The sequence below is a fragment of the Cornus florida genome, unplaced genomic scaffold (genome assembly GCF_030987335.1).
Source record: "Cornus florida cultivar Cherokee Brave unplaced genomic scaffold, ASM3098733v1 CherokeeBrave_3.0.0_Hap2_Chr11, whole genome shotgun sequence".
Taxonomy (NCBI): domain Eukaryota; kingdom Viridiplantae; phylum Streptophyta; class Magnoliopsida; order Cornales; family Cornaceae; genus Cornus; species Cornus florida.
The window spans coordinates 29,672,371-29,744,459 of NW_026775581.1; the positions used below are offsets into that span (position 1 = coordinate 29,672,371).

The 72,089-nt window shown below is 38.2% G+C and overlaps 1 protein-coding gene across 1 annotated transcript; it reads right to left on the reverse strand.

The window, feature by feature from the left end:
• Positions 1-1,796: 1,796 nt before the first annotated feature.
• On the reverse strand, positions 1,797-48,557 carry LOC132285642 (probable alpha-mannosidase At5g13980). Its single transcript, XM_059787838.1, has 30 exons — positions 48,063-48,557; positions 47,850-47,933; positions 47,580-47,668; positions 47,144-47,318; positions 46,820-46,939; positions 46,575-46,658; positions 46,417-46,488; positions 46,091-46,204; positions 44,282-44,382; positions 44,091-44,184; positions 43,835-44,002; positions 43,648-43,737; positions 42,898-42,963; positions 42,727-42,783; positions 23,803-24,022; positions 23,556-23,695; positions 22,082-22,156; positions 21,867-21,926; positions 21,704-21,775; positions 7,979-8,026; positions 7,728-7,847; positions 7,481-7,546; positions 5,410-5,522; positions 5,180-5,264; positions 4,560-4,670; positions 4,377-4,472; positions 3,976-4,023; positions 2,349-2,417; positions 2,039-2,254; positions 1,797-1,965 (listed from the first exon to the last, which is right to left on the reverse strand). Exons 1-30 carry the CDS (start codon positions 48,255-48,257, stop codon positions 1,957-1,959), a joined length of 3,057 nt encoding a protein of 1,018 aa, XP_059643821.1. The 5' UTR covers positions 48,258-48,557; the 3' UTR covers positions 1,797-1,956.
• Positions 48,558-72,089: the final 23,532 nt, after the last annotated feature.

The window sequence follows — 72,089 nt, forward strand, 5'->3', positions numbered from 1 at the left end:
ACTTGATATCCAATAGAACCAAGCAGATTGTTGTTCCAACCTTTGATTACTAAATTCACATTTCTCAACTTTTTTCTAAAATTTACTAATACAGCTTTCCAAACTTGACTCACTATCATGGTTCACCATATCGGTCGGTTCGTAACCTTTTTTCAAGGGTCCGATACCATTACACATCTTCATGAACCGGTCAGTTTAGCTGATTTACATCGATATTCACCTGAATCCATTAAACCGCGACTGATACCGCCACTGTGAACCATGCTCACAATAGGCTCTTAACAATCTCCTGATCACACCAAACATTCAACATTTACCAAGGCTGAGTTACTGTCAGTAGCTACACTAAGGGGGGAGTAGATGCAACTATTCCATAATGATAAGTTAACATGACTTTCCAAATAAATACTTTACAACTCGGAAATTTCACGAGCCACTAAAAATTTACCATAGTCCTATTCAACTTTAAAGTTCTTCTAGATTTGCACTTCAGTATGTGAAAGATAACTAGAAGTTTTAGGGTGTGGAAACTGTTAGGCTTGTAAATAATAATAATATAATTCATAAGTGGATTGTTTTGACTCGATTAAGTCTTGTGATGTTTTCTTATTGAGGTTTACCATGTAAAAAATAATTCTCTGCTCAATTTTATTTTCGATAAGGACAAAATAATCCCACATTGATTGGCTGGTTGAGTAACTAGGATAAATGTTGCAAGGGCAGTCGTGTCCTCACGTTGAATCCAAATGGGAAGTGAAATGGGTATATATGAATTGAGTGCTAACCCCAGCTAATAGATTAAGCTTTTGGATCAAATTGCGAAGCACCTGGCCCGTTACAGTTGGTATCAAAGTTTGACTCAGTCTTTGATCTGGTGTCACACCAAGCGTCCAGCCCGGAGTAGACCGGGTGTACCACCCGGGTAGGCAGGGTGGCCCGACCGCAACGAGGGCGTTGCGAGTTCCGATTCAGACCACGAGACTACAATAAATACGAGGTAGGCTAGTAACAGAGGTAAGCAATAAACACTACTGAGATCACTGTGTTGATAAATCAGAGGCTAGAGTTATAGCCCTACACTTAACATCCACCATTTCCAAATGTTTTCTTCTTTTGGGGAAGATTTGGTAATTTGGTCTGCATCTTCTATTGCCATGTCTGCCTGGAAAGAAGGCTAAAGTATCTTGGTATATGTTAATTTGGTCAACTAATCCTATTCCTCATCATAATTTTATCTTATGGCTTTCTGAAGAGCAGAAATTAAGACTTAGGGTATGGTTATTTGATTTAATTCTCAGGTTGAGCAACAACGCCTCTAATGCAAATCTGCAGAAAAATCCCACAATCGTTTATCGTCCTCGTGTGCTTTTTCCAACTCTGTCTAGATTATTTTGGCAAAATGTGGTTGTAATGTTCAGCCTACCTTGCACTCTGAACTGATTTCAGAGGAGAGCTACAGATTGATGCTTTGCTGTCTCCGTTTACGATACATGTAGAGGAATGCTAGAGTATTCTGCACAAGTGCAGATCAATTCAACAAGATATTGTGCTTGGTGTTTGGGGAGCAAGAGGAAACTCAAGTAATCATTCACTCACTTATCCTTCCCTCCAAATCTTCTTTATTTATGGAAAGATTGTAAAAGCCACTTTATTTTCCTTGTTTTTCTGATCAATGTTTCGCTCCACCACAGAGAGAGAGAGAGAGAGAGAGAGAGAGAGAGAGAGAGATGTCAGTGAAGGGTGTGAAAATGACAAAAGACCTCTAACCAACGGCTCTGCTATAAATCCTGAATTACCTTTGCAGCTTCAGTACAGGGTTATTGGCCATAAAAAGTACAGTAATTTGAGCCGCTGCCGGATGATTCTGTTCGGAGAGAAGCACACAAGCATCCAGTATCAAGAAAATAAGGTCTTGTAATAGCAGCTAACGGGTTAAATTCATTAACCCATCTGCAATCAGCTTACCTGAAAAATAAACCAATACATCAATCAAAACAATGCATTTGAAATTTGTTGAGGAATCATTGAAGTTTCTTACCTTAATTGTAGTGACCATTTTGTTAGTGAATTCAAGAACAAAGGTTCGAATTTCCATCGGGGCAAGTTCCACCACCAACTTTATAGGATCTACAGGGCCTCCTCTCAATATACTGGGCTCATCATGGGAGCTTTCTACTTTCCAAACCAATCTTTTCTTCTCCATCTCTACTCTTTCTTGATTAGCAGATAAGCTCATTTCTGTAATTTTACTTATCTAAAAGCCCGGGGAAAAAAAAGAATGGTTAAACAGTTGAGGTAAAGCAGATGATAATTAAAGAGTGATATATCATGGTGCATATTGCTTCTACCTTCTTATCTGTGAACAATTTTTTCAATTCTATGCTTGCCATGACTGAGAGATCCTTGTCCTCTCCAATCTAGAATCACATTCCAAAAGAGAGGTTCAGAATACACGACTCTGGATTGGAAAAATAAAAATTTTGTCACCAATGAAATTTTATGGTGAAATTAGTCACTATAGTGCATAAGGTTTAAGAACAATTGGTAATAAATAAGAAACACTCCAATGCCAAATGGACAGTTTAAAAATAAAATCAAAGTTCACCTAACGCCCACCAGAATTACATATTCAAATAACAAGAAGCATTATCAAATGATACAATAGCAACAATATAAACGATTAGTTAGTCTTGTTGGTTTTCTAATCAGAAGTTAAGAGCATATGGAGGAAATTCAGCCCATATTGGCCAAAATATTCCTCTCATTGAAGTGAATCTTTGAAAAAATACGTCAAAGAGAACAAATTCACGATATGTGTTGCAATAATACTTTGAAACTTAACCAACCAAGCAAAATCATTTTGATTAAAAATGTGGAACTGCTAGAGAATTGGCTATCCAAAAGGAACATGGATTGAGGCCATGAAGGAGGACAAGATTGCCACCTATTTAACCTAGGATATGGCTTTACAGACATGCCAACTGGAGATGATGATAGATGTGGCTGATCTAACTAGTTAGGACAAAGGCTTGCTGAGTTGAACAAAGTTGAGGATTGAATAAACGGAATTCACAAAAGGATTATGGTAACACAAAAGATAAACAATGAAATTAATTTTTAAAAAAGTATCTAGAAGAAAGCCTCCATGCTGAGCTGTCACAGAAAACAACTAATAGATGATGGTCACTGGCATCGGCATGGAACCTACAGAGAGAGGGATCACAAGAGATCCAAAAACAACCGTAGGTTTAGCCACCCCGAGATAGGAAGTACACTGCTTCAGGTTGCATAGGACAAAGGCTTGCTGAGTTGAACAAACTTGAGAATTGAATAAACGGAATTGACAAAAAGGATTATGGTAACACAAAAGATAAACAATGAAATTAATTTTAAAAAAAGTTCTAGAAGAAAGCCTCCATGCTGAGCTGCCACAGAAAACAACTAACAGATGATGGTCACTGGCATGGAACCGACAGAGAGAGGGATCACAAGAGATCCGAAGACAACCGTAGGTTTAGCCACCCTGAGATAGGAAGTACACTGCTTCAGGTTGCGGAGGTCTTGAGATTTCGTCATATCCCTGTGGCACAATGATTTACCCTAGTACTTGCTCGATTCATATTGGATGAAGAACTGCATGTGTCCAAAAGGATCACTCAGATGCTCAAAGAGGCCAGCATACCTCCTAGTTAGCCCTGAAAATGAAATAGGTCTAACCCAAAGCCATAAGGATATATATGAATTATTCAGATTGTTTGCAAGACTTGTACCAAAAATAATGACGCAAAGACCAAAAGGTTGTGCAAGTGAGGATATTTTCATACAAATGTAAAATATAATTCTGCAGAAAATAGTTCTATTTCCTCCGTGAAATTTACATGGTATTAGGGTTCAACCAAAATCTTTTAGTTGATAAAATTGAGGATACTAGGTTTTCTACGTCATAATGTGGAAGGAAAAAATAGATAGAGAAACCTCATATAAGTGCGCCAACCGAAGAAGAACTTTTCCTTCTTCAAGCTCCTGCAGGAAAGAAACCAAAAAAAAATATTATAGTTCTCTTTTCTTTTCTTCTTCTTCTTCTTTTTTTTTTTTTTTTTGATAACGGAGGGTGCCCAACCCCCCCCCCCCCCCCCCCCCCCCCCCCCGCGGGCCTCCTCCTCCCTCTACGGATGGGACTATCTTCGGATACCCAAAATCACCCTCAAAAACCACAGGTTTCTGATAAGCCCAAAACGGAAGCTTAACATTCCTAGGAATTTATCACAAGACCACTGGGTCATGGCCAAATGCCTTGTGCCAACTCAGCTATCCCGTGGGATTCATTAGTTGCTTAAGCAATTTTACAGTTACTTTACAAGATTACAAATGCATACCTGGAGGGTTAGCATTGCAACATTATCTGGTAAAGTGTAGGAAGGGTCTATCCCTGAAAAGCTTGATACTTGAAAGTTACTCCATTTATCCCCATCCTGCAAAAATAATTTTCAAAAAAATGATGTAAGATCTAACTGATTCACCATTCAAAAAACAAGACAACTTCAAGGTCTTTCAGTCACCTGCTCAGTGAAGGCTAAGAGAAATGGAGAATATATCTCCTGACCGGAAGACCGACGCCATTTAGCTCCCTCTCCTAGGGGATCAATTCTGAGATAATACTTTCCTTGGATCTATAAGTGCCAATCAAGCAAATTAGATATGACTGTTGCAAAAGACTTAAGTTCATATGATTGGTAATGCAAAGTATTTCACATTAATAAACATGCAATAAGAATAGAATGGCTAATATCTTGAGTGTAAATGCTGGCATATGGCCCAGATGTGAAGTGAATGACCATGAAGTATAAGAAATCGCATGCAACAAGAACATACATAGCGAAATGTCCCAGTGGCACCACCAGTCAGTGCAAAACTTATGAAGAGATGAGTGTTTCAGATAGATAAATGTAAAAGTGAGATTTGTGAGTGTTAGTGTAGATTGAACAGCATTATTATTTTTCAAAGAGCACACCCCAACATAGAAATGTAACCTAAATACAAAATGAATGTAAAATTCAGCAAATATAAAAAACGGTAGGCTACAGTAATGCGGACAACTGTTTTAAGATTCAGCAAATATAAGAAAAAGTAGGCTACACAGGAATATGGTACTAAGTGTTGGTGGTTTGATTATGCTTACAGTTAATCCCTTGCATTCATCAAGCACACAAACTGTTTCGTTTAGTGCCTCTGCAACACCTCTAGAATCATCACGAAGCAATCTCCTACGCAACGGAAAAATCCAATATATCTATTTTAAAACTTTGTGAATTGCTGATACCAATTATCATGATCTCTATTATTTGGTAACATAATATTTAACAGAAAAATATTTGGGGCACAAGAAGCAATGTAAAGGGAAGAACAAACCTATGGAGCATCAGCTCCAATTGCCCATCCCTAATGCTGGATCCCCCCACAGATCTATCAACCAAGACAGAGAGCTCTGTGCTAACATCTTTCATATAAATTCCAAGATTAATCTGAAAGTAAAACAAACTAAAGATACTAATTAATTTGCATAGGAAATTCCATGAAGTTCTTCAACAACTGTATGGTGAACAAAGAGACAAGAAGATATAGTTGTAACAACAAAAAATAAAATAAAATAATACTTTAATCAAAAACAGCTATTTTGTCCATGGAATATCATCACATCTTTAAGAAATAGTGAAATATTTAAGAAGCAGTTATTACATTTTCACATAAAATTTGATAAGCTTTTCTTATATAATTTTACACAAAATTCAATCATTAGGGCCATGTACAACAAAAACAACTCAGACATGCACCAGACTTATAATCTAGGAAACATCATCAAGCGCATGGTTTGAAACACTAATGATATTAAAATGTCATTAACTTCTAATGGGCAAAATTGTTGGGATTATTTGCCTTATAAGCGAATAATTGATTTTGTTTGACAGTTTATATTAATGAATTTGTGTTTTATTTAAATAATTTACATACAAATATGGTGAATGCTTGTATTTAGGGCTGCAAATGAACCAAGCTGTTCATGAACAGCTCGGGCTCGGCTTGGGCTCGTTCATTTGGTAAACAAGCCAAGCTCGAGCTCATTTTCCAGGCTTGTTTAGTAAACGAGCCGAGCTTGAATTGTGAGCTCGGCTCTCTAGCTCGTGAACAAGCTCATTTATTAGGCCCAATCTATGTTTGATTTTTCAATTTTAAGTTTAAGCCCATATGCCCAAACACACACACACACATATTTCAAACCCAGCTTTGTTAAGGCCCAGGACAATTACTTATAACATTATCAATTATAAGCCATCAGATTACCATGAATCTAGTGGTTTTAAACAATCCTATCAAAAAGATATTAGGTCTCTTGAAAACCTAAATGGCCATCACACCCCAAGCAAGCAGAAAAGAAATCAGATCTCACCCACAGTCCCACATCCAAGCAATATCCCCGTCATCACACCCCAAGCAAGCATCATCTCCATCGTCACACCCCAAGCAGAATCTTCATCGTTCCCTCAAATCTCTGTATTTCTCCCACTCTCAAATCGATCAGCTTGGGTGATGTGGAACTCTCTTATCTCTTTCTCACTCCCCTTCCATCTTTCTGCAACTATGGTGACACTTGTGGTTGAGATATCAGCGGTAAACCAAGAAATCAGTACGATCAACCATGTGTATACACATATTTGTATATGTATATAAATTTGTATAAAAAAATGTATATATCTGATTTTACATATATATTCTCCCTATTTACACGTGATTGTGCGTATAGATGTGTGATTTTATGAATATACGGGCCGAGCCCGAGCAAGCCTCTGAGTTTGGCGAGCCAAGCCCGAACAACCCAAAGCTCGGCTCATTTGCAGCCCTACGAGATGAATCAAGTTGTCCTTAGATTATTTAATGTGATTTATGTGCATAGGAACCCTTAAAATCACTCCTATTATATTCTCATATCAAGATTACGTCAAGGAGAAATTTAAGGGTTCCTATAATAATATTCTCCAACACTGTCCAAGAAGTACATCAATATGATTAAATAGCTAGTACCATGAGAAAAAAGGTCATCATGCTTCTTCCAATATCATCTAGAATTTGAAGTTACTTCCCGCATTGTGACAATGATAGACTCTGCAAACTACTGCATGACATCAATTCGTTTTCACAAGAAATTACTAGTTTTTACATGTGAAAAGGTCTCATAAATTATTACCATAAAACCAAAATCTGAATCTACTCATTAAAATTTTCACTATAAGCCCAATGGTATAACTTCTCCATCCTCAAAGAGGAGGGGAGGGGTTTGAGCCCAGGTGTGGGCAAAAAGTGTGTGCGTGGGGTGTGAGTGTTTCTTGACAATGTAAAAAAAGAAGATGATTTGACCATTAAAAATAAGAAAAATTATGAATTGAGGAACAAGAACTAAATAGTTCTAACTATAATAAAAACATACGGGGTAATAATTTCCTGCAACAGGTTGGTTCACTTCAAGGTCCCAGTCAGCTCTATAATCTCGAATCTGTCAAATAAAATAATTTCTTTTAGTCACCACAAATTCGTTAATCCCTCCATGTTTATAGTAACATGCATACACTGTAAGAACTATTTAAGAATATGCTGGCAGTGTCAACTAATTAGTGAGGAACATCAAATTAGCAGTAAATGATAAAATAACTTCAAGATGTGGTTCTGCAACATACCCGCTCAATGAAATCACGTCCATTAGAATCCGTGTAAAACGTCTTATTGCTTTTCATGGATGTTGTAATCTGGGTTACAACCTCTTTCCCAATTCCATCATCAATAGGTATGGGACCAACCTACAATTCAGAATATTGTTGCTCAAAAGAGCTCCAAAATGAAACTACAAACTCTTTTCTGTACATTTTTTTTCAGGGCCACTGAGAACTTATGCAAACACATAAATAAAATTAAATGAAGATTAACTTACAATAAATTCAACTTCAGCATGCTCTTTTCCCTTGTACACTCTCGTGATCTGCTCATGCATGTAGAGTTATGTTAGTGAGAATGTCAAGAATGGAATTTCTAGGAGATCACAGTCCCAACATATAATATTCTTCTAGATCTCTATAATTTCCTGAGATTATAAATCTACATATGATCCTGCTCATTTACTCAATGGCATCTATATTGTCCAAGAACCACTGCATCAAGTTTTATCCAAATAAAATTCGCATGGATAAAAAGAGAGGGAAAGAGAGTTATGAAACATATTTCTTGAGCCAGAGCACACAAGTTGTTTATCCACAAGGTTTATATACGTCTAGGATTTCGGGCGATTTAGAGTTTTAGCATTGCCGACTTTGGATCACCTGAACTAGGATTTCGGCGAAGGCTAGGGCTTCAGTTTATGTTCATGGAGGGCCAAACATCCTCCCATCAGCCCATGGGAGAAGGGGGGTCCCATGAAACTTCCCCTCCTCAAACCACTTGGAGTAGCCCCTTAAATGACTCACTGTACTCCGTAGACCTTCGCGAATCTGGTGCACGTGGATGAAGGCAAGTCTGAAGATATTGTCCATATCACTGATGAAGATGCTTTGTAGGAAGTCGAATACTGGCAGTTTTCAATTGTTGGTTACTGGTTAAGGGAAGAGAACACACTTCCCATTCTTTTGAGACTTAACGCACCTGGAAGAGAATGTTGTGGAGTATAAGATCATTACGTTGCAAAAGGGAATCTTCATGGTGCGGTTTGATAATCAATCTGAAGTTGACAAGATTTTGAAATGTGTGCAACCGTATCAAGGTCATCCTATGATTCTCAAGCGGTGGAATAAGAATGTGAATTTGGAAAGGGATGTTCCGGGATCAGTTCCAATATGTTCAACCTTTTGATTTGCCCATTCATTGTCAAAACCCCTCTGTGATATCTAAGGTCTGTTTGAAATTTGCAAAGCCAATATTCTTGGATGATATATCAGTCGCAAGGATAAGGGAACATTCGTCAAAGCCATGGTTGAAGTAGATCCATTCTAATCAGTGTGCATGGTAATGTGTGTGTTGTTTCTATTGAATATGATTGGAAACCCCAATTGTACAAGGCATACCATGGGATCGATCATGCAGCAAAGAACTGCCCTAAAAAGGTTGTTCAAAAGGACAAGACAGTAGGTGAGTGGGTGGTTAAGAGGATAGGAAATTTGTAGTGGAGGAAAGTGTTGAAGAGGGAGAGATTCCTGTCATGAAGGTTGGAAGTGAGGGAAAGGATGTGAAGCAGTCATCAGATAATGTTGCTTCTAGGGAGGGGGAAGTGTTATCCTCAGTGGAACTACACATTGATGACAACATAGAGGGTGAGAATCATGGCCCTAGTGTGTAAGGTGGGGAAGCTGATATGTGGGAGGGAACTTTTTGAACCTACTGATGACCAGAATGGCCAAAGCTAAAGACGTCGGTGTGCAGATTTTTCAGAATGATGAGCTTATCGATTACGAGGTCGAGAGGCTAATGAGCCTGGTAGACAGAATGTTGTTGGGAAGCAAGGGAAGGACTCATTCCGAAAAAGGTGAGAGGGAGGTGCAGAGACTTATCTCATATGTTAATTATGACGGGAAGAATGAGGGGTCGAGGGAGGGGGTTAGAGGGAGGAGGAGTGGGAAGGAAAATTCATTTGTTTTCCTATGTAGCTACGCATTCTATCATGGAACGTCCAGGAACTCAATGATCCGGACAAGAGGAAGGTGGTGAAGTTGGCAGTTTGTAAATGGGGAGCTCATGTGGTGTGTATGCAAGAAACCGAGATTGCTTCGATGTCGAATGAGGTTGTTAGAAGTGTTTAGGGTGGAAGGTTTGTGGAGTGGACAGCCTTGGATGCTATAGGATCTTCGGGAGGTATTCTTGTTATGTGGGACAATAGATGGGCCTCTGATGTGGAGTCTTGGGCAGGAAGGTTCTCAGTGTCGTGCTTGTTCTCTTTAGAGGAGGACAGTTTCCATAGGGTTTTTACGGGTGTTTATGGTCCCACGGAGGATAATGTGCGGCCTTTGTCTTGGAAGGAGCTTGGCTCTATTAGGAGGAGATGGTCCTTGCCATGGTGTGTTGGAGGGGACTTCAGCATCGTGCGTTCTCCAGGGGAGAGGTTGACGGGGGGTAGGTGGACTTTGGATATGCAGCATTTTTCGGGGTTCATTGATGACTTTCGGTTGATTGATTTGCCTTTGGAGGGGCGTCTTTCACTGGGTCTAGCAACAGATTGTCTCCTACTCTCTCCCGTTTGGACAGGTTCCTCTTTCCTGGAGACTGAGAGGAGAAGTTTCCAGATGTGATTCAGGCGGCTTTGACAAGACCTAGCTCTGACCATATTCCTTTGGTTTTGGATTGTGGTGGGATGAGGAGTAGAAGATTCCCTTTCAGATTTAAGAATACATGGCTTCGTGCAGAGGGATTCATTGACAGAGTCCGGTCTTGGTGGGAGGATTATGGGGTGGTTGGCACTCCTAGTCATATGCCCTTGATGGTAAATTGTGGCTTTTGAAGGATGACATCAAAAGATGGAATAAAGAGGTAGTGAAAAAACTGAGAATAGATAATAGAAGAAGATGATAATTTGGGAAATTTTCACCACTGTAATGATGGTGTCCTATAGGTATTTATAGTTACAACAATAAGAGAGAGATGGAGAGATTCACTCAACAAACCTATATGAGATTCTCTCAACAAAACTATCTAGATTTCCCTTTAACCTGATTTTCTGGTTTATCCAATATATCATTAGATAATCTCTTAACACCCCCTTTCAAGATAATGGTGGAGCAAGGACGAACCAGCAACTTGTCTCTTAGTAGTTGAAAACGGGGTGCCGATAGAGCTTTGGTGAAGAAATCTGCTCTTTGGTCAACACGTGGAACAAACACAATTTTTAAAGAGCCACGTAAAACGCATTCCCGTAAGAAGTGATAGTCAATCTCAATATGTTTGGTTCTGGCATAAAGAACTGGGTTGGAGGCTAGGTATGTAGCACTGATATTGTCACAGTGAAGGATTGGAGGATGGTGTAACGGAATTTTCAACTCTAGAAGGAGGTATGTAAGCCACTTGATGGTGTATCAGCTGCAGTGTGTGCTAATGCGCTATATTATGATTCAGCACTTGATCTAGAAATAGTGGTTTGCTTCTTAGTGGCCCAAGTGATGAGGTTAGGTGTGACGTTTTGCAAATTTTGGGCATTTTTTTATTTTTTGGATTATTTTATTTTAGCGCCTCATTTTGCGTGCCACGCACCGGTTAGCGTGCCACAATGGTTTCAAGAGTGATCTAGAGTATTTCTTTGAGTTTAGAACTCTTAGAAATACATTTTGGGTCATTTTAGCATTTTTCAGATTTTTGGTCTGAGAGTTCCCGAGCAGGCCCCACGCCCGGCTTTGCGTGCCGAAAAATATTTTCTGGACTCATTTAAATGTTTTGCATGTTAATTGTCACATATGTGAGGGTACATTTGGAATTTGGTATGGTAATGGCATCTTTGTAGTTTAATGGGCTTGGAGGGGCATTTTGGTCTTTTCCTTGGTCAAAGCTTTTGACCAAGCATGTGAGGGGACAAAATTTCAGATTGTTGCACCTTTGTCTGCAGATTCCTCACCCCCATCTCTCGGCTCTCTAATCTTCTTCATCCTCCTTCCATGACTCCATTAGTGCCTACACAAAAGCTCACATTTGACATGGTTCTGGTCAGATTTTGACCTTGAGCTAAGAGAGAGATTGAACCTACATCACAAAAGCTTTCTTGTGGTACCATTTTCAGCCCCGTTGAGGCTTCAAGAGGGAAGTTTGTACCTCTTATCCTTCTTCTTCCATTGGTGTAGTCAGCTTGCATTTTGGTGGACTTTGGGCATTTCAAAAATTAGGGCTTTTGTTTTCAAAGGGGCAGAGTTGTCTAACTTGCATGGTCCTTTAAATTGGTAGTTGAATCCATGTTTTTCCCTAATTCTTACATGCTAATTTGAGGTAAATCTTATAGTAGCATGCTAGGGTTTGAAGTATGTGATGAACTATGTCAATTTGTTAGTTGTTATGTGCTCAATTGTGATATTGTGAGTTGAATTGCAATTATGGTGTGGACTATGTGGTCAATTTTGGATGAGCATGGCAATTTGAGTTAAATTGACATTCTAAGTGTATGATATGCTATGTGCTCTAAGTGTTGTAATATTACCAATATGATTACTTCATCGTCAATTACGTGCTATTGGTTGAGGTTTTTGTACAATGCATGTGAAGTTAGAATTGTGATTATGAATCAGCAAATGATGGTTATCAAAGCATGTTAAACATCATAAGCATGACATTGCATTGTCATGAGCATTGGGTGTGTTCTGAGGAAAATTTGGAAATGTGAAATGGAAAAGTTTTGAGGAAAGGTTTTTCTTAAACCCAGTAGTTAGAGGGGTACTCCTTTGCCGGCGGTGCTAATATGGAAGGTTTTACTTAAACCCGGTAGTTGGAGGGTTACTCCTTTGCCGGTGGTGCTAACTAGTTAATAGCGACACTGCGCGCGCACCCCGGGGGGGGGGGGGGGGGGGGGGACTCGGGCTCAAAATGGTAGTTGGGAGTCACCCTTTGCCAAGGACGACTAGCAAATTCTCCCTAGGGACGACGGGGGTACCAAAGTCCGGCTTGTTAGTGCATTTTCGATATGTGTTTGTGTATGGTGTGCGTTGCACAAGATATTGCATGCATGGCATCACTTCATATTGTTGATGATTGCTAGTGAGTGACTTCTTTATGATACGTGATCCCAGCCTGATCCCCATAATCCTAACCTATTCATTGATGTGTCTAAGCATGTATTTATCTACTTATTTTTAGGAGATGCCATTTAGGCAATCTCTACTGGCCTTGTGCTCACCCCTCTACATTTTTCAGGAAATGGTAAAGAAGTGGAAGAGGATCCATAACTCCGTCCTTGATTCCTTGAAGGATTTCTTTTGACAAACTTGGCATTTTGACTACATTGTATATATGACTTTTGATGTAATTGTCGACTTGTAATTCGGAGCATGTAAATTTGTCAAGTTCAACTGTATATGGCTTTAATTATGTAAATTAGAATGAATGCATCATTGGGACTCATTTTCATTTTTCTGAATTCTCCACTTATAATTTTGCCCTAAGTTAGCACTTGATGGCCATCCTTATGTATTTTGTGGATGAAGATGGTATTAAGACCAATTTGTACCTTTTGTGGTCTCATTAAGATTTTCCAATCCATTGATGTAATGTCCACAATATTAACAAAGGAAATGTTGTAATCATATTTAGTTTATTACATGGATGTTAAGGTATCGTTATTTTTATTTAGAAGCATGAAGACATGATGTAAAATGAGGCCATGAGGCCATTTCTATTTAAATTCTTTACATGTATCATTGGGATTTATCATATTCAAGCTTTATATCAGGTCCATAGGGTGTTTGGGATGAGTTTTAGACTTAGTTTGTATCCATGGTTAATGCCAAGGAGGTACCCAAGGTCTTAGGCACCCTAAACAGCATTTTTGGACCATTCTGGCACCCACGAGCGCTCCTAGGTCCATTCACGATCGCTCGTACTTCAGGCAATGAGCTGGGAGCTAACCACGATCGCTCGTAGCTCTGGGATGATCGCTCGTACTCCTGTTCATCTGTTGGACAGTTTTGCAACCCGATTTTGTTACAGCCATAACTTCTTCATTTTAAATCCAAATGGGTCCAATTTGAAGGCTTTTGAGTCAGCTTTCCAATGGTACAAATTTTATTTTCATATTCAATTCCTACCAGGAGATATTCACATTTTAATGAGATAGTGTCCGAAAATCACCTAAACCGAGATGGGGTTTTGTGGAAAAACCATGACCAAAGTCCTTGGAACCTCATGGGATGTTATGAAATGATTGTAATGGATTTATTGGACCTCATTTGACCTTGTTTGAGTCAAATTTCTCTCCTTACTTGTGAAATGACCATTTTGCCCTTATTGTCATATTATGTCCGTTTTGACCTTAGCTTCCGCATTTGCTCTTGAATTGAGTCTTATGAGTTCTTAGAAGGTTTCATTGTTGTCCTAGAGGTGTTTTTGACCCCTAAGGACTTCTTCCTTTGCTATCGCTTCCGCAATTCGGATCCAGATTTCGGGTCGGGTTCGGGCTTTCTGGGTTAATGCACTAGGTCATGGGATTCGAGCCGTTACATTAGGACCAAAGTAAACACACAAGCCAGTAGTAGAGCGTCAATCATCTTGAGAACCAGCCCAATTAGCGTAGAAAATCCCCTCATATGTTCATCATGAGATTTAACAAGATGCATGCCAAAATGAGGAGTGTTCGTGATGTACCGAAGAATCCTTTTAACGGCAACTAAGTGAGTCTCACGTGGCTGATGCATGAATTGGCAAACCTGATTCACAGCATATGTAAGATCTAGGCGTGTGATGGTGAAGTATTGCAATGCACCAACGAGACTACGATAAGATGTGGTCTTAACAAGGTCACCAACATCATATAAGGATAATTTAGAACCAGCAACAACGGGGGATAAGCATGGTTTAGCTAGAAGATAATTAACTTTCTTTAGAAGGCTGAGAGCATATTTTGTTTGAATCACTTGCATACAACCAAAATCACGGTAAACTTCAATCCCCAGGAAGTAGTGTAGTGACCCAAGGTCTTTAATCTCAAATTTCTTGTGCAGTTTGGTGAGGATTGTTGAGATGAAAGCATTACTGAACCACTGATGAGGATATCGTCCACATAGACAAGGAGAATAGTGACATCATGGTCAGCATAGCGGAGAAACATAGACGCATCAGTTTTGCTTTGAATCAATTCGAGCTCAAATAATGCAGCACTAAAGCCATCAAACCATGTTCTTAGTGCTTATCGCAACCCATAAATGGATTTGTGAAGGCAACAAACATGATTAGGAAAAACCTTGTCGATAAAACCTGCTGGCTGCTTCATATAAACTGTTTCATGAAAGATGTCATGTAGGAAGACATTTTTAACGTCAAGTTGATGAATAGGCCAGCATCGATTTATGACAAGAGAGAGGACAAGTCAAAATGTAGGGGTTTAACAACCGGGCTAAATGTTTCATCAAAATCCAGCCCATATTGTTGATGGTAACCTTTTGCAACAAGTCTGGCCTTGTGTCGTTCTATAGAGCCATTAGCATGTCGTTTGATCGTATAAACCCATTTGCATCCGACGACATTCTGGGCTTGAGAAGCTGGAACAAGCGACCAAGTTCGTTGACGAAGAATGGCATTAAATTCATCAAGCATTGCAGCTCACCAATGAGGTGATTTGGATGCTTCAGTATAACTTGTAGGCTCGTCAACAAGAGAAGGAACCACACTTTGGAGGCATCTTGGCAGTTGGTGTTTGCTTACATAACCTGTAAAGAGGTTCTTAGGTTGAAGAGTACCATCACGAAGTCAAGTCACCACGGGATGTACTGATCTGGCTGGGTCTAATGGCGGTTGGGTTGAGTTAGGACATGGTAATGAGTCAACATGGTTTGTAGCACTAGGCTGTGAGAAATTATCCAGATGGTACAATTGAAAGGCTAAAGGCTTGCAGCTCACTTGGTAGCGAAAGGATATACTCAAACATTTGGGGTCGATTATTTTGAAACCTTTTCTCCAGTTGCTTGCCTTACTTCTATTAGTGTTCTTTTATCAGTTGCAGCTATTCAAAATTGGCCTCTATATCAGCTAGATATTAAAAATGCATTGAAGTTTACAGGGTTTGTTGCTCAGGGGGAGTCACATCTGGTGTGTCAACTCCAAGGGCATGGTTTGAAAAATTTAGTGTTGTGGTGAGTAAATACGTATTAAGGAGAACTACATCAGATCACTCGATTTTTTGAGACATTGCAAGAATGGTACCATCATCCTAGCAGTTTATGTAGACTATATTGTTGTGACAGGGAATGATAAATGTGGTATTGATGACCTGAAGCAATTTTTGAGTGAGCATTTTCATATGAAAGACTCAGGCCGATTGAGATATTTTTTGGGGATAGAGGTAACAACATCTCAGGAAGGAATCTGCATATCCCAAAGGAAGTATGTATGTGATTTATTAAGTGAGACGGGGACGCTAGGAGCAAAACCGACTGATACTCCCATGGATTCAAGTATAAAGTTTAGTCCAGATGAGGGAAATCTTCTTGATGATCCAAGAAGATATCGAAGACTTTTTGGCAAATTAATATATTTGACTGTGGCGAGACCAGACATAACCTTTGCTGTAGGGGTGGTAAGTCAATTTATGCAGCAACCCAGACAACCTCATTTGGATGCAGTATATTGTATTTTAAGATACTTAAAAGAAGCTCCTGGTAAAGGACTTGTCTTTAAGTCCTCTAAAAGCACGGATATTGTTGGATTCACTGATGCTGATTGGGCAGGAAGTCAAGTGGATATGAGGTCTATATCTGGATATTGCACATTTGTGGGAGATAATTTAGTATCATGGAAAAGTAAGAAGCAAAATGTCGAGGCTAGATCAAGTGCAGAGGCAGAGTATAGAGCAATGGCCCATCTAGCATGTGAAAGGATGTGGGTAAAATCTCTTTTACAAGAGATGGGTTTTTCCATCAACAAGCCTATGAGAATGGTTTGTGATAATCAGGCTGCTATGTACATTGCTAGTAATCCAGTGTTTTATGAGAGAACTAAACATATAGAGGTAGATTGTCACTTTGTGAGAGACTTGGTGATGAGTAAAAGGATAGCTACTACTTATGTGAGATCCAAAGACCAGTTAGGAGAAGTATTTACCAAGGCATTGGGAAAGTCTCAATTTTCGGAATTATGTAAGAAGTTGGGAATGATAGTGTTAGCATTTATGATACCACGATTTATGGAATAACTTACCATAATAGCAGAGATTTGTAGTCAACTTTGGAACATGAAGTGTATTTGACAAAGTTAATGAAGGAGTAACTGATATGTGACCCTTCCTAGCAATGATAGATGGAGAGCCATTCGCAAGGCGGACCTTGCGTTGGCCAGAGCAGATACTATAAGATTGGAAGAGTGAGGACATACCAATCATATTGTCTGAAGCACTAGAATCAACGATCCATGGTGTTGAAGATGTAGATACGCTATGTGCAGACGCAATAGTACCTGAGTGGGCATAAGTGGAGGTTGGCTGAGATGATGCCTCCATTTGGTTGAAGAATTGCTTGAACTTGTCCAAATCAGCTTGAGTTAAGTTAACTGTGGCAGAAGATGTAGAGGCAGGGTTGTCAGGAGTTGACAATGAGACTGGTTGTGTAACAGACTGTGTAGAGGATCGAGGCTGTTGTTTTCGTTGCGGTGGACGTCCATGTAGAGCATAACAACAAGATTTGATGTGACCAATTTTTCCGCAATGGTCACACTGTCCACGTCGTCGTCCCAGAGGAGGACCGGTGGTAGTGCTCTGAACTGACTTGGATGGTGAAGTTCCTGAATGGTTGGGAATCCGAAGTGCCATAGCAGAACGATCAACAAAAGCAACACCTAATGGATGAGTCCGGCGGCTCTCATCTGACAACACATAGGAATATGCATCCTCAAGAGTAGGGAATGAAGATAAGCCCAATAAATGAACACGAGCATACTCAAACTTGTCGTTCAACCCGGCAAGAAACTGCAAAACTCGATTCTTCTCCACAATTCCTGCATATAAAACTGCATCATCTAGATCCTTCCAAGAGTAGAAGGAATCATAATATGACATCTCCTCCCAAATAGCACGAAGCTTGGCGATGTAACCTGAAACTATCAAGTCACTTTGAGAAATCCTGGTGATATCTCGCCCCAGTTGGAAAATTCGTGCATTATTCTGCCTCTGAGAATAAGTGCGTTGAACTGAATCCCAAATCTGCTTAGCAGTCTTCATAAACATATAGCCAACAACTATGTTTGGTTGCATCGAATTGACTAGCCAAGACATAACCAGAGCGTTATCTACAAACCACTGTGGATATGCCTTCTATGACTCAGCTAGCTCTTTCTCAAAACCAGTAATATAGCCAATCTTGCCTTTGCCACCAATGAACATCTTGGCAGACTGTGCCCAAATCAAATAGTTGGAACCATCCAACTTCACTGCGGTGATTTGAAGTTCTGGATTTTCTAATGAGTTGGTGGGAAAAATGGCACCACCACCCACAGAACGTGAGCCAAGAGAATTAACAGTCGAGGACCCTGAATCTACCATAATCTGTCACACGACAATAAAAAGAACTCCAAAAAACACCACAAATTCTGTTAATAAATCAAAGGGTCTCCTCAGACCATTAACAATGTCTCCTCAGACCATTCCCAAAAAATCCAAATACATACCTTTTTTTTAAGGAGCGCTGCCCGCTTACATATAGCCAGACAGCCTCCTCCTTAATATTCGGAACCTCTTTGTAAACTAATTTTTTTTTTTTTTTGGAATTGCGTAAAACTTAAAAATACCTATTTTCGATCACAAAACAGCAACACAGAAAAACATGAGGGGGAGTGTTAGGTAATATTATAATTAGTCATAGAGTTTGGGGTCAACATGTAAATACTTAATACTTGTAAATATATATATATAATTCTGTAGGGTTCTCTGTATTGAGAATACCCCCAAATATTGCGTCTCTCTCTCAACAAGCTTAATTTCTAGTAATTGGCTAAATTATTGTACTGATTGCATGTCTTGGGTTCCTATATAAACCCACATGTCCTCACGTCCAAGAGATATACAAGAATTCTTCTCTTCTATTTTCTTGCTCTTATTTACAACACAGAGAACACTAGGCACCCCACAATTGATTCTGGAATCCACACACTCACTAGCTATACGGACATAATCAAGAATTAGACGACATCCTACAAAAGCATTATGAGAATCCGAAATGATATAGTCCAACACTTCCTTCAATCTCAATGCCAAAACCTTAGCAATCAGTTTATAAATGCTCCCCACCAAGCTGATAGGTCTAAAGTCCTTGACGTTCGACGCACTCCCCTTCTTTGGAATGAGAGCAATAAATGTCGCATTCAGACTCTTCTCAAAGTGCCCCTGAGAGTGAACAGAAGTGAAAGTGCCCATAACCTCCCCCCTCACCACCTCCTAACTGTCAAGAAGAAATCTCATAAAGAAACCATCCGGACCTAGGGATTTATCCATGTTACAACTCTTCTAGGCCCTCAGAACTTCCTCTTTAGAAAAAGGCCTTTCCAAATTGATACCGTCCAACTCAGAAATGCAATAAAAATGCAACCCCCGGAGCAAAGGTCGCCAACTCTCTGGCTCCGTGAACAAACTCTAATAAAAAGAGGAAACTCCCCTACATATGTCCTCCTCCTTGGAGAGAAGCACCTCGTCCACCGTAATCTCCCGATATGGTTACCCCTTCTTTCTTTTTTTTGATAAATAAAATGTATTAGAAAGCGTTCAAGAGGAGAACTCATCCTAAGATAAATACAAAAAACCAAAAAAAAAAAACATAGAGCCCTATGGACCCAAAGAACCCAAAAAGTTCACTATCTCATCTAGAGATGTACAATTTCTTCCCATTACCCAGCAAAAAAGGGAACTAATAATAGAAAATTTCATCGTCCCAATGGAGGTTTCCTCCCCCTCAAAAGATCTTTTGTTACGCTCTTTCCAAATGCTTCACCAAACACAAAGGGGAATCACCCCCCAACAATCATGAGCATGAGGCCCCACCCTTTGGCCCCTCCAAATATCAATCAACTCCCTTGAAGACCGAGGCATAACCCAATGAATACCAAACAAACCAAAAATAAGGCTCCAGCAATCATAAGCCATAGGACAATGCAAAAAAAGGTGATCCATAGATTCTCTATCCTTCTTACACATACAACACCAGTTGACTATGATCTAAAATTTTACCCAAAGCTGCAGTTCAAACAAAAAATGCCACCCTGAGAGGAGCCTTTGAACGCCAAACCGTCTTCTACGAGAAACTAGTTCCCTGAAAACCAGCGAGGCAAAGAAAAAAAGAGCGAACATCAAACCTACCCTGAGGAGAAGGCTTCCAAACCAAGGAATCAAGCCCTCTACCATCCACATCCTGTCTATACAAAAGATCCAACAGGCCAAGGACATCCTCAAGTTCCCAATCCTGGAAAGATCGCCGAAAACGCACATCCTACGTAAGCCTACCGTTATCAAGCCGATAACAGTCAGCTACTATAGCATTTCTATCCGCAGCAATGCTAAATAGTCTTGGAAACAACTGGGACTGGGGGACATCCCCACACCAATAATCCTCCCAGAACCTAATGTCCTTGCCCTCCCGAACTTTGAATCTAATATGCTTAGACAGCTCATCCCAACCCTTACGAATAGCTTATTACACTCCCACACTGGCAACAGATCTCACCGGCCTAGAAGACCATCCCCCTCTTTCCTCCTCAAAGCGGCACGCTATAACCCTTCTATAATCACTCTCCAACCGATGAAAGAATTTCGTAATTCTGTCCCCTTCCTTAAGCCACAATGCCTTGGATTTCTGCCTGCACGAAATTTCCTCCAATATAGCAAGCTCAGCAATTTCTACCTGACATTCAAACCCTTCTCTGAATCAAAGCCTCATCATTGGCACCCTCCCCTTCCTTTCGGTCAATATCAGCAATTTCAGCAAAAGCACGATTCTTTCTCCATTCCAGATTCCCAAAATCCTCCTTGTTCCATTTTTTAAGGTCCTCTTTCAGAATGGGGGTAGACCTAGATGGTATGTGCCTGCTTCTTCGATTCTGCAGAACAAAATTTCAGTTCAAGTACAGTTGCAGAAGAGGGGTATTTAGCTTCTTGCTGTCCTTTTGTATGAAGCATGATGATGAGGTTACCCATCTGTTTCATACATAGATGAGATGCACAAGAGGTTAGGAGCTGGTTAGGTGGTGCTCTTAATTGGTGTTTACCAGTTGCTAAATTCTCTATTGGAGTTTGCTGGTTGGTTTACACAAAGTTTTATATGTAGAGCACTAAATGCAAAGCTCAAGGGTCAGTTTCACAGCAACTTTATCTCATATTTGGACTGAAAGGAATAACAAAGTTCATGGAATTTTTTGTAGAACTGTGCTCAGCTACCTATGGGTATCTTTTGGGCAGTGTCAGATGTACTGAGCTTGTAATTATCTGATTTGAATGTGTGATCATTTTGTTTTGATGTTTGGAGGCTGTTAGCTTGTCTACACCTTCTTTCTTTTCATTTTGTTAGATTTGTACACCGAGGGTATGCCTTCACTTATTCTCTTGTACATTATTGTTTTTTTCCCCTCTATTAATACAATATCAACTAGGAAAAAGAAAACATATTTCTTGCGCCATAAACTACTGAATTGCATAAACATGTTACTTTCTACGGTAATCTTTCAATGGTCAGTTTCACCACATAAACATCATGAAGAAGATAGTATCTCTATCATTAAATATTTTATCATCTCAATTGCTTTCTACAAGGTATGGACACATCACAATCAAAATGCAAGTTACTTATCAGAAGAAAAAAAAAACAAATAGATGTTGCTTTGATTTGATTAAAGAAGTATCTTTCATTAATATATGTAGTATTCATTTTTTTAAATACAATGTCATGATTCTACTAAGAGAAGGTTTCAGAAGAAAAATACATGACGGATTTCAATTCTAATCCAACAATGTAATGACCTGATATATCCATGAATTAATCCTCTGATGAACTTCATCTAGTAGCGGTCCTCGCAAAACTGTAAATGGCATCTGTAATTTCAAGAAACGGCTCCTTAGTTAATTATTGCCAATGTTTTTCTAACTCACGCATGCAGTAAATGCTTTGAAATACATCACATACCTGTCCTTCGGATGGAATGGAGAAAGAACCATTTGGACGAAAAACATATGCTCCAGAGGCCTTTAACAAGTACAAGTCACTTGTTACTTTAACCGTTAATGTTCTCATATATTAACTCAAACTGAAAATACAATAGTCAAAAGAACAGGAATATCCATCGGTGAACCAACAATGATGCAAAATAAACTTTAGACAAAAACAAAAAAATTAAGTACCTGAAAATACTGGGGATCTTGACTTCCGTCATAGGCAGCATAGTAGCCGTATGATTCCTCTAAAGTTGCTTCGACCTTCAATTTTAAACTAATACTAATTTAGATGCAAACAAACTATTCTTTTAAATGAAAAAGAAAAATATTCTACATATGTTTAGACATTTGAAAAAATAATAATTATAATCATTCGTGTTATGATGGGTAAAAAAGAAAAGGTAGGACATAATAGAGAACCTACCAGAAGAAATACAAGAGAAATATGCAAAGGCTTGAGTGAGAATAAACACTCGTTCACAGCTTTGGTATTTATATACTAAAAAGAGCACATGTTAATATTACAAGAAAGGAAACTGAATAAAATCATTGCATATTCTATGCCTAGACATATGTGTAAATAAAGTTAAATCCCATGATTTTAGCCTATCATATCTTGGCTAATATGATAAGTTACATCCATAATTCTAGCCTATCATATCTAAGCTAAAACTCCCCCTCAAGTTGGTGCGTGGATAGTTGAGACGCCCAACTTGGACAATGCATCCTCAAACATGGACTTCATACACAAATAGGCAACGACCATGTTTGGCTGCATTTAATTGGCCAGCCAAGACAAAACCATGGCGTTATCTCCAAACCACTGTGGATATATCTTATCCGACTTAGCTAATGTCTCCTCAGACAATAAACAATCAACAATGTCTCCTTAGACCATAAACAATCAACAATATCTCCTTAAACCATTTTCGAAAAGTCTAAAATATGATCTCTTTTTTAGGGTGCTTGCCTTCTAACCCCAAAACTCAAACTGTTAGGTAGTGTTACATACCCACCCATATAAGCCCATGACTGTCCCCATCCAAATCCGATGTGGGACAAGAACCTCTAACATTCTCCCCCCTCCTGAACTTACAATACCCTCGTTGCGGTCGGAACACATTGCTTTAAGGATTGGGTCTGGCTCTGATACCAAGAAGAAATACGTAAATGCTTGAATAAGAATAAACACTCATACACATCTTTGGTATTTATGTACTAAAAAGAGCACCGGTTAATATTACAAGAAAGGAAACTAAATAAAATCACCGCATATTCTATGCAAAGGCATATGTGTAAATAAAGTAAAATCCCATGATTCTAGCTTATCATATCTCGGCTAACACAACCAAAAGAGAGAGAGAGAGAGAAATAAAAGAAAAGGAGAGACAGAGGCTGAAATAAAGGAACTAATCATAACAAGATCAAAGAGGAATCACAACTTGCAAGGGTTTCTGAGGTGGGGATATTAAAGAAAACTACCATTTTTTAGCCACGTTATAATTTTCAAGGAATGAAAGTTTAAGCAACAATATAAGGAGCTTTTGGATCTTTGGGAGGCCCAAGGCCCACCTTGGCTTCTGTGTAGCTCCACCATTGATACAAGGATGTAAGATCTCATGAATTGAAAATAAAGTAAGTTGCCAACCCAATGACATACCGAGCTTCTGCTATTAACGTAACGAATGAGTTTCCCTTCATTTCCAGAATAGATAAGCTTCAAATTTCCCGGCCCCACTTCTATAGTGTCATTCTGACTCCCAGTGGACGTGTATACTGTTTCTCTCACTAAAGTAGCAGCTGCGTCATAAAGCAGGACAGGTTTAAAAAAACTACAATTTTTGGAGTCAATAACTACAAAAATAAAAGCAAGAGTAATTCCAAAATATGGCAATTAAATAGCTAACCTGCCTGCTTGGCACTTGAGATGATGTAAGTGCTGAAACCAAGAGGTGGAACAGATGCTGTAAATGCAAGCCAATACTTGGGGGTCACACTAGGGGATTCACCCACATAGGCAGTAGTATATTGGTTCCTTAGGCTTAAAGAGGCATTAACTAGAAGTAGAAGCTGCGATTCAATTTCTTTTCCATTTGAATCATGAACAGTAATATTCTCATTGATAACCTGCAGGAAGTACACTATGTAAGATGATGTACGAAAAGTTCAAAACAAATTGTTTAAAATTATTGTCTTCCAGCAGGGAAACAAATGATGAGTATGGCTAATATATTTTTTGTATTTATTAAATGAATTTCTTTTCTTTAAAGGTATATGCAGTTGATAAATTCATCATGACATATCCACCCGCATACATACAAGCATATATGCATGCACATATGAAGGATTGGATGGCACGTAAATTACTCGTAAGGTGGAGAACAAGAATGCAGGTCATTGGTGGATAACAATTCTGTGCTTCTTTGAAATGATGGGAAGTAGCTTTTTTTTTTTTTTTTTTTTTTTTTTTTCAGAGGAAAGAAAAATAGGACTCCATTTTCTTGAAACCAAACTGGATATAATAATCTTATATATTTGATTTCATGTAATGCTAATTCTTGAATAAAAGCTTTCTTATGATAAACAAAATGACATGCAGCCATATCCAACAGAATTAGACTATTATTTTCTACTTTTTCTTTTCATGGAGACAGAGCCTTAGAATTTCCTCATCTGATGTCCTAATTGAATTTCTCTACTTTCCATCACGGACACAATGCTTTATCTTTTTGAACAACACAAACACAATTCAAACACAAACAACTTTGCACGTCTTTCACATCTGCCAAAATTTACTGACTAATTATAAAGGGATACAATTTTCTGTTCCAAACAGTAAATCAAAGCCGCACAATTGCAGGTGGCAGCAGTGAATTCAGATATCAAGAAAAGAATCAGCATTAGCAGGAAGGCGAGGACAGCTGAGGCATCAAACAACAGATACTAGTAAAATTTCTATAAAACTTGTTCTGAGATAATACATTCTGGCTGAATCGCTATAGCTCATGTTGGAAGATGTTAGTGGTGACAACTAATATAATCCTATAGTTGTTGCCACATTTAGCTCCTTGATTTTAGGGATTTGATTATTATGATTGTTGTAAGTTAGGAGCAGATTGTAGGGTTGTGTTTAGACTTTTGTTTTCCGTGTATAGTTTTCCTTCTTTCCCATTATTCTTGTACAAGATGTAAACATATTGGAGAAATACAGAGAAATTTTCTCTCTAAACTTACAACATGGTATCAGAGCAATAGCGTGAGAAAGAGAGAGAAGTTTCACTGGTGTGAGCGATTACCGCTGACCTGTTCTCGTTGCCTTCCTATTCTTGGTGTCCTGGTATGCAATTGCCATGGAGAACATCCTAAGGCCTCGATTCTTCACACCATATAGACACAGAAACATTGTGTGTGGTTACCGCTAAATCTTCTGGTTCTGGTACAAAACCACCCATTCCTTCGACTGTGACAATTCAGCATGATAAAATGAGTGCGCAGATGACTTCCAACAAACTTGATGGGACGAATTATTCCGCCTGGTCCCAGTTTGTGAAGCTGTACATCACAGCAAAGGGAAAGTTGGGGTACTTAAATGGAGAGAAGAAACATCCGGCCAGGTAGATCAAATGATGAAAGAGTATGCTCAGAAGCTATCCTCAAAAGATGCTTCCTTTAACTTAGTCAATGAAGGTAACTTTGGATTAGCATTGAGCACTTCTAGTCATGCTGAGTCATCTTGGATAATAGGTTCAGGTAGTACTTATCATATAACGCATGCATCTAGTTTTTTCCCCTTTCTATAGCACTCATCCTGGTACAAAAAGTGTTAAGACAGCAAATGAGTCTACTTCTATTCTGTCTGGGCTAGGTTCCATTCCTTTAACTTCTTCTATGTCTTTCTCTATCTAACATGTTCCATGTTTATATGGTAACCTATTGTCCATTAGTCAGGTTACTAAGGCTCTTAAATGATGTTCCGTAACATTCTTTGATACTCATTGTGTCTTTCAAGATCTCATGGGAGCGAAGATTGGTCTTGGTAGAGAAAGAGGTTGTCTGTACTACATGGATATGAATTGGGCTTCGAATGGAAAAGCAAATCAAGTAGGTCAACATAAGAAGAGCATATTTGGTTATGGCATCAAAGATTGGGACACCTCCTCATTTAGCTATTTTCATAAGTTGTTCCCATTTTTATTTTCCAAAGTTGATGTTTCTAATTTTCATTGTGATAGTTGTGTGTTAGCCAAACACCATTGAACTTATTTTCCTTCAAGTTTTAATAAAAGTTATGTGCCTTTCTCAATTATTCAAAGTGATGTGTGGGGGCCATCCCGTGTTCCTAATCATTCAGGTTCTAAATGGTTTGTTTCCTTCATTGATGATTGCCCTCGTGTTTTATGGATCTATCTGTTGAAAGAAAAGAGTGATGTTTTTTTCCACCTTCTAGTCCTTTTACCAAATGGTTCTTACCGAGTTCAACACGAGAGTACAGGTTTAACAATCAGATAATGGATGGCAATATTTTAAGGAGGGTCTTAGTGTCTATTTTTAGGCTCATAGTATCTATAGGGAGAAAATATAGGGATTTGATCTGTATTGGGAGTATCTTTAGGGATTGGATTTGATCTTATCTTAATTTGATTTTATATGATAATACTTTCATCATGTGCCTATTAGAGGCATATGATCACTGATTTGATTTACTTTCCACTTATATAATATTCAGTCTGTAATATAAATTAGGAGCATGGCTAATGAGAATTTGTGGCTTACAAGAGCCTTTTGCATTCAACTTGGTATTAGAGCCAAGAACACGACACACACTCCACAGCTTGATCTCTACTTCATATTCTCTTGGTTCATCCTATCCTCTTTTTGTGTTCTTCAAATTTTTCAGTCACCAACCACTAAACCACACCAAAGCAAACCAATTCCCTTCGGGGGTATTCTTCTTCCCTCCATCGCTTCATGTGGTACAGGGGTCTCTCTCTAAACCAATGTCCGGCTCAGTCGTTATGTGTTGTTGACAAATCATCTAGCCTCTTTTAATTCTCTGTCGACTTCCGCAATGTCAGTACACGCTGTTGACAAATTTTCTGGCCGAGTTTCGCTCTTGCAGGCAGAGCAGCTCACTTGGAAGACTTCTCCAGCCCTTGTAACTTGCAGACACCAGTATTTACAATCTGCAATTCAGTAAGAATATGCGATTTGATTCTATATCATTACAATATGAGAAATGGAATCTGTTCAGACTAAGGATAATGCATCCTATGGGCATAGTTCCCAAGCCCAAAAGATTACTACATTTTAATTAAATGGGAAAACATTTTCGTCTTGGTCGAGATCAGTGAGACTTTATTTAGAGAGTCGGGGTAAAACTGGATATTTATTGGGCACTATTAAAAAACCAGCACCTGTTGAACCCACGTTTATACAATGGGACATTGATAATTGTACCATTCCTGGGTGGTTATTCAATTCTATGGAGCAGTGTATTTATAATATGTTTATATATCATGAAATGGTACACACCTTATGGACTGCTCTCACTAAGACTTATGCTTATGCTCGTAATGAAGCCCAGATCTATGAGTCGCATCGAGATATCTCACGAGCTACCTAAGACAATTTGAAGCTGTCAGTTGTAGATTACTTTGCCTTCCTTCAATCACGTTGGGAGGAACTTGCTCGCTAAAGGTCCCTTGGTGATATCTCAGCAGAGGCGGCAGGGATTATTAAGGCTAGACACGAGCGCCATCAGATTTATCAGTTTCTTATGGGACTCTGTCCAGAATTTGAGGCCCTTTGTGCTCAAATTCTGAATACTACACCTTTACCCTCTCTTTTCGAGGATTTTGCTATTATTGATGGGGATGATCGTCGACATCAGGTTACACCTTCGATGGCTCCTGCTACACTGATCAGATGGCATTAGTCGCTTCTTCTAGACCATCTGGTACTCGCAGCCATGGTCGTGGTAGTAACCGTGGACAGGGGAGTTCTACCATATGTGCACTCTGTGGAAAAACTGGTCATGCTAAGGATAGGTGCTTCGAGCTCTACCCACACCTCAAATCTAGCATCACTACAACTTCTTTTACTGCTGCTATTGTCGAGTCCTTTGGTGCCCATGAGCCACCTGCTCCTCCGCCTGGATGTATTGATATGCATCAGTTGCATACACAAATTGGGTCTATTATCCAAGATCATTTATCACAGGCATCTCTCCCTTCAGCTACATTTGCTGCAGCTCATTTAGGTACCATCCCTTCAGCTACATCAACTACAGCTCACTTAGGTACCCTATCTGCATTCCATGCCTCTTAGTCTGGTATTGTTCCTCCAACTTGGGTCATAGATTCTGGTGCTTTTGATCACATGACTGGTGAGTCTCGATATTTTTCGGATATGGAAGCATCCTCCGAGCAGGTACGCCTTGCTGATGATTCTTTTACACCGATCATTAGTAAGGGTACTGTCCCTTTATCTCCTCATTTATCTTTACAGTTTGTTCTTCATACGCCTAACCTTTCCTTTAACTTATTATCTGTTAGGCGCTTAACTCGTTCCTTAGCCTGCTCAGTGACTTTCTTTCCTAATCACTTTGTTTTTTAGGACCTAGCTACGAAGAGGATTTTTGGCAGAGGGTATGAGAGGGACGAGTTGTACATCTTTGGGACATCTCCAATTCTGGCACATGCTTCCGTATTACCGGACTATGGAAGACATTCTTTTACGAACCAAACTCTTGATTTATGGCTTGCTCATCTAGGACATGCTAATTTTCAACATTTGTTATCTTTGCTTCCTGCATTACGAACAACTTGTCGAACCCATCAGTTTCAGTGCGTTGTGTGTGAGCTTTCTAAACACACACGCACCTCTTACATTTCGCGCATGCGTCGTAGTCCTTGTTTATTTGATCTTATTCATTCTAATGTATGGGGACCTTCCCCTGTTACTTCTTCCTCTAGTCATAAATATTATGTGATGTTTATTGACGATTACTCTCGTTGTACTTGGGTTTATTTACTTAAGTCACATTCAGAAGTATTATCTACATTTATTTTTTTCTTACAAATGATTAAAACCTAGTTTAATACTATTGTTAAAACCATCCGGTCAGATAATGGAAGGGAATATATCTCTAATGATTTTCAGTCTCATCTTAATCAATTGGGGATTCTTCATCAGTTGACATGCCCTTATACACCAGAACAGAATGGAGTGGCGGAACGTAAAAACCGTCATCTCATGAGTGTTGTTCGGTGTCTTTTACGTGGTAAGCAGATTCCTCAAACTTATTGGAATATGACAGTTCTCACTGCAACTTTTTTTATTAATCGAATCCCTAGTCAAACTTTAAGGGGTAAGGTTCCATTACATATTTTGCGACCAAACAACACCTTTTTCACTATTACTCCTCGTGTTTTTGGATGTACATGTTTTGTTTAGGACCGACGTCCTACACGTACAAAGCTTGATGATAAAGCTATTCGTTGCGTTTTTTCTGGGTTATTCGACTATGTCAAAAGGGTACCGTTGTTATGACCCTAGTACTCGTCAGATATATCATTCTCTTGATGTCACTTTTTTCGAAGATGTTCCCTTCTTTGGGACATCTTTTTTGCAGGTTCCGTCTTCTTCTGCTCCATCAGTGACTTTCTCACCCCTGGCTCGGCCTGCACCAGTTCTATCCTCAACATCTCCTCTTGTCGCTCAGCCCGAGCTTCGCGTATACACTCGTCGCCCACGAGATCCCCCTCAAGCTACCCTGCCACTGTGGTACAGGTAATCCTAACCCTGCTATTCCCAATTCTACTTTAGATCCTACCTTGCCTACTTCTACTGTAGATCCTGCATCGCCTATTTCTGATTCTGATTTGCCTATTGCTCTCCACAAAGGTAAAAGGACTTGTGTGACTAATCATCCTATTGCCCAGTTTGTTTCTTATGAGGGACTTTCACACAATTACTGGGCTTACCTTACTGCTATTGACTTTAAGATATAATCAAATCAAGAGTAAGTGATAAAAAAAGAAGAAAAAGAGAAGAAAGCTGATGAGATAAAAAGAGAGAGAGATGGGGAAAGAAAGAAAGAATGAAAGAATACTTTAATCCTTCCACCACATTCTATTTATAATAACAAGTTTAAGAAATTACACATAAGCCCCAACATTATATAAGTAATAACAAATAAGCCCTTGACAACACTCCCCCTCATGCTGGTGCAAAGATATCTATTTTGCCCAGCTTGACTAACATATTTTGCAAGCAAGTCTTGCTCACACCCTTAGTCAAAACATCAGCAACCTGATCATGTGCATTGACATATATAGTACAAAACAGCCCAAGACAAAGTTTTTCCTTGATGAAGTGTCAATCGACTTCAATGTGCTTTGTCCTGTCACGTTGAACTAGATTGTGGGCAATGCTAATAGAAGCCTTGTTGTCACAATACAACTTCATTGACTCGCGAACAGGATAACCCAACATCGTACGTAGCCATAACAACCCACAAACTCTATATGCCATGGATCCTAACTCAGCCTCTGCACTAGATCTAGCTACTATAGACTGTTTCTTACTTCGCCCTGAAACAAGATTACCTCCAACAAATGTGCAATATCCTGAAATAGATCGTCGATCTGTCACAAACCCTGCCTAATAAGCATCAGTATAGGCTTCAACACGCAAGTGGCCATGACTGCCAAACAATATCCCCTAACCAGGTGAACCCTTGAGTTAGCGAAGAACATGATGAGCTGCCTCAAGGTGAGGTGTACATAGAGCATGCATAAACTGACTAATCACACTAACAGCATAGGCAATATCCGGGAGCGTAAGAGATAAGTAAATCAGTATCCCAACCAATCGCTAAAATCTTCCCACATCATCTAATGGGTCTCCATCTACATCATTAAGCCTGTGGTTCTGCTCAATGGGAATATCAATAAGTCTAGCTCCAAGCCTACCTGTTTCAACCAACAAATCTAACACATCCTTCGTTGAGAAATGAACACCCCTTTCTTCGATCTGCACACCTCGATGCCAAAAAAGTATCTCAGTGATCCGAGATCTTTAACCTCAAACTCTGTCCCCAAGAATGACTTCATTTGACGAATCTCTTCTGGATCATTTCCAGTGATAACAATATCATTAACATATACAATAAGGGCATTGGTGCAGCCCTGGTGCTTCTTGATGAAGAGAGTATGATCTGCCTGACTCTGTGTGTACCCTAGTCTTTTCACACCAGTGCTGAACCTCTTAAACAAAGCACATGGCAACTGCTTTAACCCATACAAAGCTTTATTTAGCTTGCACACTAAATTCTGACCATTGGCAGGCTTAAACCCCAGTGGCATAGTCATATACACCTCTTCCTCCAAGTCACCATGAAGGAAAACATTCTTTACATCCAGCAGCTATAAGGACCAATTCAAATTAGCTGCCAAAGAAAGAAGAACGCGTATAGAGTTCATCTTGGCAACTGGAGCAAATGTTTCCAGAAAATCAATTCCATAGGTCTGAGTTTAGCCCTTTACAACTAACCGAGTTTTACATCTCTCAATTGTTCCGTCTGCATGATACTTTATTGTGTAGACCCATTTGCAGCCTACTGGTTTCTTACCCTTAGGTAATGGAACAATATCCCAAGTGCTATTCTTCTCAAGGGATTTCATTTCTTCAAGCATAGCTTTCTTCCATGGAGTTTAACTAAGAGCATCTGAAACACTAGAAGGAACAGATACAGAGGAGATACACGAAGTGAAAGCACGATATGTTGGAGATAAGGCATCATAGGATACAAACTGAGATATGGGATGCTTTGTACAACTACGAACACCCTTACGATAGGCAATAGGGACATCAAGATCAACAATAATGCTATTGGGAAAAGAATCAGGAGTATCAATGTCAACTAAGGAATTACCTGGATCGAGGGAGACTTCTTGGTCCTGAGGTGAGACAATAACTTGTTTTGCCCTCCTAGTGTAGACAATTGGCTGCTTTCCCTACTGCAAATCATTATTGTTAGGAGAATTAGACATAGGCACCTCAGTAAGAAGCTCCCCCTGAATGGGAACAGACAAAGGAAGGGGGGATTCAACAGAAGCAAACTGGGGAAGCACATGCTTCAAAACAGGAAGAGGTAAATGACCTAGTCTATTATGCCATCGCATTAACAGATCTTTATTGATATTACTATTCCTAACACTAGATTGATTTGCAACATGATAAGAAGTTGGCCTCGCGTTCAGCAAATACAAGCCATTGTCCTCATGTCCACTTCCGGTCGTCCTCCCCGTGTCCAAGTTCTGAAACACACAGTGAGATAAAAAAAAGGTTACACTACAATTCAAGCTGTTTGTAATGTGACTGACAGAAAGGAGGTTATTGGTAAACTTTAGGACATGAAGAACAGAGGATACGGTAAGATTAGGAGAGGCAAAAACAGTGCCCTTCCCCGCAATGGAGGTAAAGGTGCCATCAGCCACTCTAACCTTATCCTTACCAAAACATAAATTGTACGAAGAAAAATCAAATGCCATACCAGTCATGTGATCAGTGGCTCCTGAATCAATGATCCAGGTGGCCCACCAGATAATGTGAAAACCTGATGTACCGAATGAAAGGTACCTATCTAAGCAAAGTTAGAGGTGGAAACAGAGGAATGTTGTGCTAGTAGATATCGGAAAGCATCAAGTTTAGCCCGAGACAAAAAACTCGGTGGCCCTTAAGAGGCATGACCAATAGAAGCAGTCTCACGCTCTGCAATATGTGCCATAGATAATCCCCTAAATGGACCAGGCCTTGGCCTAACATTTGCGTTAGCAGGAGCTGGAGTAGGGCGACCGTGTAGGTTCCAGCATGTTTCCCTAGTGTGGCGCGTACGCCCACAATGATAACACCTCAACTTGCTTTTGTCATCATGTTTCCCTCCTTTTGGAGGATTGGGCTTGTTCTATTGTTGTGTGGAAAGAGCAAACCTCTCAGACAATGGTACTTCTGGCTCAGGCTTAGTGTATACAGGTGCAGACATAGCCTTTATTCTACTCTCCTCAGCCTGAATATACGAAAACACATCTCTAACAGAAGTAGGGGTTGGATACTTGCCTAACACTTCTACCTTGGCTAACACTTCTACCCTGGCATGCTTGTATCTCGGATGCAGACCAGATTCGATTCCTTTCTACCATAGCATGAAATGCTTTAACATCAACTGCACACACAGGTATGTAGTATTGGTAGTGATCTAACTCTTCCAATGTACCACGTAGAATGTGGTAATATGTAGCAAGAGTTTGGTCTTCCTGCTTGAATCTTGAAATCTGTTGTTGGAGTTCATACAGTTTTGCAAAATTACCAACCAAGGAATACGTCTCTTCCATAGCCGTCCATGGCTCTTTAGTTGTTTTCACAAACAGAAACCCTCTGCTGATCTTTGGCTGCATTGACTGCAACAACCACGTTATAACTAGTGCATTATTTGCACTCCACTCTTTGAATTCAGGATCGCTCTTGGAGGGATACATGACAGTCCCTTCGATATTGTCGATTATCCTACAACCAGTGATATGCATACGAGCAGATTGAGCCCACTCCATATAGTTCGTCTCATCCAGCCTAATGGTCATAATACAAAGGCCTGAATGGTGATTCAGGAAGAAAAAAAAAAAAAAAAAGGCCTGAATGGTGATCACTACTACCTCCCAATACTGGAGTCAAACTAGGAGAAGAACCAGCTTCTTTTGAAGTCACCTCTGAGCCAGACAATTTTATCAAACAGTTTCTGGATATACAATCCTCATAAACAAAAACAGCAACAAAATACGTAGAGAACCACCTCTCTAATACACAAACTTCAACTAAAAAGATTACCATCTAATGAGTTACATAAAAAGCGACCATACAATCACCACATAAACCCTAGAAAGCAACAAAGTAGACCATACTAGAATCGTGAACGACGAAGAAAAAGCCGTTGTTGCAGAATCCCGCGAACACAAAAAAAAAAAAAACCGATTGAGACTGCAATAGATAAAAAATAAGTCCAAAGCGGTACGTGTGGATGTGATTAACACCACTTCCTTGCAAACAGATCCCATCTTGGAATCTCTTCAAAACCCTTCACACCCACTAGGGTTTACACAAACTTGCTCTAGGGTTTCAGCTACAAACCTAGAGCCTTACAAACCATGCTCTAATACCATATTGACTTTAAGATATAATCAAATCAAGAGTAAGTGATAAAGAAGAAGAAGAAAAAGAGAAGAAAGCGGATAAGAGAAAAAGAGAGAGAAAGAATGAAAGAATACTTTCATCCTTCCACCACATTCTATTTATAATAACAAGTTTAAGAAATTACACATAAGCCCCAACATTATATAAGTAATAACAAATAAGCCCTTGACAACAGCTGCCACCTCAGCTATTTCCAACCCTCGAACTATATATGAGGCTTTGCAAGACCAACATTGGACAACAGCCATGGCCGCTGAGATGTATGCCTTGCAAAAAAATAAGACATGGGAGCTTGTTACTTTACCACAAGGAGAGAGGACTGTTGGCAGTAAATGTGTATTTACAGTCAAATATAAACAAGATGGTATTGTTGATCGCTATAAAGCTAGACTAGTCGCGAAGGGCGTTGCACAAACTCTGGGGAAGGACTTTAATTCCACTTTTGCTCAGGTCGCTAAGCTAACTATTGTCTGCCTACTTATTTCCTTAACGGCTTGCTACTCTTGGCCTCTTCACCAATTAGATGTGAATAATGTCTTTCTTTATGGGGATTTGACAGAAGAAATTTATAAGGATCCTCTTCCTGGTTTTCGGCTTCAGGGGGAGTATTTTGGGAAAGTGTGTTGCCTTCTAAAATCCTTATATAGACTGAAGCATTCACCTCGGGCATGGTTTCACCGATTCAGTGATGTAGTTATTTCTATGGGTTTCACTCGATGTCACTTAGATCACACATGCTTCTTCTGTCGTAGTCCAAAAATCATTTTGCCATTATCTTAGTATATGTTGATGACATAATCGTCACAGGAAATGATACATCTTTCATTGACAAGGTAAAAATAGACTTTGGGAAATCTTTTGATGTTAAAGACTTAGGTCCTCTTCAAATTTTTCTTGGTATTGAGGTTGTTCGCTCTAGGCATGGCATTTCGCTTTCTCAGCAAAAGTATGCATCACTTGCATAAGACCTCATGCTTGGGTGTCGTTCAGCTTCCTCTCATATGGATTCGATGCATCGGCTTCATGCCGAGTCTGGAGACCTTCTTCCTGATCCGTTTGCTTATCAGCGCTTTGTTAGCAGCTTAATTTATCTAACAAACACTAGACTTGATCTCACATTTGCAGTTAGTGTTGTGAGTCAGTTCATCCATGCTCCTCGAACCTCACACATAGATGCAGTATACCGAATTTTTCGATACCTCAAGTCCTGCCCAGGACTTGGTCTATTATACAAATCCACACCACAGCCTCTTATCTCGTGCTACATTGAGGCTGATTATGCTGGATCTCTGACTGACAGTCACTCTACTTCAGGTTTCTGTACTTTTCACGGGGGCAATTTAATTATTGGAAACGTAAGAAACAAAGCTTTGTGTCTCGTTCTTCTATAGAGGCAGAGTATCGTGCCATGGCTCAGGGCACATCTGAGATCCTATGGCTTCGCTTCCTATTGACTGAGCTAGGATTCTCTGTATTTAGTTCATCAACTCTCTTCTATGATAACCGGTCTGCTATTATGCTCACATCTTACTCAGTTCTTCATGAGAGGACAAAGCATATTGAGGTTAATATTCACTTTCTCAGGGAGAAAGTGCGATGTAGAGTTATCCATACTTCCTTCGTTTCTTCTACTAATCAGCTTGTCGATATGTTCACAAAGTCAATAGGACAATCTGCTCTTTACTCTGGTATTGACAAGCTGGGCTTAGTTGATATCTTCGCTCCAGCTTAAAGGGGAGTATTGAGAGAGAATATAGGGATATGATCTGTATTGGGAGTGTCTTTACGGATTGGATTTGATCTAATCTTAACTTGATTTTCTATGATGTTATTTTCATCATGTGCCTATTAGAGGCATAAGATCAGTGATTTGATTTACTTTCCACTTATATAAATATTCAGTCTGTAATATAAATTAGGAACATGGCTAATGAGAATTTGTGGCTTACAAGAGCCTTTTACATTCAACTGTATTATTCATCAAACTTCATGTGTTGACACACCTAGCAGAATGGTGCAGCCAAGCGTAAGAATCGACATCTCTTAGAGGTTGCTAGATCATTACTCTTTGCTATTAATGTTCTGGGGAGATGTTGTCCTTAAAACAACATATCTCATTAATAGAATGCCTTATAAAGTCCTTTAGCTCCAAACCCCTCTTCAGTCCCTGTCCAAAACACACTCTATTCTTACTCTTCTTCACATCCTACCCAGTGTTCGGTTGTGTCTGTTATGCATATGTTCACAAACAACACCTGAGTAAGCTGGATCCGAGAGCTCTCAAGTACATTTTCTTGGGGTACTCTCCCACACAAAAAGGATACAAATGCTATCGCCCTCCTTCAGCAAAGATGTTTGTTTCCATAGATGTTACTTTTGTTGAAGATCAGGCTTACCATTCAAGGGGAGATTCAAACACTTCCCTTCAGGGGGAGAAGGAGATGAAGAAAAGTCTTGGGATGTGCTATCTCTCTCATCATCTACTGGAACTTCTGTACCGACTTCAAATGGACTCCTTCTTTTGAACTCCTGTGACAGGTAATCCTAAGGTAGTTCCTTCTTTTGAACTCTCTATTGAAACTCAACTCAGATACCTATTGATCAACTTTATGAGTCACACAACGTACTCAATTAGTTCTTGAGAATCAGTCTCGTTATCCCCCTCGGGAACGAAAACCTCCATCTCGTTATGGCTTTCCAATTGTAAAATATCACGTCTCTCATTATGTGTCTTCACATCTTTTATCTTTATCTTATAAAATATTTGCAAACCACTTGTCTTCCGTGTCTGTCCCTGATAAGTTATAGGAAGTTGTTGACAACACTAAGTAGAAGATGCTATGATTGAAGATATGGAAGCTTTATAGAAAAATTGTACATGGAAACTAGTTGAGCTACCAATTCCTTAGAGGGGGGGTGTGTGAGTACCAACTAGTAAAAAAAAAAAATAGTTGAGCTACCGGAGGAAAAGAAGGAAGTTGGTTGCAAGTGGGTGTTCACAACGAAGAATAACGCAGATTGTTCAGTAGAGAGGTTCAAGGCAAGATTAGTAGCTAAATGCTATACCCAGACCTATGTGATAGATTATCAGGAAACATTTGCACCAGTGGCGAAGATAATACTATTAGGGTCCTCTTATCCTTGGTTGCTAACCTGGAGTGGCTTCTTCAGCAGTTTGATGTGAAAAATGTATTACTTCATGAAGATCTAGAGGGAAGAAGTATACATGGACTTTCTGTTGACTTCAACAGATAATCAAAACAAGAGTAAAGTAGAAGAAGATGAAGAAGAAGTGAAGGAACACCACGGGATTGGCCTAGCGGGTGAGAACTTGGGCCATGGTGCCTCGTGAAGCATCAGGTCTCAGGTTCGAGCCTTTAGGTACACAATTTCCATGGAGGGGGGTGTATGAGTATCAACTAGGGAAAAAAAGAAGAAGAAGAGAAGGAAGAGGAGGAAGATTCTTTCTTTTTTTGGATAATTAAAATTCATTAAAAGAACTCAAAAGGGGAGCGCTCCCAAGAGAACAAAAAGCCGCTACCAGCGACATTACATCTTTAAAATATCAACACAATCCAAAAGACTATCCATGGACAGACAATTTCGCCCATTAACCCAAAAGAATAAAGACGACAAAATGTTGTATTTGAGAGAACAAATAGGAGACTCCTCCCCCTAAAAGGATCTCTTATTTCTCTCGCGCCACATAGAAGGGAGTGGCCCTCCAAGCATCTCTGACTCGGCTCTCCACTATACACCCTTTCCAAGCCTCAAGAAAATCAACCGTGGACTCAAGGAACACCCAAGCCACACCAAAGGTAGCCAAGAACATAGCCAAAATGTCCCTCACCATAGGGCAATGAATCCGAAGGTGGTTCACATATTCCCCCGACTTCTTACACATGCAACACCAGTTAGCGTCTTATTCTGAGGTTGTCGAGAGTGAGGATACTTCCAAGGGCAGCTAACCATGCAAAGAAAGCCACCTTCAAGGGGCTTTAGTCCTCCAAATAGCTCTCCAAGGGAAGGAAAGGCCAGGGGTCTCGATAAGACTTTGGTAGAAAGATCTAACCTCAAATACACCTCTCAATGACCCCTCCCACACCCTCCACCACTTGGTTGTAAATCAGAGCAAGAAAATCTGAAATCTCCAAAAGCTCCCAATCATGCAACTCTCTGCGTCCCAAGTCAGCCTTCCATTATCAAGCCGATAACAGTCAGCAACTACAACATGACTACAACATGCTTATTCACAGCAATCCTGAGAAGACGAGGAAATCTACAAAGCCAGTACAAAGTCCCCACACCATTGATCATCCTAAAATCTGGCGTGCCTCCCGCTCCTAACTTTGAACCGGATGCGTTTGAAAAACTCATCCCAACCCTTCCGAATAAGTTTCCGAGATCCCATACCCGCTGGAGCTCTCATGTCCCTAGAAAGCCACCCTCCATCTCCCTCCCCGAAATGACAAGAGACAACCCGCCTCCATAATTTAGTCCTCTCTCTCCCAAATCTCTACAACCACTTGCCCAACAAGGCCTTATTAAACATATCCAACCTTCGAATCCCTAAACCTTCCTTTGAAATAGGGGTACAAACTCGCTCCCACTACACTAAATGGTATTTGAACTCATTCCCCACGCCACCCCACAAAAATGTTTTTTGAATTGTATCAAGCCTTTGGAGCACTGTCTTAGGCATCGGAAAAAGTGACATAAAATAAGTAGGGAGGTTTGAAAGGGTACATTTCATGAGCGTGATTCTCCCTCCTTTCGAAAAGCACTGTTTCTTCGAACCCGCCAGGCTCCTTTCAAATCTCTCAACAACCGGGTCCCAAACAGAAATCCTCCTCAACGAGGCACCCAGGGGAGTCCCAAGTAAGAAATCGGGAAAAAGCCAACCCCACATCCCTGACAACACTCGCCCTCAAGCTAGTGCAAATATATCTATCATTCAGCTTGACTTACATATTTTGCAAGCACGCTTGCTCACACCCTTTAGTCAAAACATTAACAACCAACCTGATCAAATGTGTTAATGTATGGAGTACAAATTGTTGAAAGAAAAATTAAAGTTGAAGAGATAAATTAAGAGCCTAATTTCTCTTCCTAGGTTTGGACCCCTATTTTGGGGTATTCCCTTAGCATCTAAAATGTTGCTAAGGGTTTCTCGGTGCTATTTCTGACTTGTTTGGGCTATCGGTTTGTTCGGCAGTAATGTTCTTCGCCTTTGCCGTATCTCCGGCAGTTTTTATCGACTTGTTTGAACCGCCGGTGTGTTCGGTAGCATTGTCCTCACCTTTGCCGTGTCTCCGGCAGTTTTTTGTTGACTTGTTTGGGCTGCGGGTGTGTTCGGTAGCATTGTCTTCGTTTTTGCCGTGTCTTCGACTATTTTTATCGACTTGTTTGGGCTGCCGGTGTGTTCAGTAGCATTGCCATTGTCTTTGCCGTTTCTCCGACAGTTTTTTGTTGACTTGTTTGGGTTGTCGATGTGTTCGGTAGTATTATTCTTCGTCTTCTCTCTTCTCTCTTCATCATTCAAAGTTGTTGTTACCCATCATCTCAATCGCAAGTTAGGCATTCATGTTCCAACTTGAGGGGGAGTATTGAAAATTTAATAGAGGAATCAGTGGAGGAAAATCTTTCTGTAATTGACGTTGTTTCCTATTATTGAAGATTTGGTGTTACTAGAGGAATCAGTGGAGAAAAATCCTCCTTGTTTCCTATTTTCTAATTCTTTCCATTCTCATAATTTCTTCTCCTATATAAAGAAGCCTCCACCATTGTAATGCATATGAATTGAGAGAGTATTATAAAAGTGATGTAGTCCTTTGGGCTCTTTGTGTCATGGATGTATGCCCTAGTGGCTGAAATACGTAATATTTGTGTGTTCTACTTGTTTTATTTCTCTCTTCGCTTCCGTTTTATGCTTTACAACAAAATGTGTTAATGTATGGAGTACAAATTGTTGAAAGAAAAATAGAAGTTGAAGAGATAAATTAAAACATGAAGAACACAAGAATATAACGTGGTTCGACCACTAGGACTCACATACACAACACACAAAGTCCAAAGGGCTACATCTCTTTCATTACATTCTATCTTAATTTTGTTTACAATAACCACCTCTATTTATAGGTGAATTGGGGAAGACTTATAATAAAGGAATTACACAGAAAGTAAAATATAAATATGGCAACAACTTGTTGCCCAAGTATAGCAACATTAACATTCTGTCAATAAGTGATTTAAGGGCTTAAATCACTCCTTGAATTATTCTCCAACACCCCCCTCAAGTTGGTGCATGGAGATTTAACTCAAGTGTCCAACTTGAAATTAAATATGAAGTTGTCGAGAGTTTGAGATGAATTGATCCAGAGACCCGACACAAATTGATTCGAAGATCCGAGACAAAACGAGTTGATCCGAAAATCCGAGACGAGTAGAGTATAGAGTAGGATATGATAAACCTTCTCTAATAACATGTTGAAAGAAAATTAGAAGTTGAAGAGAGAAACTAAAACATGAAGAACACAAGAATATACTCGAGGCGAACAAAAGGAAAAATGCCGTGAAAAACACCCACGGAACGAACTTATTGAAACACGCTGAGTTTATTGAATCCGTGGGGAGGAAAACATCACCTCCCCACTCCCAAAGAAGGGAGAAGGGAGAAAAGAGGAGGGGAAGAGGAGGAGCTATTGGAGAGAAAGTGATGGATTGTCTTGTCTCCATCAATTGCTCTTATTGTTCGTTTAAGGCTTGGTGTCTAGGATTTTGAAATCCACACAGGAAGCAATTGTCTTGTCTCCGTCACTTTCTCTCCAACAGCTCCTCATCTCCCCCTCCTCTTTTCTCACTGCTCCATTCCTTGGGAGTGGGGAGGTGACCATTTCCTCCCCACGGATTCAATAAACTCAATGTGTCTCAATAAGTTGGTTCCGTGGGTGTTTTTCATGCCGTTTGTCCTTTTGTTGAAGAAAATAGACACTTTATCAAGGAGAAGTTGACAGAAGGATTAATTTGCACTCTTCAACTTGCATATAATTTGACAAATGGAGTGTCGGGAAGGACTTCAACTTGGCACTTGACAAGTTGGACATTCGAGACATCTATGCTCCAGCTTGAGAAGGGGGGTGTTGGAAGATGATAGTGGTGACAGCTAATATTAGCCTAATATTAGTTGTATAAATAGCAGATTTTCCAGCCTTAAGACTTTCTATAGTTGCTGCCATATTTAGCTCCTTGATTTTAGGGATTTGATTATTATGATTGCTGTAAGTTAGGTGCAGATTGTAGGGTTTTGTTTTTATTGAAGATTTAATGGAGGAATCAATGGAGATAAATCTTTCAATAATTGATGTTGTTTCCTATTATTGAAGATTTGGTATTACTAGAGGAATCAGTGAAGAAAAATCCTCCTTATTTTCTATTTTCTAATTCTTTCCATTCTCATAATTTCTTCTCCTATATAAAGGAGCCTCCACCATTGTATTGTGTATGAGTTGAGAGTATTATAAAATTGATGTAGCCCTTTGGGCTCTTTAAGCGATGGATGAAAGCCCTAGTGGCTAAACCACGTAATATTTGTGTGTTCTACTTGTTTTATTTATCTCTTTGCTTCCGTTTTATACTTTACAACATGGTATCAGAGCCTAATTTATCTTCCTAGGTTCAGACCCCTATTTTGGGGTATTCCCTTAGCATCTGGAATGTTGCTAACAGTTTCTCGGTGCTATTTGTGACTTGTTTGGGCTGCCGGTTTGTTCGAAGTAATGTTCTTTGCCTTTGTCGTGTCTCCGGCAAATTTAATTGACTTGTTTGGGTTGCCGATGTGTTCGATAACATTGTCTTCGTTTTTGCCTATCTCCGGCAGTTTTTATCAACTTATTTGGGCTGTCGACGATAGCATTGTCCTCGCTTTTGCCATATCTCCGACATTTTTTTGTTAACTTGTTTGGGCTATCGGTGTGTTCGGTAGCATTGTTCTTCGTCTTCTCTCTTCTCTCTTCTCTCCTCTCTCCTCTCTCCTCTCTTCTCTCTTCTCTCTTCATCATTCACACTTGTTGTTACTCGTCATCTCAATGGCAAGTTGAGCATTTATGCTCCAACTTGAGGGGGAGTATTGAAGATTTAATGGAGGAATCAGTAGAGGAAAATCTTTCAATAATTGATGTTGTTTCCTATTATTGAAGATTTGGTGTTACTAGAGGAATCAATGGAGAAAAATCCTCCTTGTTTCCTATTTTCTAATTCTTTCCATTCTCATAATTTCTTCTCCTATATAAAAGAGCCTCCACTATTGTATTGTGTATGAATTGAGAGAGTATTATAAATATGATGTAGCTCTTTGTGCCATGGATGTAGGCCTTAGTGGCTGAACCACGTAATATCTTTATGTTTTTCTCATTTAATTTCTCTTCACCTATGTTTTATGCTTTACAACAGTTTTAGACCTTTTTTTCCGTTTTTCTTCTTCCCTATATATACCTGTACAAGATGTAAACATATTGAAGAAATACAGAGAACTTCTCTCTAAAATTACTACAGCTCATAGCATGGATTAGATTGAAAACACTCACAGGAATTCTTATAACATCTTCTCTTTTCCACCCCAGAGAATTGTAGACGACAACAACCTACAGAAAACAAGGCATCGTAAGTTTTTTATTTCAAGAAAACTTGTAACTTTCTTACTTACGAAAAAAAAGCATCTGGTAGAGATACAATTGTTATCATAACATAGTCCATACCAATTTTTTTCCAAGAGATAGGTCAGCTTCTGTTGGAGGACAATAACTGATGTTCAGAAGCGGACACTGAGAAAAAAGATGAAAGAAATGACTGAGCCCAACAAATTTACATTTTGTGTCACTTTCTTAAAAATTAAATAAAAAATGCATTAATCATCCATAGCAAAAGAAAAAAAAATGTATCAGCCACATCTGCGACAAAGCAAATAAACTTGAAAATAAACAAGCAAGAAAATGTAAATGCACTCTTAGATGCCTTTTCACTGTTAATAAAGAGTGACACCTGCGCTGCGCACTATGTTGGGACACTAAATAATAATATGCATGATTTCAGTTGCAAATTCAGTTTCATGAATAAGTCTTTCATAGATCAGTTGGTAACCCATTTGCCCCTTTCGAGAAAGATTCTTTTGCCTTTTCCTCTTTGGTCTGGTATTGCTTGTACTTATAGGCCTCTGAAAGGATCCCAAGTTGGCTAATCTGACTATCCAATGGAATCAATGCAGAAGGATACGATAATTTATTTAGTGAGAAAAATAGTAAATTCAAAAAATAGCCATGATGAGGTGTGCCAACATCTGCAGTACCAATCAGAAGTTACTTTCAAGCCCATAAGCCAATTCAAGTATGACTTATTGTCAGATTTTTCACAGCGCTTTTCTAGAGCAACATGAAACATAGATGGTTATTCTGTCTATTCAGAGGACAAAGCAAAAACAACAAACTATTGTAGCATAATGAGATTTTTGCCTGTTGAAACTTGGTAATTGGGTTCCCACATCCAGATTTTGGTGCTGATTCTACCATACAAGCAAGGGAAGTTGCAACTAACTCCTCAGCCTGTGCGAAATAATAAATTAGTAATGATCCATTTTGAGCATAAGAATAAGGAGGTTGACTAATAGGTAAACATCGAGACATGAAAGCTAATTTTCACCTCTTTGTAGCCTATTGATAGCCTTTTTGCATAATCATCAGCCACATGCTGCTTTTCGGTACCACTAACTGCATCGTGGTGTTGAGCTATTGCCAAAGCATCAGCCAGAGTGTCTGTGGTGGGCCCTGTTTTACTCCTCCCTTTGAAAAATTCCAATTGCCTTGCAGCCTAATAATGTGGTAGAAATTATTGAGCATCAGAGATTGGTCGAAACAATTTGTTTAACAGTATAATCAAAAACAATAGCAACACCTACCAAGTAGTAGCCACTCATCATTCTGACATAGCCTTTTAAAGCAGGCCTACTTGTAAAATATCCTGTCCAGTAAGCATTTACACGGTCTGCATATCTGATAAATTCATTCATAACTCCTTAAAGACAAGTCAAGCAAGAAACCGTTAAGGGTGAGTATTTCAACTCTGAAACTTTCAGCATTTTGAACTTACGGGAAGAAGTCATCAGTCTTGAGTGGCCAGGACTCATTTGCTGCATATTTTGCATCAGTGTAAATAGATGGGGTTGAATACAGTGCATTGACACGTCCATCCTACAAGCATAAATAAATACACTTTTATATTAAAACATCACTAACAGCTATGTTTCAGAGGAAACTCCTGTGAAAGAAAGGGAGCAACAAGTTATGGAACAGGATGTTAGTACAAAGCTCGTTTAACTGTAATGTTGTAGACATTTATATGCCTTTGCCTTTATCACAATAGCATGTTTTCACATTGAAGAAATATACAATTGATATGCTTGATACCAACTAAGATTAGGATTGTTGCCCAAGGATCTGATACATCAGACTACGGTATGCACAAAATAGATCAGGGGGTGAATAGATCTTGTTCATTACCAATAACTGATTTTTAAAATCTTCCAGTCACAATTTAAATGAAGAAATATAAATTATTTAGACTCTAGAGAGAAAATAAAATAACCAAGCAATCACACATAGACACAAGAAATTTGTTTATAATGCCGCCCCCCGCCCCCCAAAAAAATTATTTTAGTTTCTAAAATTGTCTTTAATTTTTCCTTATTTTCCTCTTCCTCTCTTTAAATTCCTTTAATTTCCTTAAAAAAATTTTAAAAATTCTTCTTTGGGCTCTAATTCTTTTTCTTCATTTTTCTTTTCTTTTTCTTCTACTTCCTAAAATTCTTCTTCTTCTTCTTCTTCTTCTTCTACCTAAAATCTTCTTCTTCTTCTTCTCCTTCTTCTTCTTTTATTTATTATTATTATTTTTTTTTTCACTATGCGCCCCTAAATTGAAATCTTGGCTCCGCCCCTGCATAGACACACGATCTACATGGATAAGCCCAATTGAAAAAGAAAAATCCTTGAGATCTAGTTCAGGAAAATCACTTTTAGAAGAAAGAAAATACAACCCTAGGTATCAGGTTGTCAACCCCATAGAATCACCTAAGTCAACTCTAAACCAGACTCACACCAGACCTCCTCATGCAATTGATGTCCTTGAACTCTGCTGCCGCCATTCAAAGAATCTGCTATCTAGGCAATCCGCTTCTCAACTCGTGATTGATCTCCTCAAATAGTCATCCGACCTTTAATTACTCACATCTAATACAAGATGATGAAAAGAAAAATATGCACTCTATGTGCCTATATGCTCTCTATAATTCTTTGTATATGTGTATGTATTCTTTCTATAATGTAATATCATATTCTAGAGTGACTATAACCCTATATTTATGGCCAATATAAAAGACATGTATGAAATAGGAAAATAAAACCTTTTAAGATTCTGATTTTTGAGAGTTTCCAAAACTGTTTTATCCCGATCAATCAATTGAAGCGAAGTTTGACCAATCGAACTTACTCCACTAGCCTTCGAGTGACAAGTTTGATTTATTGACCTACCATCCTAGCTTGCTAGAGTCCGTTCAAGCTCAAAGTCCATGGCTCCACGGTAATTCTATCTCCAAGTAACTAAACCTAATTTTGAATATAAAATAAAAATTACACACTCTGGTTTTTGTCATGAAATTTGCCATCACCATGTTTTTATATCCTCGCGCACATAAAGAGAATAAAATTCAGCAGTATGTCGCACAAGTCAATATAATTGCATCTCAACAAAATGCAGTGTAGCTGTATCATGTAAATGTGAGTACTAAAACTTAAACAGTACCAAGATGGCCAATTAAATGGAAAAGATAACAAAATGCAAGAAGAAGAACACAATCAACTACATATAGGGAAAAGAATTACAATGACTTTGAAGAATACTAACTTGATTAACATAATGAATTAGTTTGTCCAAATTCCGGAACCATGAATGAGCATATTGATACTTGAAATCCGTCCCCATGGTCCACATTACATGATTTGTGCGAGTTATATTAGCCTGAGAGAGAAAACATCAATAAAAATGTTGTTGAGCCACAACAGACTTACATTTTGTTCTTTGTAAATCTTTGCTAGACTTCTTTGTTTAATTAGTACTGAATGGAAGAAGAGAAAAAACACTTGCTACATCTCACAGAATGCATTCCAACTGTGAGAGTTAAGTTAATAAGTTTGAATATTTAGTGAGTAAAACAACTGCACTCAGCTTACCTGGGATAATGCGGCAGCTACAAAATCATTGACACGCTCTTGGACATTGTAATCGAACAAATTGATGTCATCCTTCAATTCATAAAACGAATATATACATCAGCATGTGCACAAGTAAATGTTCAAGACCTTATCAACATTATGTTCCAAGGATTTACCTGGACAACGGGGGAATCATCATTAACTTCGAAGTAAAAACCACTTGGAGGTTCATAATTCTCGGGGAACGCACCAGCGAAAATCTAGAAAGGGTGAATAACTCAATGAGAGAATTCATTTTTAAGTTCCAAACACAAGGCAATTAACAAAACCAAGGTAAATCAAACCACAAATATCTTTATAATATCTTTATCAGCCTTGTTACAGTATCAGAAACAAATATTAACCAATTTGAATCACTCACTTGTGCAGAAGAACCAAGACTCTTAGAGCCTCGCCAAATGAACTCAAGACTCTTCTCATTTTTCCGCTTGGCTCTATCTTGGTAGTCGATTCGCCCAAAGAAAAGAGAGTCAAAACCAACCTAAACATAGCAACGGGCTTGAGTTCAATTAATTTTCAAAAATGCAAGTAAATAGGGACCTTATGTTGAAAAATCCACATTTTATTAAGTTAGTATAATATTTCAACACAACTTTATTCTTCAAGTAGCACCCAAGGCTTACTGATAAAGGAAAAAGAATAAGTCAGTAAAATTGTTGAGAAGTATAATAAAGGGAAGCCATACCTCTGCCCCCAACAGATAAGCTTGCACTGCAGAATGTCCAAAGGGATCGATTTGCCAACCTATTCTCGGAGTCACATTGAACTGCTCCTTTATAAATTGATGTCCGAATGTTGTCTGATCTATCATGTCTATATAATGTGGTGCTGCCTCATCGTGCATGCACCAACCACCGTTTCTGCACACAGAGAAAAAATAAAATGAAAATCCACAATCTATATAAAAATAGTTGCTCAATTTCTTTGAGACATTGATCAAATTTTCCATCTTCACTGATAGATCCACAGTAGTAGAATTGACAAAATAGATGGTAAGAGCAAGGAAATGGAGGGGAGCAAACGTCATTAGTTCCCTGAGCCCAATGTCATACAATCATATTTTCGCTTTTTTTTTTTTCAAGTTTCCATAAAGATATTAAACGAGTTATGTGATTCAATACATGAGCTCTAATTGACCCGAACTGACAAGCTTCTGGACTGTGGCCTGTACTGCCTCACTCTGGTCTCTCCACCAGCGCTGGAAAAATGCCTGAATTATCAAACAAAAGCACCCACATCAGTTCCACTTCTCCAATTTATGCATCTCTATTTGTATGCTCTGCCCACATGTGTATGGGTGCTCGCGTGTGTGTGTGAATCATATGGGCACATATGTGTTTATATATGTGTGTTTGCAAGTGTGTATGATTGAAATGTAGAGAAACCATTGCCTGTTCAACATAAATGAATTTCCGATTCTTGTCAGCCAACAACGCAGGAACTAATGAATCTAATACATTTTGAACACAAGCCCCCTGCAGAACAAGTAAAATCATTGACACCCATAAACAAAAATCATATAATAAAGCAAAGAAAAAATTTGAGATACCGATGTAATATATATTATATACACACAGACACATACATATAGAGAGATAGAGAACCTGGATGGTGTTGTTGGAACCAACATAGTACTGATCAACAGTCTTCAACCATCCAACATCATCGTGCGTGTGAGGAACCAAATGAACATTGAGTTTCCCCGGAACAATGCCCTGCGAAGTGTTATACACAATATACTTGGATTGGGCGCTTAGAATTCCGGCGAATATAATCAACAAAGTCAGTGTTATCGCCATGGATGAAGTAGCTTTCGAGAGGTCGTCCAAGCTTAGAAGACTTCAAATTTGATAAACAACCATTTGGAAACGATTTAATCGAGCGAGGAATCCGATGAAAACCCACACTTTTTGTCTTTAAGCTAGTGTCTGGTTTTGATGAATCGAATTTAGGTGAAAGAAACAAGTCGCAATCGATCAAATTCGGATATAAAGAAACCAAATGGCGATTTGGGGCTAGGGTTTGATTGCGATCATTGACCTGAATACAGACAAACAAACTTTCTCTTCTTTGAGTCCTTCACTCAGTTTCACTCCTAGTGTTTGATTGAGTGCGTGCTTATACATATATTTCATAGTCAGTAATTCCAGCTGGGTTTAGCAGAAAAATCTTGAAAATTAGTTTAAATAGATTCTCCAAGTTAACCGGTCGTCCCCGTTTACTGGATTTAGTAAATTTCTGTGCTGCATTTATTAGACTAAACATGCTGGGGACATTTCATTTCAGTTGAGATTTTCGTTAAGAGCATCCAATGCTAAATGTCATTTTAGGCTGTCAAATTTATATTTTGAAAGAAAGTACAGTGTCAAAATACTATACTTTTAACAATTTTGTTCTAATGGTGCATTCCATCCAAAATGTTATATTTTAGCAATTCTCACCTTATATTAAACCAAATCCAACCCACTTCTAGCTTTTCAATCCTACTTTAACCCTGACCGTTGATTTCGAAATTACCTTCCCATCTTAACCATTCATTGCATTATGTACCACATAATATTTTTAGGGCAAATCATTTTAGCCTTCCCAATCGCCTCCATCTTTGTTCTCGTTCTTGACTCTGAACTTGCCCTAACTATATTTTTACAAATTTGAGTTCAAATTGGTAGACTTCGGTCCTGAAATTCAGATATGAGTTGGGCTTTACCTGCAGTCCAAGGTGATAATGGCAGTCGACAAGTACAACTCGTCGGTCTGGTCTCCGACTCATAACCACCGAAGTACTTCCGCTCCGTCATAGAATTTGCATCCACCGATGGAAAGTTTGTCGCCGCCGTCACCGCTGCCGCTGGTGATGGTGCTTAACTGGGCGGTAAGGGATGAGGTGGCGGCAGTGGGGTAACAAAGGTGGGTCTTACAAGTGTAGAGGTGGTGGTGGCGTCGGCAAATTGAACGGCTTAGGGTTTAGGTTTGAATAAATTTTCTCTCCCCTCCATATTAGCGTACTCTCTCTCTCTCTCTCTCTCTGCAACTGCAAACTACAAAATCTACAAGAATCAGAAGTTCAAAACCCATAAATTTCAGTTTATCGGTAAGTGAAGCGGCTAAGAGCATATCTGAAATGGGGATGATGTTTTCTGAAAATCTATAGATACATATATGTTGTAATTGTTTGCTTCCCTACTCCACCGATTCCTATGGTTTTCGGTGTTCTCTCTCTTTGCTTATTCAGTTTCATCATCTTTTTTATACACACTCAAACACACACACGCATATATGTATGAATATATTGTTTATATTTCAGTATATCTATCTGTTTGCAAGAATCAAAGGTTCAAAACCGTTCGTAAAACCCATATCGGCTTATCATTTCAGACTCTGAACTTGCCCCCCCCCCCTCTCTCTGTGCAACTGCTAACTCTCAAGCCGGATCTGTAAATGTCATCTTCGACCATAGAGAAATTGGAATCATTGAATTGAGAGAGAGAGATTGAAGTCAGATTTTGTACTGAGAGTTAGATATACAAACATACATACATACATACATATATATATATATATATAGAGAGAGAGAGAGAGAAAAAGATTGAAGTCAGATTTTGACGCAACCGGAAGAGGGGACAAGAAATGCAGAGAGACAAAGCTGTTCCAAACGGCGTTGTACAAAGATATAGAGAGAGAAAAGGCCTACCAACAAAATTGGTAGCTCCTATATTTGAGAAAAAATTTAGCATTATCAAAATTTGAGAGCCCAAATGAAAGCCCGTTGGAAGGCTCACTTTTTACACCTCTCTCAAATTTTGAGTTTAGCAGCCCAAATGAAAGGTGATGCTTTAACAAATGGCTTAGAGTACAGCTCCTTAATGATATGGGCGTAGACTAATTAAGGCCACCACAATTTGTGTTACATATGGTACTATTATTATTCTTAAATGTTAGGATAATGAGTTGTAGACCCTCAATTTTATTTTTTATTTTAAAGTAAGTTTCATTTAAAAATAAGTGTTACATAATAAACAAGGCAACGCCTTTCAGGGGAAGCCCACATAAAAATAGACTGCCCCAACCAAACCACCAACAAAAAACAAAATAAAGAACGCAGGCATTAACCCAAACAAAGAGCCCCAATTCACCCAGCCCAAACAGTATCAAAAAGACATTTCTAGTATCAAAATAAAGAACACAGATGTAACGACCTGAACTTGAGAATCCGAATCGTTAATCGGATCCTTACCCGAACCTGAGGTCAACTAAGGGCACTACCGTCCTTCCCTATATCAATACATAATATATGACCTGAACTCGAGAATCCGAATCGTTAATCGAATCCTTACCCGAACCTGAGGTCAACTAAGGGCACTACCGTCCTTCCCTATGTCAATACATAATATACGTGTCATCCTAGAGTTTATAAAAATAATAATAATAAATACATAAATAATAAAATGAGATTAAAGCTATAAAGTATATCAAAATGGTCTACTAACCCATCGAACCCTGTGGAGGACCGTCGTCTGCCACTTCCCATCCGTGTCCTGAAAAATGTTAAATAAGAAAAACGAGGAAAACCCATTAATCAAGGGCAAAATGGTCAATTTGCAACTAAGAAGAGAAATTTGACTCAAACAAGTCAAATAAGGTCCACACAACCTATACCAATCATTTCACAATATTCCAAGAGGTTCTAAGAACTTTGGACAAGAATCCCACAAAAGGCCCTTTCCCGGTTTAAGTAGAAACTGACATTATCTCACAAAAACTTGAATATCTCCCATTGTGATTGGAATCTAAGAATGGCATTGGTATCATTGGAAAGCTAACTCAAAATCCATGAATTTAGGTTGAAGAATCACCCCATTTGGATTAGAAATGAAGGAGATATGGTTATTTGAAGTCGGAACAACAGTGCTATTACAAATCTAAAAGGCAGCTGAATGTAGGCTATTTCGGTCGACCGAAATAGAGTTTCAGTCGACCGAAACTCACAGAGACTTTGCTGAAATCTTGTTTTTGAGTGTTGGTTGGTTCGGTAGACCGAATTGGGCCATCGGTCGACTGAAATGGAGTTTCGGTCACCAAAACTCCTCGAAAACTACTAAAAACTCTATAAAATATGTGAGATTTGCAAGGGAACCTATGGGATTCATTCTATGCACATGCATAGGTCAAAAACTGATCATTTTAAAGGAGAAATGCGGATGTGAGCATGCACGCAAGTGTAAAATGACATTTAAGACGCGTCCCAATGGTCCGCGGCCTCAAAAGAACCCCAATGTAAAATATGACCTCTCAACGGCCAAAAATGCCTAGGAATGCAATAAATGAAACCAAAATGTGAAACCTAGAATGAAATGGTGTTTGGCCCTTGGCCACACCTCATACGTAATCATAAAAACCCTATGAAAGAAAAAGAATAGAATTCCCACACCCAATGCAAAAGTTATGAAACAATGACTTAGCATTTTACAATATTTTCATAATAAACCTTGAAAAGGAAAGTGTGTAGAGTACAAACTTGATGCCATTGGCCTATATATGCTCAAGTATACTAAGCAATGTTAAAACATGTTCTACAACATACAAGCATACATTTTCAAGTATACTAAACCATATTAAGACAAGTCATGCAATGTGTAAGCATATTTACACAAGTATGCATTTTATATGGAAATCTCGTAAATCAAGCATACGAACACAAGTATACTAAGCTAAAAGAGATACACCTAAAACAAGTATACACGACATAAGCATACTAAATGAAATTTAAATTCACGGAGCAAGTATACAAGTTCAAGTATACTAAATAGGAATCAAATATCCAAGCCAAGCATTAATTCTCAAGTTACAAGTAATCCATGATTAACAACTTGAAATTAAATGCGAAATTAAATAGTGAAAAAACTAGGACATGTGGACGCTAGATCAAGCAAGTATTTTCGGGTAATTACGACCCACAAGGTACCACCTAGTGTGCACTTATGACTTAGAAGACTCTTATCTCCGTATTAGAGCCAAACCCTAGCCATCACATAAATTATGTCATCACAAGCTTTCCAAAACCAATAAGTTTAAAACTTATACAAAATCAAATACAAGTTACCACGTTCCATGCACAAGTAAGGTTAAATTCACACAATTCATGTCCTAGAATTTAAGTCTAAATGGCATATGACATGTCATGTCCTCAATATGCAATTTATACACAAAGCAAGAATATCTTACAGTAATTGAGCCACATTACCATCCTAAACCACAAGTACTAAATATGCTACAATTTAGTATCAAGCTTTCAAAGTAAACAATTGTAATATTCTAACAAGCTATATACCTACACAAGATATATTTAAACAGGCTTTTCAAGACAATGATATCACACATCATGCTAAGTCAAATTACCATCTTTAGAGACAACAATCACTAATTCTACAAGAAGTTAGTAGCATGTTCACAAGGTAATTAAACATATTACATTTCAAGAGATTATCAACCTAACAAGAAAAGTCTCTAGATTTCAAGTCAATTCCAAATAGGCTCAAATTAATGTATATTAAAGGTCATAACATGATCTTCACATATATTATACCCAAAATCAATTTAAGCGACTACAACACTTAAAATAAAATTAATTAAGCTAATTAATTAATTTTCCTCTAGATTTTCAAACATATCCAAATGTCCTCAATTTAATATATGTTAAAGAACTCACCAAGGCCTACTTTAATATCACATTACAAGTTGATTTCATGCTTGATACAACTATGTAAATTAATCTTTCACAAAAGATAAATATTAAATAAATTTTGCAATTCTTATTCAAATGCTCCATATTTAATATATGTCAACAAGTATACCAAGGCCTAAATTACTAGCATGCCACAATTTAATTCTAAGTTACACACCTTCAATAGAATTAAATCTTAAACATAGAAAATAATTAAATTAAATTGTAAAACTTGAACAAAGGCATACTTACAAGTTGTATATGCTCATATAACAATCAATACAACATTAATATAAACCTAAAACATCCCCTACCTCATTTTGAGATGAAATCTCAAATCCCCACCGAATTGAAACCGCTCCGAATCCGACGAAACTCCTAAGTTTTGTCGGGGACAACACGATGAACATGAATCTAAGGAAGCCCCATGAAAATCACAACTTGCCTTCAAACCCAAACTCACAAAATGGTCAAAAATGGGTTCTAATAAGGGGGAAAGATGCGTGTCGTCAAGGCAAGCATTAAACGTTAAGGTCGAAGACTTTTCACCAAGGAAAAATGGTTCAAAGGAGGAGAGAGAAGGTGGCAGCCCCATGGTCTTCCATGGCTGCCGTCCAAGAGAGGAAGAAGAAGAGAAAAATCTGATTTTTCTTCTTAAGTCATCCTATTTATAGAAAAACCCTAAACGTGCCCCGAAAGGGCCCCGCCGGGTCTGAAAAAGTGGAATTTGAGCAGACGAGCTCAAACGGTGAAACTCCATAAACAAAAAAGATTCAAAATGAGAAAATATGAACAAAAGAAGAAACGGCGTCGAAAATCGAGTTCCGAGCAGAGAGATATGCCCTAAACAAGTTTGGCAGCAACCTGGTCTAGAAACCTTGAAACTGGAGAAAAATGACCAGAAGGAAATTCTATGTGTACATGACTCGACGAAATGTGAAAATAAATCCCGTACGGGGATCCAGGCTCAAAACAAGGTATTTTGCAATAACTTTTGTTAATTGCACAATGGCCCCTATAAAAAGGGTTAACTGCAAAACTGCCCCAAAATGAAAATATCTTCCAAAAGATATTTTCTTAGATACCCCTGAAATAAAATATCTTCAAAAGATATTTATGAAAAACACCCCAAGAAAAGAAAAAGGTGAATCCATGCCCCGATGAACACCGGGAGCAACCAGAGTACTTTCCTACAAAAGTAAAGATACGTATTTCGTGAAAACCACTTAGGATGAAGGTACATGATGTTAAAAACCAACTCCGAACACAAGGAGTGAGGTTATGCCAACCAAGTGACAAATAGGGAAAAAACAAAATAGGGAAGAAGACAAAACAGGGAAAAGGACGAAAAGTGAATAGTGTCAAAAAACGAAAAATGTGGAAATGACTTGGTCCACGAAGGAAGTTGTCAATCCAAAGGAAAGAGTCTCAGAAACCATTTCCGAGCACTCAAGATAACACTAAACGACGAGAAACCGAACTTAGAAAAGAGATTTCAATGAAAAAAAATTCATCCGTAAAATTTTAAGGAAAAAAGAAAGAAAGGAAATGACCGGGCCATTACACATCCTTCCCTATGTCAATACATAATATACGTGTCATCCTAGGGTTTATTAAAATAATAATAATAATAAATAAATAAATAAATAATAAAATGAGATCATAGCTACAAAGTATGTCAAAACGGTTTACTAACCCATCGAACCCTGTGGAGGAGCGTCGTCCGCCATTTCCCGTCCGTGTCCTGAAAAATGTTATATGTAAGAGGTAAGCAAATTGCTCAGTAGGTGGTGCCTAAGACACAGCTCTTGTGACCTCGTGAATCCACACAATGAATAGAAAAATAAGGAAGCGGGATCATACCGTACCGGGGTAAACATAGCGCAAATTCGACAATCCAAGTCATAATTAAATTATGCCGTGCAAAGGGATGCAATATCACTCCCCATTTTCAAAAATCATCCATCACTTTTCAAACCGTTAATGTAACCCATCCCTCAGTAGCCCTTTAGCGACACGAAAGAAGGATTGGCTACTGTCCTTGACCCTTGGTAACCCCGTGGCGTCATTTGGGCCCAGATAGCTCAACCACGCTAGGGCGATCTCTCTAGTTCCCTTTAGGCTACATTAACGTCACGGACCCTTGGTACCTCTTTGGTGTCCAGGTTTTTCACAAAAAAAAAAATTATCAAATCTTTTTCCCAAAAATCCTTTTTCTTTCATTTCAAAAGAATTTCCTTTTTCTTCATGCCCAATAATATGCATGAATGCATCATGCCCTTTTTATGCCATGCTAATTAATGCCCATAATCATGCATTTAATTCAATTCTAAACCACTTAGCATACTTGCAAGAATTTTCAAAGAATTTACGGCATGCTTCCATTCAACAAGAATCTAACATGGTAAAACTATAAACATGAAATTAATTCATACAAGCATACAATTTCAACTAAACACATAGCCACATACTTTATTTACAATAATATAATCATTTTAGAGGAAATTCAACATACATTGTCATGCTAAACAATAATTCAAGATGGAAATTCACAAAGGAACAAGAGCCCTACCCTGAAAAAGAATTTCCCTCACTGGATTATCAAAGCCTCAAGCTTCCAGCCTCCTCTGCAACTCTCAGCTCTCACACACTGTGATCTCTCTTAACTCACTGTCTTTCCTCAAAACTCTCTCTGTTTCCCTTTCTTTCTCTCTCTCTGTGTCTCGGCTCTCTTTCTGCCTTCTCTAATTTCCTCTTTCTGTTTGCTCATTAAACTCACAAGGCAGATACAATAATATATAGACAACAATCCACCAACATACAAACAATGACCAATTCAATCAACAAAATATCTTTTAAAAGTGGACCCCACTTTCTTCTTTATCTAAACATTCATCAAACCCACACCACAAAATAAGGCCACGTGAAAGAAACCAAAGCAAAAGAAAATTTGGCCAATCAAAGCACTTCGTGGGTCCCGCCAAAACACCAACTTTTCTTCCTTTCTTCTCTCTTTTTCTTTTTCTTCCTTTTTCCTTCATTCTCCATCAGATTACATATATAATAAGTAATATAGAAACCAACCAAACCAATTTCATCAGAGATCATAAAACAAGCCACGTGGGACCTGCACAAGCCAATTTCAATTTTTCTTTTCTTTTCCACCCACTTGCGGCTACTCCCTCTTTCCATTTCCCAGCATATTTTATATATATATATATATATATATATATATATATATATATATATATATATAAACTACAGCAACCACACCTCCACTAAAACAAACTTAAAAAAATAAAATTATAAATTATAATCTAAAAAAAATTCGGGTTATCACAACAGACTATGTGTGTCTAGCTTCTACGTGCATCCGGTGAGAATAAAGGGTAGGGATTGAAACCCTAATTGAATTGATCTGGTGGCTCAAGTGGTGGTCTAATAAACGACGGCAAGTCCTAGTCCAATTGCAGCCGCCAAGCAAGGGGGGAGTCTTTGACTTTAAAGGTGAGTAGTTTTAATCGTACCATGTCAGTGTTTTGTCTATACAGCATGTTCTGTGTCAATCTCTGATTTGTGAAGATCCTGTTATTGCGTTCATGCCAGATCCTGTTGATGGCTGTAGAGAGCATAAGCTTGTTCACCGAGGACCTCAAATCTCTTCTCGACCAGCGCTGCGATGATCGTTCAACCAGGTCTAACTAAGAAGAAGGGGGCAAGTGGAATCTGCATTTCTGCTGGAAAGCGATCCAAATAGGTCTGGTAAATGAGCATGCGAAGAATAGATGGTTGTGTGATTCATCAACCAAGTTGTAGAGGAAACATGTTCTCGGGCCAAAGAATGACCTCATACTACTTTTATTAAGAGTAGGTAATCTGTTTTGCACTGCGAACCAGAGGGAAAACCTACAACGCGGTACTAAGAAATTGTTCTAGATAAGGTGAGTCCAAGGTTTTGCTTGCCTCTGTACATCGAGCCAACCCATTGTATGGCTCAGTGAGAAAATTCATATGGGAGATGGGATCCAGATGAAATTATCAACAGACTCATATGGTGCCTCAATATTGGCAAGCTCGGGGAAGTGATCAAGAAGGTGTTGTAGGAAGGTCCATTACCTAGTTGGACAAACAGAGAAAGTTTTCTATCTGGTGGGACTTAGGAGTGAGAGATGAAATCCTTTGAGACTCTTAGGGATAGAGGTCCATCCTGTAACCAGTTGTCCTGTAACCAGTTGTCCTCCCAAAAAAAGGTTCAGGCCCCATTTCCAACCTTCATCTTCATCATAGTTCTAGCCAATCCACGCAGTTGTAGGATTCTCTTCCAGTTTCTTGAACAAGATTGTGGATACTGATGGTCCTGAAACATCTATTTCTAACTAGCTGAATCCTTACCCATTGAGCCTATAGATTGTCCCTTATATTGGATAGGAGAGTCCAGATGTGTCTAAGAGCAGCTGTTCTGTTAACAACCTCAAGTCCTTTGAATCCGAGTCCTCCACACTCTTTAGGTTGACAACAAGCAATCCAATTGACCTCAACACCTGTGTGTTTAAAATCAGTACTTGTATATAGGAAGTTTTGCATAAACATGTTAACTTGAGCGATGACTGACATGGGTAGGATAAATAGGCTAGACCAATAGTTTATCATGCTATAAAACACTGATTGAATTAGCTGAGCCCTGCCACCATATGAGAGGGAATCTATGGACGATTCTTTTTGTGATCTTTTCCACTAGCCCTCTACAGTCATTAGCATTAAGTCTAGTAGAGATACGTGGCACGCCCAAATACCTTATCGGTAGAGAACCACAGTCAAACCCAAGAAGAGCCTCAATGTCTTTAACTATTGCACTATCCACACCAAAGACAAAGAATAAGCTTTTTGAGCATTTGATAGAGAGACCTGAGAGCCAAGAGAAATGATCAAGTGCCTGTTTGAGGGTGGTGATGGAAGATAAGTCTCCATGGCAGAATAAAAGGAAATTATTCGCAAAGATGAGGTGGGAGATGCGTAGGGACCTGCATCTTGAGTGGAACTTGAAATCTGCAGTATCAGTAATGAATCTTTTGATGATAAAGGAAAGGACATCCATGGCTACAACAAAGAGAAGTGGTAAAATTGGGTCTCCTTGCCTTAATCCTTTGACCCTTTAGAAGTGTCCATGGAACTTTCCATTGAGTGATATTGTGAAAGGGGGGTAATGCAGGCTTGAATCCATACAATGAAGGGAGGAGGAAACCCAAGCAAGGTTAAGACATGCAATAGAAAATCCCATCCCACTGAGTCGAAGGCCTTCATGAGGTCAATCTTGATTGTGCACCTAGGTGGAGAGAAAGATCTGCGGTAACCCTGAACAAGTTCCTGTGCTAAGAACACACTGTCACCTATATATCTACCATTCACAAAAGCATTCTGACAAGGGTCAGTGATGGAAGGTAGAACTTGCTTCAATTTGTTGGCCAGTAGCTTAGCTATACATTTATAAATGGTATTGTAACATAAAATGGGCCAAAAATCATTAAGAGATACAGGGTTAGGGGTTTTTGGTACTAATGCAAGATAGGAGTTGTTAACTTCTCTCAATAATTTGCCACTAACAAAGAAATTCCTGATGGCTTTGGTCACATCCCTACCAATCACAGGCCAAGCCATATGATAAAAGTGGGCATTGAAGCCATTTGGTCCTGGAGACTTGTCTGTACTAAGAGAGAAGAAACATGACTAGATTTCGGTGTCAGTAAGGATTGCATATAGCATTGGCAAAAATGTAGGTGGAACTATTTTTGTAATGTAAGGCTGTAGTGCTGCATTCTCGGGGAAATAGGGGGGAGAACAACCTAAAAGGTTATGGAAATATGAAACAGCCTCAGCTATCACAAGAGGTTCAGTGTCAATGGTGCCACTAGAACTTGAAGTAAGGCATGTGATCTTCCTTTTGTTGAGCTTTGAGTTGTATACCTTAAAGAAAAAGCTAGTGTTGCAATCCCCCTCCTTCAGCCAACTCACCTTTGTTTTTTGCTTGATAAATTGTTCCTTAACAAGTGCACATTTAGAGAGCTGTTGTATCAGTTGTTTCTCCTGTACTCTCAACTGAACATCTCTAGGGTTGGAGTCAAGATGCATTTGACATGAAGCAAGAGCCTATCGAGAGTGGGAAACCATTGTTGTGGCTTGGGAGATTTCTAGTCTGCAAGTATGCCTGAGTGCACCTTTAATAGATTTGAGCTTTTGTGAGACCTGAAACATTGTGTTACCACCCAAAGGAGTAGACCACACCTGCTCATTGTAGAGAGGAAAAGAGGGTTAGTGGCCCAAGAATTGAAATATCTAAATGGAATTCTTCTTACTTTAGGAACTGAGCCCAGCTTGACAAGTATGGGGCTGTGATCAGACAAGCTAGGAGGCATGAAAGTACAATCAGACATAGGGTAGAAGGTAGTCCATTTCCCATTAACTAATGCTCTATCAAGCTTTTTTGCAATGTTGGCATGCCCCAAACTCATGTTGCTCCATGTGTATTGAATCCCAGAGAACCTTAAGTCCTCCAATTGTGAGTGATAGAGACAATCCCTAAAGTCATTTATTGCAGTTGTCCACCTTTGAGAGCCTCCAAAATTCTCTAAAGGGGAGTTGATTATATTGAAATCACCAAAGATGACCCATAAGGAAGATGCAAAAAGTGTGGAATGCTCATTAATGCTATTCTAAAGCTCCAGTCTTTCTATATCATCATTAGCTCCATTAGAAAAGAGAATTGTCAGAGTTAACAGTGACTGCACAATGGATAACCTGCCTATTAGCTTTGATCAACTCCACTTTGAGCATATCAGGATTCCAAAGAATCCATACTCTTCCCAAATTTGAGAAGCCATAGTTATGTAGGATGGACCATCTAGGAGCAATGGTCTTATGGACTAGGCTAATATTATCAGGTGTTACTTTTGTTTCCATAATAGACACAATATCAAGCTTACATGAGGATATAAGATTACGTAGCTCAAGTTGCTTAGGGAGGCCATTTAGGTCTCTAATATTCTATGCAGTAAAGCAAGTCATTGAGGGGGTTTGAGTTTGCCCCTCAGAAGTCCTATTACCTTGTGGTGAAAGGCATTCATTACCTGACTGTAATATCCCAAAAAGATATAATTGGACTTTAATTATTTATTTCATGTGCATTTTAATTTTTAATTGATTTTTTTTGGCTATTTGTTTTATGGTTAATTGTATTAATTGTTTACATTAAATTGTGTGTGTATAAATGTTTTGTTTGAATAAAATTATTTATGATGTATTTGTTTAATTGTTTTGATTACTTAAATGTTGTGTTGTTTAAGTGTAATTATTGGTTAGATTAAATGTTTTATTTCATTTTAATTTTAAGGAGTTGGGCTTGGACAGTAGTTATGGACCAACCGTTTGAATTTCATGGACTACTTGGATAGAGATTAAATGGGTACAATGTTATCCACGGTTAGTTATACATATATATATAGGTATATATGTATAAAAAGTTAGTTTAATTATTAATTTTAATTAATAGTTAAAGGAGTAATATTCAATATATATATTATGTGGTTTTAGGGTTTAATATATATATATATATAAGATTATCACACCAGGGCTGGCAGACTTAGAGATATTTATTTTATTATATTTTCTTTTCCTTTTCTTAATCTAATTAGATTTAGGTTTTTTATAAGCCTATATATATATTTGTATTATGTCTGCCAAGGGTTTTAGAACCCTTTTCACGTAACAGTGTCGGCACAGAGATATTACAGAGAGGTTTTAGAGAGAACTGAGGGAACGAATTAGGGTTTTTGCCAAGAGCAAAAGCTGAACCAAGGGAAGGTTATTGAAGACTATTTGTGGGTTGAACCAAGAGCAATAGAGGAGTGGAGAACGGTCGTGGATTTGCTGAAAAATCTAGGACGATGACGTTGAGATTTTAATCTGAAATCTCAGAGGCAAGTTCTATATCTAACTTTCTCCCTTAGACTTGTGTTCTGTGCATGCCTAGATAATCTCTAGGACTTAATCCGACATAATAATTTATCTATTAAGCATGATTGAATTGAATTGAATTGAATTAAAACTGTTTTTATGGTTAATATATGTTCTTGGTTTAATCTTGATTTTTCCAGAATGTGTAAACTTGTTTTGATTCATGTTAGTGATGTATAATTGCTTCTTAAAATTAATTGGGACTATCTGGGACTTAGTTCAGACCATTAGGGACCTTAACATAGATGAACGGAATCATTGGAAGTTGCCGGAGATGAAGCAGAAGACGCGTAATAGGCAAAAAGGCGGCTCCTTTAGCAAAGAGGCTGCTCCTTTGGCAAAAAGGCGGCTCTACATGAAAAGAGCAGGCTCTTTGATGGGAAGAGCAGGGTCTTTGATAGAAAGAGCAGACTCTTTGATAGGAAGAGGCGGCTCTTTCCATGTGTGATGGATTTTGACGATTTTTGGCCACAGTATTGATGTTTTGGGTTCCAGAACAGATTTGGGTTGATTATGGGGATTCGAAATAATTTTTCAAGATATATTAAAATCCAATAATGCATAGTTTAAATCTGTGTGCTGATGATTTGAACAATATGACAATGTAAACAAGGTTGCATACTGTTAATGGATATTGAGGATTTAATTGCTGAATATTATTTTAGCAAGTTAAATGTCTGGGATATGATTTTTAAATCTTGTATTGGATACATAATATGGTCATATATGTTAGTCACTAATTGACTTTAGAGGGGGGGGTGAATAGAGTCAAGGGCCAATTTTTTGCAATTTAAAAATATTAAATCTAACAAACTATTAAGCACAGAGAAACTGAAATATTCAAGCAGTGTATGGCACAAGTATAAGAGAGATAGAGATGAGAGATTGCAAACTATGACTCGGCGATTTAGCAAGGTTCGGAAACTCCTACTCCTCGGCTCAAGGTCCCCCTTGAGACTTCCCAAAATCACTAGAGCTTCTCCTTAATGGTGGAGAGCAAACCTTCAATTGAAGCAAGACCTTGCTTCTCTTCCTTGCTAAGAGAACACCCTTCTCCTAGACTTTCTTTTGGGTCGCACCAACCCTTTTACAATATCTTAGAATAGAAATGAATTGTATAATAAATCTCTCAAAGATAGAAGTTCACAATTCTGCTCACGACTATAATAAAGATGAATATATATATGAAGCTCGGAATTACTACAGTAGAATGAAATGTAAGAGAGGAAATGAAAGCAGAGGGAATGAAAGCTCAACGAATACTTCTTTAATGCTTTTCAAGAATGGTAGAATGCTCTCTGTAATAGTGTAATTTTTTATACAGACCAACCTCTGTATTTATAGATAAACAATGGTCAATATAGCTGTTGCAGGTGGTTGGAAAACAATAAATGAAAAAGTTTCCGTTGTAGATCAAAACCCTAGAAGGAGCCGACTCTTGTAAACAAGAAGAGGCAGCTCCCTAGCCTTGAGAGTCGGCTCTCCTTTTTGGGAGCCTACTTTTTGGATGGAAACTTCATTTTTCGTTGAAAGATAGCTTTGAGAGCCGTCTCTATTTGAAATGGAGCCTGCTCTAATTTTCTGAGCCTTCTCTAGATTTGTAGAGCCTTCTCTACTTTTGTAGAGCCTTCTCTACTTTCCCCTAAGCCTTCTCTAATTTTTGTAGAGCCTTCTCTACTTTCAGTAGGAGACTTAAAATGAATTCCAGTATGATGTAAGGCTCATATGAATGTGTTCAAAAATCTAATGAGCTAATTTTATGTTCTTTGAAAGATGAAATGAGAATGATATGCATGAATTATAATTTTGAGCTTCAAATATATTCATCTAAACTTTGACATTAAACCTTAAGCTCTCACCATCCTATCTACCATTTTCTTCATTTCTTGACCATGATCGTCTAGGCTTGATGAAGATTTGCTGAAAAGCTTGAATGATCTTTGAAGTCCAAGTTCTTCTTTAATTTCTTACACTTTAATGCTTCTTTGAAATCATTGCTTGAGTGTTTGGAATGCTTGAAATGGAACTTCTAGCTCATCATTGAGGATTGAATTATTGATCAACTATACTTCACTCAATGAAAATATTAGTACATAAACATCATTAATGGTTTGTAATCATCAAAACATAAGATTGACCTTTAGATAAAATCCTTTGGCCAACAATCTCCCCCTTTTTGATGATGACAAAACATTGATGTGTTTATAGACAACATGGAGTTGCATTAGAAAGAATACTCCCCCTATCAATAAGCATATCTTGAAAATTATATCATGCTTGATTCTATAATAATTATTTTAGACAATTTGAAAGCATATAAATTTCACAGACATTTTTAGAAGACTCCCCCTATCAATATGCATCTATCAAGATATTTAACAAGCAATAGAGTAGCACATCATAACACATCTTTGTGCTTGATTGTATAATAATTATTTTAGACAATTTGAAAGCATATAAATTTCACAGACATTTTTAGAAGACTCCCCCTATCAATATGCATCTATCAAGATATTTAACAAGCAATAGAGTAGCACATCATAACACATCTTTCTCCCCCTTTGTCATCTCAAAAAAATTGGAGACAAAATGAATAAATAAAGAAAAATAACTTGGCATTTCAGGAAATATCAGAGAAGAATGAATTAAAGGGCAAGAAATGAGCAAATATGGCATTTTATAGATAACAGAAAGAGACTGTGAGCATGAGTAGCATATGACAGATAAAGGCATAGTTTAAAACACAGAAAAAGGCTTCTCTAAAGCAAATAAAGCTAATAAGTGCACACAAAAGAGGGTTTGAAATGGAGAAAAACTGTTCTAAGGAGAAAAATGTCCATATTGGTTTCAAAATTCTGCAAAATCCTCATTAAGATGAGCGATTGCCATGTGCATTTCGTCAAGTTGAGTTTGTTGTTTTTCAAGAGTGGCTTGGTTTTGATGAGTGCCTTTGAGAATTTCCAACAAGAAGCACGATTGGTACGATTTTCAACTGGCGCTTCCTCATTTTCATCATCGTCATCACTTTCATGTTCGTCTTCATCCCCATCATCAACATCCTCAATCTCTTCTCCTCTAGCTCTAGCCTCTTCGAACCTTCGTTGCCTAGGATAAAACCACACTCCATTGGAATCCCTTTTTAGCCCCATTGACGCAAGATTTGAGGCAGTGAGAATGTGTCTTAGCCCTGGTTTGACTGTTTCACGACTATCAAGCAGAACCTTCTTAGCTATAAATATGTGAGAGAGAACCATGGGATAATATAGAGAGACCTTTTTCTTTCTTTTGCATGTAAGAAGGTGATGAAATATTATATATGCAAGATCAAAGTGCTTGCCATTTAAGACACACCAGATAAGAAAGACGTCCATGTGGGAAACTTTGGATCGACTGTCGGATTTGGGAAGAATAGAGTACATGATGATCTTGTGAATCAACCGAGCTTCCATAGTTAATTGCTTGGTGTTGACCTCTTTGGTATTGGTTACATTTGAATTATAACTCATTTGCCGAATAGCCGCGAGTTTATCAAAGCCTTGTCCTTTAAACCAGTTGAAATGAGAATAGAATTGAATTCCATCCATAGGGGGAAGGTGAAGGATTCGAGCAATGCTGTTTGTATCAAGGTGAAAATATATTCCAGCCACATAGCAGTTAAGTTTTTCTTCTCCAGGCATTTCTTCAAGATGAGTGTAAAATAACTTTACTGATTTTGGATAGTAACCTTCATTCATTCCAACAAATGATCCAAGGCCAATTGCATCAAACAATCTATAGGTGTTGAGATGAAGATCATTGCAAATTGTGTCAGACAACACCATTGCTGTGGCCACTTTTCTATGCTGAAAGAATTTGTCATATATGCTTTTGTATGTGGGGTTTTTATATAGCATGGTGGCAGAGATTTAAAGTGGAGGAGGATTTGGTTCACTAGGGCCTGATTCATCATTATGTTGAGTAGACCATTTTTGTCCACGAGAAGGATTCTTTCTACGTGAGGATGAAGCCGTGGACATTTCTAGAAATTAAACTGAAATTACAGAGGAATTCTCTGAATAAAAATCCAATTTAAAAGGCAATGAAAAATTCAAATCTCAAATAAGTTTAGACAGAAGATTAACATTAGAATTAATAAAACAAATTGAACCAATGAAAAGGCCCAATTAAAGTTGCACATTTAGTTAGAATTTTGAGTGAAAAATAATTTATCTAGACATGAAGAACCAAAATGGAATCATAATAGAGGATTCAAATTTAAACTTAAATGGAAGCATATGGAATTTTGACAAGACAGTGCATGGAACAATTCTAAAATGTGTGCTTGATAAACCCAAAACAAAAAAATTTATATAACATGCTCTAGGGATTGAGATATATATGAATTCATCTTAAGAGTAGGAATTTGACAAATTTGTGAACCAAAGTCATCATATTGAAATGTACTACTTAAATGAACCAAAGTTATCACATTTATTCAAAAAAAAAAAAAAATCAGATAATAAAACAAAAAAAAAAAAAAAAAAAATGGGTTTGATAACAAAATTTATGCAAGAACTCAAGATTTGATCTAAGTATGATGGATCAACAAATTGATTAAAGTACAAATGGAAGTTTGTGGAATAAATTTTGAAATTACAGATCATAAGCAAGCAAATTTCATATGGAAGAGAAAAGTTATGGTATAGTTAAGGGATTCATAGAATGATGGATTCAAAGGACGAAATTAAAAATTAATGACTGAAAATTCAATTAACAACCAATGAATATATGAAATGTGGAAAGAATTAGATGGAAATTCATTTACTTGTGAAGAAATTGGAGGAGAAAGAACAATGCCTTAGCCGAGAAGCTCTCTGGAAGTGGATGAGATAATGCCCAATAGTGAATAGATGTAAATAGAAAAAAAAATCCAACAGGCAAAAGCAATTCGTGAGGCCTGTATTCAGCAAATGGAGCCGGCTCTTGGAATTTAATGGAACCGGCTCTTAGAATTTAATGGAGCCGGCTCTTAGATTGTTGAGCCGACTCTTTGGCCATTGGCAGCCAGCTCTAAAAAAAAAGATAGAGCCGGCTCTTAGAAATTTTAGAGCCGGCTCCTTGCCAAGCAAAAAAAAAAAAAAATGAAACAGCCGGCTCAAGAAGGAATGTAGAGACAGCTCAAACCAATTTTTGGAGACGGCTCAATAAATTTGTAGAGCCGACTCTTTTGGGCTTTTTCAGAGATGCCGAGAGATGGATGTTTAAGGCATTTTAGGAGCCGGCTCTTCCTTTTTGTTGAGCAGGCTCAATTGTTTGCAGAGGAGATCTCAAGAGTTGGAAAAAAATTTAGCACTGAAGGAGCCGGCTCTGCCTTTTTTCTAGAGACGGCTCTTCCTATTCCAATTTGTATGCAGGTTGGAGAGCCGGCTCTTGTTTTTATAGAGCAGACTCTTTCTTAAAATTTTTGAGATCCCGAGAGCAAGCAATTTGATATCATCTGTAGAGACTGCTCTGCCTTGTGTAGAGACGGCTCTTTTTCTTTAAAGAGACGACTCTTTTTCTGAATGGAGCTGGCTTTGCTGCTGCTTTGCTTTACTGCTGTATTTCTTCTTCTGAGCACATTCCAATTTCCCTTCTAAGCAAACAAAACCTATCTTCTTGGAGTGGTTTTATAAAAATATCAGCTAATTGTTTCTCCGTATTGACAAACATAAGTTCAATGTCACCCTTAGAGACATGATCCCTAAGAAAGTGGTACCTAATTTCTATATGTTTTGTCCTAGAATGCTGAATCGGATTTTTTGAAATACAAATTGCACTTGTATTATCACACATTATAGGAACATGATCAAAATGAAGTCCAAAGTCCTCAAGTTGTTGCTTAATGTAAAGCGTTTGAGCGCAACAACTACCGGCTGCAATATACTCGGCTTCCGCCGTTGATAGAGCAACAGAGTTTTGTTTCTTACAGGACCAAGAAACTAGTGATTGTCCAATGAAGTGGCAAGTCCTGCTAGTGTTTTTTCTATCAACTTTGCATCCTCCAAAGTCAGCATCCGAGTAACCAACAAGTTCAAATGATGTATGTCTAGGATACCAAAGACCTAAGAATGTAGTACAACTTAAATAGCGAAAGATGCATTTAACAGCACATAGATGAGATTCTTTAGGGCAAGATTGAAAATGAGCACATAAGCATACACTAAACATGATGTCCAATCTACTTGCGGTTAAATATAAGAGACTACCAATCATACCTCTATATTTTTTAATATCCACATTAATGCCCTTTTCATCTTTGTCAAGTTTCAAAGAAGAGCTCATTGGAGTAATGGCATGTTTGACTTCCTCCAAGCCAAATTTCTTTAGTAAATCCTTAACATACTTAGATTGGCAAACAAAAATACCATCAAGTGTTTGTTTGATTTGCAACCCTAAGAAGAAGGTTAGTTCACCCATCATGCTCATTTCAAATTCATTTTGCATACAAGAGGCAAACTTTTCACATAATACACTATTGGTTGATCCAAAGATAATATCATCAACGTAAATTTGAATGACCAACAAGTTGCAATCAATGATTTTAGTGAAAAGAGTATTCTCAATTTTTCCTCGAATGAACCCATTAGCAAGTAAAAAACCACTTAGTCTTTCATACTAAGCTCTTGGAGCTTGTTTCAAACCATACAATGCTTTTGTCAATTTGAAAACTTGGTTTGGACAATTATAGCTTTCAAAGCCAGGTGGTTGTTCAACATACACTTTTTCTTCAATGAAGCCATTTAAGAAAGTGCTTTTTACATCCATTTGATATAACTTAAAGTTTTTATGAGATGCAAATGCAAGGAGCATTCTTATAGCTTCAAGTCGAGCTACGGGGGCAAAAGTTTCCTTATAATCAATTCCTTCTTCTTGATTAAAACATTAAGCAACAAACCTTACCTTATTTCTCACAATTGTTCCCGATTCATCCTTTTTATTTCTAAACACCCACTTTGTGCCAATGACAGTTTTATCTTTAAGTCTTGGAACCAAATGCCAAACTTCATTTCTTTCAAATTGATTAAGTTCTTCTTGCATGGCCAAGAGCCAAGATTCATCATTTTCGGCTTCAAGAATATTCTTTGGTTCAAGTTGGGAAGCAAAAGCTACATAATTGCAAACATTACTTATTTAAGATCTAGTGCTTACTCCTTTAGATGGATCGCCAATAATTTGATTTATTGGATGATTAGACACTTGCTTCCAAGCCTTAGGAAGAGTATCTTCATGAGAGTGACTATCTTTTGGAACATCTTTGGAGTGATCTTCAATAGACGAACCATTTAAATCAAGATTTTCAATGTTCTTTTCAATCTCAATCACATCTTCATTATCATCCAATGAGCACCTAAGAGGGGGTAATGGTGATTCATCAAATACAACGTGTATAGATTCCACAACCACTAGTGTTCTTTTGTTGAACACTCTAAATGCTTTGCTACGAGTTAAATAACCTAGAAAAATACCTTCATCCGATTTAGGATCAAATTTTCCTAGACTATCTTTGTCATTTAACATGAAGCATTTACACCCAAAAACTTTAAAGTATCCAATATTTGGCTTCCTTTTGTTCCAAAGTTCATAAGGAGTCTTATTAAGAAGTTTTCTAATGATTACTCTATTTATGACATAGCATGAGGTACTAACGGCTTCGGCCCATAGAGTTCTAGGAGATTTATGTTCATTTAACATAATCCTAGCCATTTCTTGGAGAGACCTATTTTCCTTTCAACAACTCCATTTTGTTGAGGAGTTCTAGGAGCCGAAAGATTATGATTGTATCCATTTTCATCACAAAATCTTTCTACATCTTGGTTATCGAACTCTCTTCCTCTATCACTTCTAATGGACTTAATCTTACACTCTTTCTCGTTCTCGACTCTCTTACAAAATTTAGCAAAGATTGCATGAGCCTCATTTTTGTGTGTAAGGAAAAATACCCAAGAGAATCTAGAGTAATCATCAACAATGACAAATGCATAGAGTTTTCCACCAAGACTAGCAATTCTCTCCGGACCGAATAAGTCCATATGAATTAATTCAAGTGGCCTTGTAGTTGTTATGTCCTTTTTCCTTTTAAATGATGTCTTGATTTGCTTGCCTATTTGGCATGCGCTACAAGTTTTATCTTTAGAAAAATTAGTCTTTGGGAGGCCTTTGACTAATTCATTTCTAGATAGCTTTGAAATCAAATCCATACTAGCATGACCTAACCTTCTATGCCACAACCAACAATTTTCATTTGAGGATACAAAGCACTTGACATCTTGATCATGTAATTCACACAAAAGCAAAGTGTACACATTACCATTTCTTAGAGCATGAAAAACTTCATTATTATCCTTTTTTGACAATACATTTATCCGATTTAAACAAAACATCATATCCTTTATCACATAGTTGGCTAATACTAAATAAGTTGTGTTTTAAGCCTTTAACAAGTAAAGCGTCATCAATAGATAAGGAAGAGGAGATACCAATAGTTCCAATGCCAATGACCTTGCCTTTTGAATTGTCGCCGAATGTAACATTTCCTCTTTTGTGAGGTTTGATAGAGCGAAATTTTGATTGATCTCCCATCATATGTCTTGAGCATCCACTATCAAGGAACCATTTGTCCTTGGATGAATATGAAGACTTCACGCAAACCTACAAAATTAATTTGAGTAATCTTCTTTTGGTACCCACATTCTTTTGAGTCCATGAGAGTTTGGAAGAAGCACATAAGTCCCTTTAACAACCCAAACTTCTTTTGTCCTACATGGCCTAATAGGACAATGATTGATCTTATGTCCTATTTTTTTACAATAATTGCATGTTGGACTAAAGGAGGAATTTTTAACAAAGTAATTGTTCAAGGGCTTTCTCCTTTTCAATAAACATGAATCTTTGTTATGAGGATCAAATCCAAGCCCATCCTTAGCATAAGCATTTCGTTGCTTTCCAAGAATGATGTCTAAATTCTCTCTGCCTTTTGTGAATTTGGCTAAGATTTCAACTTGATCCTCAATAATGACTTTCAATGATTCATTTTCAGAAATTAACTCAATTGAGGCCGCTTCTTTAGCTAATTCTTTTTCCTTTTTCAAGGTTTCATTTTCAAGTTGAGATTTTTCAAGGTTTTGAGAGATGATAAGCTTTTCTCTTCTAAGGCTAGCACACTTTTGAACCATTTTGCCTAATTCATCATGTAATTCTTTAAAAGTATCTAACAAATAATTATGTGCATCAACTAATTCATCATACGAAGGTTCTAAATCAAATGAGTCATGATTAGAATTTACCTCATCTTCATCGGCCATGAGACAAAGATTGACCAATTCATTGAGTTCATCGTCACTTTTGGATCCATTTGAATCATCATCTTCCCATGTAGCTCTCATGGCTTTGCCTTTCTTTTTCCTTTCCTTTTCATTTTTGTAGGTATAACAATCGGATTTGAAATGTCCCGGTTTTCCACAATGAAAACATGTAGGTGCTTCTCTTTTTCCTTGCTCACTTGATGCACCATTTCTTTTGAAGTTGTTACTCTTTTGGAACTTTTTCATTTGAAGAACTCTTCTCACGGTCTTGGTAATGAAAGCAGCTTCTTCTTCTTCTTCATCATTAGGAGCTTTATCAATTGTGACTTCTTTGGCAGTAGCTTGAAGAGCTATATCCTTCTTTTGAGCTTCTTTGTCTTCATCTCTATCATTTATCTCTAACTCGTAGGCCATTAATGAGCCAATGAGTTCATCTATGGGGAGTGTATTGAGATCCTTGGCCTCTTGGATGGCGGTCTTCTTGGCTTCCCAATTTTTAGGCAAAGACCTAAGAATTTTTCTCACATTGTCGGACGATGTATATGATCTTCCAAGAGCCTTCAAAGGATTCACAATGTTAGTAAAACGAGAATACATTTCACTAATAGTTTCTCTGTTGTTCATTGTGAAAAGTTCATATTTATGGACAAGCATATTCATTTTGGATTCCTTTACATGACTGGTCCCTACATAGGTAACTTCAAGTTTATCCCAAATTTCTTTGGCCGTTTCGCAATCCGAAATTCTATTGAATTCGTCTTTGCTTAAAGCATAATAGAGATTAGTGATAGCCTTGACATTACATTGTACAAGCCTACGGTCATTTAGGGTCCATTCAATATCAGGTGTTGGAACAGTTTCACCATTTACTATTTTGGTTGGAACATGGTCTCCTTTTTCTATGGCTTTCCAGACATCTATATCAACACCTCTTAGGAATGCTCTCATTTTGATCTTCTAATAGTTGTAGTCATTTCCGTCAAACCAAGGAGGTCTATTATTAGATTGACCTTCTTGATGAAAATTTATATTGGCCATGGTCGTTCTCTAAGATGGTTAGATCTTTTTCTAGAGATTAGGCTCTGATACCAATTGTTAGTCACTAATTGACTCTAGAGGGGGGGTGAATAGAGTCAAGGGCCAATTTTTTGCAATTTAAAAATATTAAATCTAACAAACTATTAAGCACAGAGAAACTGAAATATTCAAGCAGTGTATGGCACAAGTATAAGAGAGATAGAGATGAGATATTGCAAACTATGACTCGGCGATTTAGCGAGGTTCGGAAACTCCTACTCCTCGGCTCAAGGTCCCCCTTGAGACTTCCCAAAATCACTAGAGCTTCTCCTTAATGGTGGAGAACAAACCTTCAATTGAAGCAAGACCTTGCTTCTCTTCCTTGCTAAGAGAACACCCTTCTCCTAGACTTTCTTTTGGGTCACACCAACCCTTTTACAATATCTTGGAATAGAAATGAATTGTACAATAAATCTCTCAAAGATAGAAGTACACAGTTCTGCTCACGACTATAGTAAAGATGAATATATATATGAAGCTCAGAATTACTACAGTAGAATGAA

What these genes read in the sequence shown, in the direction of transcription:
- LOC132285642 (XM_059787838.1), bottom strand. Translation starts at nt 48,257, where the DNA reads ATGGCGATAACACTGACTTTGTTGATTATATTCGCCGGAATTCTAAGC. An exon ending in AAGATGTTATAAGAATTCCT is followed by an intron (nt 24,023 to 42,726) that starts GTGAGTGTTTTC and finishes TACTTCCTGCAG; the next exon opens with GTTATCAATGAGAATATTAC. An exon ending in CCATTCCATCCGAAGGACAG is followed by an intron (nt 21,776 to 21,866) that starts GTATGTGATGTA and finishes TTGAAATTACAG; the next exon opens with ATGCCATTTACAGTTTTGCG.